Source organism: Micromys minutus (assembly GCF_963924665.1).
Source record: "Micromys minutus genome assembly, chromosome: 12".
Lineage (NCBI taxonomy): Eukaryota > Metazoa > Chordata > Mammalia > Rodentia > Muridae > Micromys > Micromys minutus.
In genome coordinates, this window is record NC_137981.1 from 51,217,804 (window position 1) to 51,271,463 (window position 53,660).

Genomic DNA, 53,660 nt, shown 5'->3' on the forward strand with positions numbered 1-53,660 from the left:
TCCCCAGGGACTTGCCTGTCCCTTGCAGATGGTCACCACCCCCTAGGTAGTACAACTTCCCGGGACACCCCAATGTCTGCTCTCGCCCCCGTCCGGTTGCTTGGAAATGTGCAGCGGACAGCGACGTCACACAGAGAGGTGGGTGCCCTCTGCCCGTCGCGCCAATAGCGTGGCCACGGCCAGGCCTCTTCTTCTCCAGCTATTGGTGCTTCTGGCTGCTCGGCTCCACCCCAGCCCGCCATGGCGTCAGCCGGCGCAACCCGGGGGAGGAGGTTCCCACTTTAAGAAGTGAAGTTTTCCTCCCCCTCCCCCTCCTGCCCACCTCCAGTCGCCTCCCGCGCCCCGCGGGGCCGCGGATGGAGCTCCGCCGCGGCGGCGTGGGGAGCCAGGCTGCGGGCCGGAGGATGGATGGGGACTGCCGCGATGGCGGCTGCGGCCGCAAGGACGCCGGGTCGGAAGACTACGAGAACCTACCGACCAGCGCCTCGGTGTCCACGCACATGACAGCGGGAGCGATGGCCGGGATTCTGGAGCACTCCATCATGTACCCGGTGGACTCCGTGAAGGTGAGGCGCGCGGAGGACTGGTGTGGGGAAGCGAGGAGAGGAAGGAACCGGGAGAGCATCCACAGCAGTGCGTGTTTGCATCCCGCGCAGTTCCAGTGCGGGGCAGAGCCAGGAAGCCACGCTGCCGGTTCTTCGGGGCGCGGCGACAGGCCAGAGCTCTCTCCCGGATTGTGTGCGTGCAGCCGGAGCTCCGGGAAAGCGCCCCGGGTCGCTCCTTCCGCGAAGTCCCGGGGGAGTGCCCCCAGATCCCTCCAGGGAGTCTTGCACTTCTGACCCCTCCGCGCTCGCGGGGGACAGGTCAGCACTCAGTGTGCGGAGGTGGCTGTGGCTCTGTGCGGTCCGACCGCGCGGGCGCTGCACGTGCGCCGCTTCTGAAGGAGCTGGTGGCCGGGAAGCGCTTGCCGCGCTCCTGCGAGAAACGTAACCCTCCCATCCCCCGGGCCGCGCGCCCTCTGGCCCCGGCGCGTGCCTGCTGCTCTGGGGTAGTTTAGGGGCTGGGGAAGAGCCAGCGACCCCGTTTCGCTCTTTCCCCCAGGCACTCGGCAGCTCTTTTATTTTATTTTATTTTATTTTTTTTTGGGGGGGGGCTGGATCTGCGACACTCTATGTGACGCCTCTCTTTCCACCCAGTTCTACTAGAAGACAGTGGGATCTTTGCTGTCTATTGCTTGCTGCAAAGTGGACCTGCAGATTGTACTGTACGGTTGTGGGTTGTGTAATAGGCTTCCAGTTTGACCTGGTCACATCCCCCCCCAGGTAGTTTCGCATGCGCTCCTGTCAAGAGGCGGCTTGAACAGGTGAGATTTGTTAGACTGAGAGTTGCCTGTGCTGGACCTAGAGAGAGGCCCCGTGAGAGATGCAGGAAGTCATACCTGCACTGACATTGCACTTTTAGAGGGAAAGACATCCCTGGGAGTTAACATGAATAAACCCAGGCCAAAGGAGGAAAGCGGAGACGCTTCCTCTGATTCTTAGCCTGGGCTAAGCTGCTGCTCCACTACGCTTTGGGGAACTTGGGGCCTCACTAAGTGGCAGTTATTTTGTGAGGCAGGGTGCCAGGTCTGTACATACGAAACACAGCCTTACTGCTGATTCGGGCCTCACCTGAGCAGGTATGAATATCTGGGTTTTCTCAGAGCCGGCAGTCATTGGCTGGACAGGCCAAGTCCAGTGAGCACTATGCTGGGCATAAGGCAAGGCCTGTCTTCCAGCTCACTGCCAGAGCCAAGTCATCTTCACCTCTGTCCCTCCATCGTCCTATCGGGGAATCTGCAGTGCTCCTCACCTGTCGCTGTTGAGGAGTGTGGAGGTGGGGAACTTGTCTTAGGTTTTTAAATCACCTTAGAAAGAGCTGGGACACATACTAGATGGTATTAGCACAGGGAAGACGGATCAAATGTGAGGGCGTTTTCTGCAGGCTAATGTATCGCGGTTAGAGACAGGGGAAGGTTAGGAGCTATTAATATGAACAGGTCACAGATCTGGAGATGACATTCCTTCTAAGGAAGCCTTCCACTGCTGAGGCCTGGTGTCCCTTTGCCATGAGGTCTGGTTCATATCATTTTAGCTTACTTTGAAGGTTAGAAATAATTATTGATGCCTTTTGACTTATTTGACAGTCCAGGAATATCTCACCCCATTGTAAGTAACACACTTTATGTTCTCCCACACTTTCCCTGACCTGTTTTGATTCAGGCTTCCCCTTGGTACTTACTTAGTCTTTTCCAAAAAGTTTTCATCTGTGGATATGTATGTGTGTGTGTGTGTGTGTGTGTGTGTGTGTGTGAGAGAGAGAGAGAGAGAGAGAGAGAGAGAGAATGTGTGTGTGAGCTGTGAGTGTATATGTGAGTGTTCTTGAGTGTGTAAGCTGTGAGCATAAACCTGTGTGTGTGAGTAAATGTGTGTATATGTATGTTTGTATGTATGTGTGTATGAGTTGTGAGTGGGTGTGAGTGCATGTGTGAGTGTAAGTATGTGTGTGAGTGTGAGCTGGGAGTGTTCGTGTGTGTGAGCTGTGAGCATACCTCACAGTGTGTGTGTGTGTGTGTGTGTGTGTGTGTGTGTGCGCGTGCGTGCGTGCGTGCGCGTGCGCGCGTGCGCGCTCGAGCACCATAGCACATTATGGGATTTGATCGTAAAATTAAGTTTCTCATTGCCAGTCAGCAGGGTCTTCTAGTTCTGAGGCTGATCCTGGCTGCCCGTCAGTGACCCTTGGGACCCTCTCCTGTTCTTAGACTCACAGGTTGGGTGTGAAGTTCCTTCTGTGTTCCCCTGCAACTATTTTTCGGCAGCAAGGATTTCTTTTCCCTCTTTCTTTCTAGTTTTCAGAAGACCAAAAAAAAAAAAAAAAAAAAGCACAGAGAAAGTTAACGTCACAAACCATATGACTCCAAGTAGGCAGCAGGAGAGCCAGTGTTGACCAAGGTCACCACAGTTGTCTGTATCTAACCTGGGGGCAGGGCACACATATGACCCAGTCATGGAAGCAGTTCATGTGGGAAGACCACAGCTGCGTCCCTCTTAAATATTTTGGATGATGAAGACTGAGTAATTGAGTCAGGAGGGCGGGCTTGGCCCACAGCCCTTTAGCTCACTGCTGCCTGCCTCAAGCAGGGACCTGTGCCTTTGTTTTGTTGGGGAAAACGGGCACTCCTTCGCCTTTAGCCCCTCCCCGTTTGTATGGTACACCTATTGTTCTTTCGTGCTAACGATTATAGCTGAAACCAAGTGCGTGCAAATCATATCTTGGAAAGAAGGAAAAAAAAAAGATTTAATTTTTATTTTTGGCATTCATTTTCATTTTGAACTCGTCATTGTTGAGAAGTGAGTCCACCTCCTTTCTTTCAGACTCGCTGTCCAAGGCTGTGTGAACCCTGGGATTCAGGGCCGTTCTTTTGCAATCAAAGCCTGCTGGTCTGCTTGGGTTTGTGGGCTTCAGTACAGAAAGAGGACTTATGGACATGCACTGTTCTAATACTCAGGTTGCTTTTTCATAAGATTCTGTCATCTCCCGATGCCTCTTTAATGTCCAGTGTCTTTCAAACTGTGGGTTTTGATGTCTTAGAGGGCTGAGCATCTGGGGGACAGATTGGCAACAGTATGGTACATAAGCAGATCCGATTTGGGTAGCAAGGAACACTGTTGAAGTCCTGTTTGAGTCAGGTAACCCCAGAGACGTGTGAAGAAGCATAAGTAAACATAAGTACATGCAGTGCAAGGAATCCTATGCTTAGAGGATGAGATGGGGGGGATGTGTGTGGAGATTTTGAGGTCGGCTTGAATTTCACAGTGAGTTCAAGGCCAGCCTGAGCTACCTAGCAAGATTCCATTTCCACACAAAGTCTGAGCATCATAGAATCCGACAGTCCATGATTTCTCTCCCGGCAGCAAAAGCCTGAGGTTACTTAAGTTCCTATTGGGAAGACTTGCGCCAATTTCTCTAGCCTTTCTCTTTCCCCTTCACAGCTAGTGGTATCTCTTTCCCCTTCGTCTTCACTGCTAGTGGTAGATGTGAAGGCTTCACTGAAAGAGTCAGACCCGCGGACCACTGAGCTCCCCCCATGATTGTAGCAACTGACAGAGAGATGCCAAGTCAGGAATCTAGGATGCCTGGTGTCTGCAGACTCTTGTCCAGCTGTGACTTCTCTGTTACCCGGGCTCGGCAGCATTTCCCTAGGAGCCTTTAACCGGTGGTGGCAGCGGGTATGGTGGCTCAGACTGGCCCCTGGGATGGAAACAAGAGCCCCATGTGGTCAGGAGTGCTCAGGACTGGAGGGAGCATGCCAGGTGGGTGGAGGAGGAAATTCCATCCAGATTAGGCAGAGACCATGCAAGTCAGCTTGGTAAGCACAGGGAAGAAAGGAAACAGGAAAGATTTGAAGTGGGGGACTTCCACTGACCCTTTCACAGCCCTCCTTTGAGTGGCTTGTCAGGAAAGCCTTGCTCTAACCCTTGCTGGGTGAGCCCCCTGTTCTCCAGGCACCTCCGAATGGCTGACATAGCTTATGTAGGGGATGGTCTAAGCATGGTTGTAGCCTGACCTGCCTTTGGGGACAGCCCGGGTGAGGCAGGTGCCAGGACACCCCCCAGCCCTTGAGTTTCCCCATTTGACTAGGAGGAGAACTGGCAGCTGCCGGAGCGACAACAAAGTGCAGGACAGCTGGTAGTGCAACTTCCAGAGGCCATGAAGTCCCAAATTACTCTATCCCCTAGAGCAATGTGATAGTGCTTTCTCTCCCTCCCTCCTCCTTGCCTCCCCCCCACCGCCCTTCGCTGAGAAGCATTTTTTGGACAGGTGAGTAGTAGGCGGACAGACAAGGCGTCAAAAACGAGTTCTGTTCAACGGAAGTTCTTCCGTTCTCTTGTGACGCCCTGGTGCACTCTGATAACCACATCTGCTGTCTGCATCCCTTTGCAGAGTTGGAACTTGACCCACACGTGTTCTCCTTGCCCAGGAATGGAGGGGAAGGATGGGGTGGGGGGGTGTCGCAAAGGGGGGAGGATAACACCCTGAATAACAGAGTAGCAAAGGGGGCTCGACATTTCAAAAACAATCAAACCTTTGTTTTTAAATTTATACATAAACTTTAGTGAGTTTATTTATTTAGACAAAAGTCTCCCGGTGTAGCCCTACCTGGCCTGGGAACTTCACTACGTAGACCAGGCTGGCCTAAAACTCACAGAGAGTCACCTGATTCTGCCTCCTGAGTGCTGGGATTAAAGGTGTACGCCGCCACTATACCTGGTGTCTTAGTTAAGGTGACTGTTAAAGCGGAGGAAAGGGTTTATTTGGCTTACAGTCCCCCAGCACTGTTCATTTCTGAACTGGAACTTACACAGGGCAGAAACCCAGAGGCAGGAGCTGATGCAGATGCCATGGAGGGATGTTACTTACTGGCTTGCTCTCATGGTTTTCTCAGCCTGCTTTCTTATAGAACCCAGGACCTCTAGCTCAGGCCAGGCTCCCTCCCCCATCAGTCAATAATTAAGAAAATGTCTCTTATGGGGACATTTTCTCAACTGAGGCTCCCTCCAGATAACTCTAGCACATCTGGCCACTTCAGTTTTTTAAGATGGAGTGGCATTTGAGGTCTTTAAATTTTTTTTATTTTTTATTGATTTTTTTCGTTGATCATGGTAGGCTGCACAGGTGGGTGGAAGTCAGGGACAGTTTTGTGGAGTCAGTTCCCTCCCTCCACTTTTAAGAGAATTCAGGGGCTAGACCTTGAGTCATCAGCCACTGTACCTGCTGAGTCATCATGTTCACTGTGCGTTTGGAGTTTAATGGTGGGGGTGGAAATGGGGGTAGGTGTTAATTGACTTTGTTTCTTAAGTCACTTGGGCAAGTGTTCTGCGCTTAAGGGGTATTTTCTCCAAACTTTTTATTGACCTTTATTGGCAAAGTCTTTACCACCTTGGCTATCTCTTTTTGAATGAGGTTTTCTTTTGAACTCTTTTACAATAATCTACTTCAGGTCCCCGATCCCACTTTGCTTTGCCTTGGGCTTTTGTGTGTACATGTGTATGTATGTGTTTAAAGATTTTTTAAAAAAAATTTGTGTGTATGCCTGTGTGGATTTGTGTACATGAGTGCTCACGGGGCCTCGAGGTGTCGGATCCCCTGGAGTTGGAGTTACAGGTGATTGTGAGCCGCCGGAACTCTGCAGCTCACCAGAACCTCTCCCCGCACCTTTTTCTTCATAGAGGCTGACCTGAAAGTCACTAGGTAGCCCAGGCTAGCCTAACCCAGGCTAGGCTCCCTGCTTTTGAATGCTGGGGTTACAGGTGTGAGCCACCAGGCCTACTAGGCTTTTGCTCTCTGGTTGCAGGTCACTAACTGCCTTTCCTTGTCCAGTGGATGAGCTACCCTCTCCGTTCCCTTCCCTGCCCCTTCCTGCTTCTCATTAACTCTGGAACCCCAGCGCTTCCCAGGCTTTTCCTATCTCCCTTTTTACTCAGCCTTGGGGGGGGGCATCGATGTTTGTTCCTAAACTGAAGCAGTCCGGCCCCACTCAGTGGCCCCCAGGGACATAGCACCTGTAGCCCTGTGCATTGGCCTTGCCATTTCCCCTGCCTTTGTTGAACTCCCTGAAGCTCAATTTATTCTGTCCTTGGAGTTGGCAGACCAGCGTTCTGCTCCCCAAGGCTGAGTTCTGATTTCCTTATCTATGGAGGAGAGCCCTAGCAACCGTCTCTCCTTCCCTTTCCTGGCCTCCCTGTCCCTCATCTATACTGTGGAAGTTTCTAGTTGATATTGTCCCCTGTCATCAAAGGTTACCTCCATTCCCATTCTTTCCCTGTCTCTCTTTGCTGTCACCCTAGAAGTCCATCTTTCTTCCTAGTGGTCAGGAATTCTCAGGACCTTTCACCCAGTCTGCCCCGTTCTTACCTGTGTAATCTTGACATAGTTTCTTGGCCTTTCCGCGCTGTTATCCCACGTGTAGAACGAAGATGCTGGTCTCTTGGGGGTTGGAGGGTGAGGCCCTTGTAACTCTCAGGACAGAGTTGGTACAAGGAGTGAGCCCGCTCCTTCCTCCTCCCCTTCAGTAATGCGGTTTATAGTCACTGTCCCTCCTCCAGGGACTCAGACTCTCAGCAATTACTTCTCCCCAGATCTCTATGAACTTAGCACCTGACAGTGTAGGCCTCTGTGCCTGTTGTGTGTCTGTGAAAGCACACGGTACATGCATGTACGTGTGGATCTCAATGGCCTGGAGCTTGATAGTTCAGCTAGGCTCCAGGGATTTGCCTGCCTCTGCCTTGCCAGGGATTATAAACACACCACCATGCCTAGCTTGTGTACTCCCCCTTTCTCTCTCTCTCTCTCTCTCTCTCTCTCTCTCTCTCTCTCTCTCTCTCTCTCTGTCTTTCTGTATGTGTGTATGCACTTGATTCTGGAAAGCTGCTCTGCCCACTGGGAAGTTGAGTCCTTGGGTAATTCAGCCCTGCCCCCATTGACACTCTGAGTTTTGGGTCTGTCTTCCCACCTCATCATCTTTTTCTATGTTGCAGAGAAGCCAGGACCCCAGATGGCTCACCTCCCCTTGGCGCTCTTCACACTCTTGGTTTCCAACCTCCATTGTAAGGGAACAGGGCTCTCTTGTTCCTCCAGGGGAGTTGATAGTGTCGGGGAGGTGTGATGTGTACAAAGCACCCAGATACTGCAGGATTGAGTCCTGACTCTACACCAGGGCACATGACTTAACCTCTCACTTCAGGTTTGTTCCTAGCCCACTGGGGAACATTAATGCCAGTCCCACCTTACAGGGTTACAGGAAAGGAAAAATGTGACAATGTATACCATGCCCCTGCCTGGTGAGGCTCTTAGTAAACTTCTTTCTTTCCTTCTCTCCCCCCCTCCCCTTTCCTTCCTTCCCTCCCTCCTTTCTTTATTTCCTTCTTCCTATCCCTCTTCTTTTTATTTTTTAAGACAAGTTTTCTCTATGTAGCCCTGGCTGTCCTGGAACTTGTTCTGTAGATCAGGCTGGCCTCAAACTCCTAGATCTACCTGCATCTCGTGTTTCTGCTTGGTGCCCCACAGCCTCTCCTGAACACAGCATGTCTGGGTGTCATGATCAATGGCTCAGCCCCCCTCTTCCCTATCTCAGTGCCCTTCTGAGAGCCTATCCAGAACCCCATTGTATGGCACCTTCAGCTTCTTCCTGGCCCCTGCTTGAGTAAATGGAAGACAAATGTATCTCTGAGTCCAAGGTGTTTTATGTGCTTCCCCATCCCTGCTGCCATGGCTTAGGGTCTTGTCCATGGGCTTGGCTTTCTGGTCTCCTATCTTTTCTTCTATTTTTATTTTTATTTTATTTTTATTTTCCTTCTAATACAGTGCCATTTGCTTGTTTATGTTATTTGCAGCTACAGAATTCTTTATTTCTTATTTATTGCTCATTAGACTATCAGTTTCCAGTGGGAGGGGCTTGTGTTCCTTCAATCTTTGCATTTCTGTGACCTGAAACAGAATAGGTGCTAGGGCGCATTTGGTGTGTGAACTTCTGCTGTCTGTTCTGTGGAGACTGCCCTTCAAAGCTGCTCCGGCACACCTGGCCCCAGAGCCCTCCGAGTTTATCATCTGCAATCAGAAGAGTGGCAACACCAGATGCGTGTCACATCTGGCCAGATGCTATGACAGGGATTCCGGGCAGTATGGTTTTCAATAGGGAGGCTCTGTGCTAGGGCTGCCTATGGTATTTATGATAGCCAAAGTGAGATCTTGCTGTAAGGGTAAGGTTGGCTCCCTGATATGGGTCATCTAGCTGGTTTTCCCGGAGCTAGTTAGACCCTGGGGCATGGGGGATGGGAAGCAACCCTGCCTTTCTACACTCCGTATCCAATGACACAGTGCTCTGCACGCCTGGCAGCCCGTTCACATACAGTGATGTTGAGTGTGACACAGAGCTCCCTCCAGCTTCCTCCCACTCACCCACCAGATTGGGGCCATGAAGGCATTCCTGGAATATTACTGGCCGGCGGATGAGGTGAATGAAGCCAGGAAGATGGGAGTTGTAAAGAGCTACAAAACCCAGCCAAACAGAAGTAAAACAAACGGATATCTTGCGTTATTAAACGGATGCTGGCTTTGCCTTTGTCTTATTCTATATTGTTTTGAGATCATAACATCTTGGCCACAAAAGAGACTACCTTAGTAATTTTGTTCAAGTCTCTTCCTTTTTTTTCATTTTTTTTTTTCAGTAGAACCTGGGAGAAGCTTTGTCTTTGTGGTAATTTGAATAAGAATTGTCCCCTCCTCCTGCCATTGATTTATATTTTTGAATTCTAGCTCTCTAGATGGTATGGTCTTGTTAGAGGAGGTGTTGTTGGGGGTGGGCTTGGAGATTTCAAACTTTCACTACAGGCCCAGCCTCTCCCTTTCTGCCTTAACTCTTGGATAAGGAAATAGCTTTTGGCTACGGCCCCAGCACTGTGCCTGCCTGTCAGGACACTCCCTGTCAGGATGGCTGTGGACTCACCCTCTGAAAGCCCCAATAAACTCTTTCATAAGTTGTCTTGGTCATGGTGTGTCTTCACAGCGAGAGTACAGTAACTAAAGAAAACTCATCGTGAAGCTACCCCTTCATCTGGCTGCTCATCTTGCTCCGAATTTGCTGTTCTCTCTCTTTCCACACCCTGCACTAAACACCAGGGTGCAGAAGTAAGAATTCCTAGTCCTTATTCCCAAAGTAGGCATGGTTCTTCCCTGTAACTAGACCCTAAGCAGGGTGAAATCCAGCCTGATCTACAGAGTGAGTTCCAGGACAGCCAGGGCTACACAGAGAAACCCTGTCTAGAAAAACCACCCCCTCCCCGCTCCTGCAAATAAAAATCATCAACAACAAAAGCGTGAATTATTTCTGGCATTTTCCATTTAATATTTTTCCAAGCACGTTTACTCCCCACCCCCATCCAAGGCACAGAAACCTTGGAAGTCAATACTTTCATTGGGGCTAGAAGGTGAGGTGGGAGTTGTCGGATTCTTAGTGGCCACACTGCTATTCTCTTGAAGGTCTGGAGTTTAGAACAGTGTCGCCTGGCTTCCTTTGAGACCATTGTTAAATAGAGAAAGTGTGGATCCTGACTGCTCCTACCCTGTGATCTTTAGTCATTCTAGAAGGTCACATTGGCTCACAGAGGTGCCTTTGAAAATATCTACCTACCCTGTGTGTAATCCCAGACAGCCCAGGATGCTGTTGGCTTAGTCACTAAGGGGCCACGGTTTAAGACCAGTGTCTTCTTTGAGAGAAAACAAAATGTGTTGAAATTGGGAGAAATCCCAGACTGCTTGAGGCACAGTTTCGTAACAGGTTTAGGAAATGTCTGTCCTCCAGTGGTCAAGCTTAGCCACTGTCCCGTTGGTACTTCCTGTGTCTGATGAGCTCTTGGGACCATCAGATGTGGCTGGGCAGAACTTTAGAAAGTTCCATAACTTCATATGGCTGTCCCCACGGTAGGTGGTCCATATTGCAGCTGGTGGAAGACCCTGATCCTGTGACCTCAGTGTGCTGATGGTTATTTATTTCTTGGGACAGCCAGGAAGGGTACTTCTGAGATGTAGCTATGGCCTCAGAAGAGGTGTGTGCCTGTCCTGTGTAAAGAGGCAGCCTTTAGTGTTTAATTCTTGGTCTTGTCAGTAACCAGCTTCAGTGTTGGGCAAGTCATTTCTCTGAGCTGGTTTTGCCATGAAACCACATATGAATCTGCTCTCCCCTTTTGGCAGGGCTACTGGGAGACTTAGGTGAGATTATGCGAGTTAAATGGCTTTTGTCAGCCTTAACATATAAGAGTTAGGACAAGTCCTATATAGTTTCTCATGTATAATGTGGTTAATGATTGGAGATGTTCAGGCTTGTATGTAAGGACAGACTCACAGCTCTAGGGCCAGAAAGAAACTGACTCTACCTATCCAGACCTCCTTGTGCCTTACAGGTCTATAAAATGGAGCTAAGAGTACACATTTCAGTGTGCAGGAGAAGGTCTTGACATGGTGCAGGGAAGGCTTAGAGCAGAGCCTGGCTTTGGCTCATGTAGAAATGACGATGCATCATGGTTATTTCTGAAAACTGGCTTGCCAGAATGCCTGTGTTGGCTGTGTGTTGCCTATTGGCTGGTCTTCCTGATGCAATGATCTCTAGCATGTTTGCATTGCTTTTGGCCTCTGTAATTCCATCCCTTTAACTGTCCTTCTGCGGTGTGAAAATTGAGGTCCTGTTTCTCATTTCATAGATGAGAGAAAACAGAACTTCAGAAAACTCACAAGGCCTGGGCATGGGCCTTCTTTGACAGGACAGCTGGGATGATTGAGCTGAGGTGGGGTGACAGGTAGGTACAGTTTGGGGTATAGACACGGCCATTAATAATAAACATTCTTGTTCTGGGTCTCGATGGATGAGCAGAGAGCACCATTTGTGATTAAGGCAGCATTAGTTGTCGAAATGGAGACCAGGGGAGTGCTAGTAAGAAGTCCTTTCACAGGATGTGGGGTTCTGATGCATACTTAGTTCCTCAGTCTCATGTCCCAGGGAGGAGGAGAATCCATGTTTATATGGCCATAAGGTGGTTTTGGCTCCTTTTGGTTTCTCTCTGAACACACTGCAGTTGTGGCGGTCCTTTCTGTTTGAGGTCGATCTGAGAATTTCTCTTCATACTCCAGTTTAAACGTGACTTGTTTGGACTCGTTAGCACCGCGTTAGAGTTTCGTGGTCCACCAGGGCTGCAGATTTCTCATCCGAAATTGGGAAGTATGGGCATGCTTGGCCTGTCTTCCATTTGGTCCATTTGTGAGAGCCCGAGGAGCCCCCCCCCCATTTGAAATGGGATTTCATGATCGAAGCACACTGTAGTACAGGCTAGCCTCTGACTTTCAGCCTTTCTGTTTCAGCTTCATAAAGTTCTGAAATTATAGGTATGTGTTGTTATGATACCATGCAGAGAACACAGCTTTTTCTATCGCTCCCTCCCTCCCTTCCTACCCCCTCCCTCCCTTCCCCCTCCCTCTCTTCCTCCTTTCCTCCTCTCCCTCTTTCCTAGTGTCATGGCATATGTGCAGAGGTCAAAGGACAACTTTGGGCTCTGGTTCTTCCCTCCCCTCTTGTTGAGACAACATCTCTTGTTGATCAGTGCATAGGCCAGTGTAGCTGAAACCTTCCAGAAATTGTCCTGTCTCCACCCAACTTGCAGTAGAAGCGCTGAGATTATACACATATTGTGCATGCTTTTATGTGGGATCTGGAGATTAAAAACTCAGGTTCTTGTTTTCATGACAAGTGGTTTTTCACGAGCCACCTCCTTAGCCCGGGAGCACCACTTTAAAGCTCAAAGCAGGTTGTTCCACCACGTTATCTATTGTTAAACTGGGCTCTAGGGAAAGGGGTGAAGCCAGATCTGTGTTCATGTAGGACTGTAGGATTCCCTGTGGGTGTGGCCTTGGGCTTTGACCTATTACCCAGTTGAGTCCTCAACTGCCTGCTTCTCCGCCTGGGACACAAGGGAATGAGGTGATCATTAGAATGCACAGGGCCGTTGCTCAGAAGCACTCTATCAACTTCTCATTGCACACCCTCATCCTAACTTTGAGTCTGCCCCATGGAGCACCAGGTGGATGAGTCTGGGGATGTCTTGGCGAGGGATAAACCCCGAGATCATCTGGCTCTTGTGCTGTGCACTGTCCTGATTTCTGAGCCTGTGTGTCTGTGTAGGAATAGGTGTCATCACCTCAGGGTCTCCTGACCTCCCTTTCTTTGTGGTTTTTGCTGATATTTGGCATCAGGAACTGAAGGTAAGGGGTGAGTACTGATTTGTGGGGCACAGACTTGCCCACACAGCCTCTGACTCAGCCATGGCCCAAGTTCAGGGTGCTCTCTGTCCGGATATGGCGAGGTAGTTAGAAGTGTCTGGACTGAAAGTGCTAGGTGGCTGGTGGATAATTAGCTTTAAGAATTAGACCCAAAAGGATGCTGCCTTGTGTGTGTGTGTCTGTGTGTGCCCATGCGTGCGTGTGAAAGAGAGAGTGCATGCCTGTGCACATTTGTCTGTCTATTCTGTGTGTGGTTGTGCAAGTGAGCTAGCTGGGAGCATCTTAATAAAGAATGGAGAAGTGGATTTCCAGAGTCACCATGTCTGGTTTGGTTCCTACTGTGGTTTCTAATCTGTTACCTCCCTAATTCATGGTAATGCCCCTCTTGGGAAGACTTAAGGGCCTCCGTGAAGATGCTTCGTGCCTTGGCTACCATCAGGCAAAGGTACTCGTTGTGAGATGCCTTTCCCATGAGGTCTGATGCCCAAGAGGATAGATGCATGTTACATCAAGTCCTCGAAAAAAGATGGACCTATTCTCGGGGACTTTGGGCTTCAAAGAGAAGGAAGGGGGTTTTCGAGGTCCTGTGCAGTAGGATCTCGGTGTGTGTCTAAGCCTGCAGACGTTGTGGGTGTTAGAACAGGGATATATGTATTTTGTTCTGACGCATCACAGAACAGACAACAGGTTGTCTTGTTCCTTCTATTCGTACACATGGTGGACACTCACGCCCATTTCTCTTGGAGGCCAATCCAGCAGCACGTGCATGGGCCTACTGACCAGAGCAGCATGTGGCTGTGGAGTTCTCTGGCACAGGAGGTCTTGGTGACTCAGCTCATATTCTGGGTGGGAATGGATCTTTTTCTGTGTCTAGCCAGTGCCAGGTAGTTACTCAGAAGAAACACTAGAAGAAAAGATTTGGTCTGGTTGAAATCGAGCCCAAGATGGGAGTTTATTTCTTCTGCATGCCTTCTTGTATGTGTATGTGGTATGCATGTTTACACGAGAATGGGGACATCTGTGTATGCCAGATACAAGTGTGTTTTATGGAGGCTCGAGGCTGATGTTCAGTGAATCCCTTAATTAATTATATATTGAGACAGGGTCTCTCAGTTGACCCCCAGAGCTTTCTGATTAATTCATCTAATCCAGCTAGGCAGCCTGCTCCTGAGGACCACTGTCTCCACCTCCCACATGCTGAGGTTATATAGGTGCTCTGAATATGCTTGACCAAACACGTAGACTTCTAGCCTGAGCAATTCTGCCTCGAGAAGAAAGCTGGGAAGGGAGGGTTGCTTGCAGTGCATTCTGGGAGAGGAGCCAATTACTCACGTTCCATTTTGGGCCTGCCTTGTCCCTGGATTCCAAAGTGCCCGCCTCGAAATTGCAGTTTATTTTGTCCACTTGAAATCACCCTTCAAGATTGCGGACCCTTCATTCAAGCCGCTCCAGAATGTTGAATGACTCCAGCCCCACCCTGGAACCTCGGGGAGAAAGTCCCAGAAGTTTCTGGAGGGCTCTGTTTACAGCCCTCTGACTCTTTCCTGCTTGGGGACCTTTCATAAGTTCATCACCAGGAAGCTGAGTCATGTAGGGGTCAACGGGCATGATCAAAGGTCACCCAGCGCTGCCAGCAACTTACATAGGGTTGTCTGGGCATTTGCGGGGAGCATTGTAGGGATGATGAAGATAAGCTGAAAGGTCCCATTAGCATCCCCTCTCTGGGGTGGGGTGGGGAGAGTGATGGGCCACACATCCTGGGGATTGCACATCAAAGAATTGTCGCCCACTTCATTCACTTGATTTCTTTCCTTCTTCTCTGAATTCGAGGCCAAGGTCAGGACCAAATAGAAACACGGTGCAGAGGATCAAACGCCTGTCTCATATTTGGGGGTCAGCTCATCCTCAATGCCCCTACGCTGTGCTCTCAGGCTCTTCTGATACTTAGCAGGTTTATGGGAAATCAGTGTCCCCAGTCACTCACCCACATTCTCATTGCACACCCCATGGCGCCTGAGCCCCTTCCTTTTATTTTTTTGTGTGTACGTGTGCATGCACATGCATGTATATTTACAGAGGCCAGAGGACAGTCCTGGCCTTAAGTCCTCAGGAAGTCTCCATCTCGTCCATGTTTTCTACACATCTCCGGCTTCACTTCCTGAGCCTTGTTGCTGGTTTGAGTCAGTATCTTCTTATGTAAACTAGGCTGGCCTAGAACTCAAAGGTAGCTGCTTGTGTCTACCTCATGAGTGCTGGTATTAAAGACACGTGCCACTGTGCCTAGCATTCCCTTGTCTTCTTGAGTCAGACAGTCACGAGGCTAAGCCATTTTGGCCAGGTCTGTATCTTCCCTTCCTCAGTGTTGGAAGTTCAAGAGTTTTTTGTTTGTTTGTTTGTTTTTTAAATGTGGGGCCTGAGCATCGGACTCAGGTCCTTTGCAAGTACTTTATCAATGATAGGGGGGTCTCCCAAGTCACACGCAACTTTCTTCCTCCTTCACATCACCTGCTTTACCACATCCTCAGCCTTGGTGTCCTCATGATGGTTCCCCACAGGTTTAAACTAGGAGCCCTGCCTCTGATCAGATAGCACCTTCTATTTAGGACATTCAGAGTTTGGAAATTATTTGAGTGGATTGGAGTTTCCTCTTTCTCCCTTTTTAAATCATACATATCTCAAGACCAGAATTCCACCCACCCTGCTGCCCCCCCACCCAGCAGCGCACTAAGGGGTAGTTTGTAGGAAGTTCTCTCTGGTAGAACAGCATGTCATTTTCCCTGCTGAGACCTCTGCAAACCTGGAGTCACTGTCACCCTGGTCCCTCACCTTCTGTCACTCCTGGGAACACTTCTTTCAGACAGTTTTGCTTTAAGTTGTACGCCCTGGTTCTTTCTTTTTAGGGAGATTTTAGTTAGCATGTGCTCTCACCCGTAATGGAAACCCGGAGAAACCTTAAGTCTGTCTTAAATCTGGGGCTCAGCTTTGACGGTGCCCGTGTCCTTGGGTGTTTTTCTGTGTGTTGTGCAGCAGACTCTGGGGCACACAGATTCATTGTTGATATCGTGTGGGGCTTTGTGCACGTGGGTGAACCTGGTTGGCCCCTGACTCCTTGGGCCATTGATACAGTGTTTTAGTGGGGTACAGGAACGACAATGGATGATTCTCACAGGAGACAGCGGCACAGATGCATCACCTGGCATAATTATAAGCAGAGGCATGAGCAAGCCAAGCCTGGCGACAGGACTGCTGTGAATTCTGCTTTTTCTCCTTTGTTTAAGTGGCTAATCATCAGGCACACTTTAGAAGGTGTGGCCTCTGTGAAGGGTGTGGAAGCCGGCCTTGTAGAAGCTGGCAGGACCGCACCCAATTCGCAGGCATGCACCGGGTGCCCGGCTCCCAGTCTGGTGTGCATTTCAACCGAGCTGTGCCCACTGAATCCTGGGGTTCCTCCTTTGCCTGGTATCAACACCAAGAGCTGTGTCTTAGGGCCACTAGTCTTGTCACCCTTCTGGTCTCTCACACAGACACATAGCTGGGTTTTGTCTGTTCCCTCGTGCCTGAACAGCTGGGATGTGTGTTGGGAGGGCGTCCGCTGGGTGGCAGGAGGCTGGCACACATCAGAGAGGAAGTGCTGTGTCATCTAGTCAAGTCGGCCTGTGGAAGGAGGACTCCTTGTGACCTAAGCGTTTTGTCTTCCTTTGCAGAAGCCCAAGAGTCCCTGGATTTGGCCTTTCAGAGGCTTCCCCAGTGGCAGGCTCCTGGGTAGGGACAGTGCTCTGTGTGTGGTGGGAGGGGTCTGACACTGCAGAGATCCAGGGCAGAGGACAGACAAGACAAAGGCCAGCCCCAGGAATGCCTGCAGAAGACCTTAGGGAATTCTGATTGCAGACTCTGAGATACATCCTTGGAGCAAACTGTAGGTTACATCTTTTAAAAACTGAGGCCAAATATATATATATATACATACATATATATATATATATATATATATTTTTTTTTTCCCTTTAAAAACTTTTCTTTGTGTATTCATATGGGGAGGGTGCATGTTCGTGTATGTGTGGGAAGTCTAGATATTAACCTTGAAGTTGTTCCTCAGAAGCTACCCACCTTATTATTATTATTTAATTTAAAAAATATAATGTATTTAGTTATACACATGGAACATGTGTGCATATGGAGGTCAGAGGACAACTTCTTTTCTACCATGTGAGTTCTGGGTATCAAACTCAGATTTTCAGGCTTGGTGGCAGGCATCTCTACATGTCAAGCCATTTTGCCAGACTTTTTTTTTTTTTTTTTTTTTTAAATGTGTATGAGTGTTTTGCCTGCATGCATGTCTATGTTTATGCACCACATGTATGCTTGGTGTCCACAGAGTTCAGAAGAGGTCACTGGATATCCTAGAACTGGATATGCAGAGATGTTGGGAACTGAACCCAAGTTCCCTACAAGAACAGCCAGTGTGGTTAACTGCTGAGCCTTCTTTCTAGACTATCACATTATCTTTTGGGAGAGGGGTCTCTTTTACCTGAAACTGGTTGTCTGGCATTCAGAGAGCTTCCACATGTCTCCACCTACATGCCTCTGTGCCTGGCTTATGCATACATTGTGGGGGTTGCAGTTGGGGTCCCCCTGCTTCTTTGGCAAGCACCGTACTAACTGAGCCACCTCTTTTCAAGTATGGCCTTCAGCAGCATTGAGTACCTCTTATTTATGATGTAGCTGGACTCAGACATCTTCTCATCTTGCAAAACTAAAACCCGCCCCTTAAATAACAAGTTTCCATTTCTCCCTCCCCTCCCCGAACCTTGGCAGTTCTCCATTCTACTCCCTGTCTCTTTTACATTCCATTCCTTTCAGTGCCCAGCGTAACCAGAGTCATGCTAGAGGTGCTTTTGCAATTGGCTAATTTCACTCAGCATATGGTTGGTTCATCCATAATGGAGTCAGTGTCAGAATTTTCACCCTTTTTAAGGCTAGATAGTATTCCGTCGAATGGCCAGGACCACAGTGCCTTTATCTGCGGTGGACAACAGGGCTCTTTCTACCCATCCATATCTCTTTTTGAGGCTCTGCTTTTAGTTTTCGTAGGTGTAGCTCCACTCCCCACAGGTGGAGTTGCTGGATACTTAGAAATTCTTTTTTTCCCCCCTTGGGAGAACTGCCTTGGTGTCCTTTTAAACCTTTTTACTACTAATAAGTAGTGCCTTTGCATGAGAAAGGCCCCTATAGGCTCATATATTTGAATGTTAGGCCTCCATTTGGTGGAACTGTTTGGGAAGGATCAGGAGGTGTGGAGTTGTTATGGAGCAGGTGTGCCAGTGGGGGTGGGATTTAAGGTATCAGCAGTCCATGCCAGGCAGAGTCTCACTCTGTCTCTAACCTAAGAATGTATATAAGGTCTCAGCTCCTGCTCTGAGGTGCTCCCCGCCCTCAGCATGCAGATAATCGGACCTCAGAAACTGTAGGCAAGATCCCAATTAAACGCCTCCTTTTATAAGTTGCCTTTGTCATGGTGTCTCTTCACAGCAATAGAACAGTAACTAAGACATGTACACAAGGGTTTGGGTCTTTCCTAGTTTTCAGCCCCTCTATTCTGTTGGCTCTTTCTGACAGAGTCTCATTATATGTCTCCCTGGCTGGCTCTGAGCTTAGACATTTTCTGCCTTCACTTCCCAAGTGCTGGGGTTCTAGGTGTGCACTACCATGCCTGTTTTTAAATTTTTAAACAGGCGACGTTAATTAAAAAAATTACAGGTATATTTTACTTATATTTATATATTACTGCAAATAGGTCCAATGTACATTAATGTCAGTAGGCTTAACCTCCTTCAACTAAACACTCCTACACACTGGTAGACCTTTGTTTATAGCTGGCACTACCTGTTACATAGGTACTGGATGCCTCCTTAGAGACAGAGTCAGCCCTATTTGTTCGTGCAGCATCTTCTGTAGTTATGGTGAACAAAAGCACTAGGAATCCACCTGTCAAGCTCCTCTGCTGGTGTGTGTCCCAAGAGGTGATGGCTCAGAGTCCCTCTGGTGGCTGAACTAAACAGGAATTTAGGTCTGCAACCTTCCAGAACATTCTGGAACCTTCTGTTTGGCAAAGCGAGTCTCGCCACATTAGCATTTGCTTTGGGTTTGCATTCCTAGACAACTTCCAGAGGCCAGAGCTTTTGTATCCCACCTCTAGACTGTGGAGAGGTCTAAGTCCTCTAGGTCCCAAGAGACACGGGCAGAGGAGAGAGGTCCGATGTGCTCAGTCTTGTAGCTGACCTCAATCCACACCTGGCTTCATCCTGGGTCTATTTTCCAAACACTCCAGGAGGCATTGAGAGGCCAAAGGATTGCCACAGAGGGGAGTTTGCTTATAATAGACCACACAACAGTTTTAGGGTGTCTTGGTACCTGAGGACCCTCTTCAGTCCTGGGCTGGAACTTCAGTACCCATAAAGGTGAGCAAGGAGGCTAGGTGAGTTGAGCTTCCTGGAGCACTTTTGTTTGTGACTTTTTTAGCCCATGTAAACTGATAGTAGTGACGGCTCCCCATCCCCCATGCCAGTTAGCTGTCCAAGTTTCCTTTGTTACATAATCAGGATTAATTTAAGCAGCTCGAATGCCTTCATTCAGAAGTGACAGGGAAGAGGGGTGACTGGTAGGAGGGTCGGTGTCCCTCGGGACAGCCTGGGCCAATTCCCTCATTCCTCTGGGTCTTGGCTTTCCTTCCTTTAAGTGGGATGGCAGAGAGGAATGGCACCTCAGCTGTGCTGGAGCCTGCAGGTGGTGCTCATGGGTGAGTTTGCTCCCACCCTGGGCAGATCTCCAGGGCACCTTTCTCCAAGCAAGAAGAGTTGAATGACACACAGCACAAATGACAGTTTCTAGGAGTTTGTTTGTTTTTGTGTCCCCCCCCCCAAATAAAAACCTAACTGCACGCCAGATCTAAAGTGAAAGGAATTTAATCTTCATGGCCTTTCTAGAAGGTAGGTGTGTGAGGAACCTTACACAGAGACGGAAGCCAGCTGGGGAGATGAGCCATTGTCTGAGTTTACACTTGGTAGAGGAAGAAGCCCTTCCCCCCCCAGCCCCTGATGTCTCACTGCCCTGGCAGCCCCTGGTTAGTGAGTCTATAATCATCAGGAAGTGGAGGTGGCCTAGTGTCAAGCTCTTTTGCTGAGAGAGGGTAGGAAATTAATGCTGAGGCCTGAGCCCCCCCCCCCCCCCCCCGCTCTGTGGCCAGGAGCCTGTTGTATGATTTCTTGTCATCTATTTTATAGTCTAATAGGATTCTGTCCAAACCTGTCATGATGTCCTGTGTGCCAGACATCTAGTCCTTTAGCAGGTAACTAAGAGAAACGCTCCTTCAGGGGAGGTGAAGCTAGTCTTAGTGGCAGATTGTTGGGAGAGTCAGGCGTCCATATTACCGGAGGTGGTTTTTCCCTCTCTCAGGGAGGGACCATGAGCTGCCTCTCCACAAGTAATTGCAACAGAGACAAACCCTCATTGAAAACTTGGTCACTGTTCTAGTTGGCCAATATGCTTTCATTTCTTCTTTCTCCACACAAGATAGGGTGGTCTGCAGCTGAGGCAGCTGAAGGTCAGAGAGGTGACATAATTCACCAGGTTACAAAGTTGAACCAGGACTTCAGTGACTACATGGCAGAGGACTGGGCCGTTTTTGTCTCCTTGGATCTTGATCCAGGTACAAGGCCTCGAATCGGCTTGTACTCTGCAACTGATGGGCGAGGAGATTAGCAGGTAGATAATGTCTAAGGATCCCTGCCAGGAATGAAGATATTCTAAGGAGCTGAGTCTGCCCCTCCCTTTGGCATACTCTTGAGACAATGAAGCCTAGGGTATTGGGATTCTCCCGAGGAGTCTTATGCTGAGAGAAAGGAAAAGGCTGCTGGTTGGTTCCCCTAGCAGGAGGGTAAGAGATTTCTCACGGTTCAGACAATTTCTCAGACCACCTTGCAGGAGACTAGAGCGGAGGCAGTAACTGACAGACACCCCCAGGTAGGACCCCAAAGATGGAAAAGGGCACTTATTGACCCCTACACATCCTCTTTCCTCTGCTTTTTACGATGACTTTGACTCTTTGCAGACGGGTGCCACCTAGGTCCACCTAGGTCGCTGGGTCTTCTCAGGGTCTAGGGACTGACCTCAACTCAGGTAAACTTCCAACTCTTTTCCGTGTCCCACTGTCCCCAGCCTTGTGCCCAGTGTCCCAGAGCCTGTGTGAAGCCTCTTCTGACCCCATCACTGTTCCATCCCACCCCATCTTCATGGCACTGAGATGTCTACTAATAAGTAGACAGCCTGGAATTCCTTGAGAGCAGTGACTGCCTCTGAGAGGCCCTGTGTGGATGGCTGAAGGCTTCCAGCAGACTCTGAGACTGCGTTTTTCCAGCAAAATGCAGTTGGAGGACTGGCAGAGGGTAAGATCCCTGACTGGCTGGTTCTCTTACTTTCCCTTCACAGCAGAACAGAGCGGGGAGTCCATGAAAACTCAACCGAAACCTCTCAAGGCATCCCCTCCCCCATAATGGGCTTTTGTGATGTCTGTACTGGGACTTGTCCATATATATATATATATATATATATATATATATATATATATATATATATATTTCCCACGGTGTGCCAAGCTTACTTAAGCTTTGCAGAGGCAACTCGCTGTTTCTCTCTGGTTTGTCTCAACATCTTGTCCTTACTTGTGAATGGAGTGTTTACAAGCCATCCAAACTCCTCTAGACTGGCTGAGTCAGTGGGAGGCCCAAGAAGTTCACTTTATTAGCAGGGAGTTGGACTGTGTTTCTTGTAAGCATTAGCCTTTGAATGCTGGACCATTTGGAATGGTTGACAACTAGGTTGAAATTGAACTGCTGCTCTTTGAGCTCCGGAAGTCATCAGTGGGATCCCAAGAGGCATGATAAGGCACAGTGCTAGCTCCTCAGGAATGGCAAGGGGGTCACATTGAGGAAGAGTTTTAGTTGCTGGATTTGGTCCAAAAGGTCAGGCCCTAGGCGATATTCCTGGAGTCTGCCTTAAGGCAGTTAGAGCAGCCAGTGTGTCTCTTTTGGCCCTGTACAAAGGCAAGAGGGAAAGATCAAGACCATACATCTCTACGAAATTTACATATCCTGGGACAAAAAGGAAAGAAAAGAAATCGAACTGCTATTATGGCATGGTGGGGAAACAGGTCCTTCAGGGGGAAGGCTGAGACAGGGGGCTCTGACCTACTGAATGGATTGAGGCCCCTGATACAGGAATAAGTTCACTACCATGGGAGCGTTTGAGTTCCTGATCAGACTGGGTTGGGTTGTTTCTACTGTCTTGCAAGCGTTTGCCTTTATGCCTCCCATAATGTCATAGTGTGGGAGTCCTCCCCATATATTGGGATGTGCTCTTGGATTTCCAGGGCCCTGGCACTGTGGTGCCCATGAATGCCGCTGCTGTTATACCCAGAGGTGTTCCGTTACAGCACAAGATGGGTTGAGACAAATACTGATTCAGCTCCACGCTTTCGTCCTTTCAGATACCCTGCCTGCCCCTGACCTCAGTGAGTGTCTGTCTCAAGTTCTTTTTCAGGAAACCAAATGGTGGTGTGTGGACCCAGCACTATATCAAGTTCTGTTGGAGATCTGTGGCCATGAGGTCTATGGGCGATGTGGTTGGTACCGAGAATGCTCAGACAGAATGCATAAACATGGATGCCTGGACTTGAACTTGGGGAGCTTGGGTGGCTTTGACAGTCAGTGTTCTGCTCCCCAACACTGGGCACAAACGAGACGGCTGCATGGAACTTAGTGTGACCACAGAAGCAGAGCGTGCTGGGGACAGCCAGGAATTTGGAGCCACGTTGCCTGCTGCCTGGCCCTGGTTCCCCATTTATAAAATGGGTATAGGTAGCCATCCTTTTCTTGCTTTCATTATAGTATTTTTTTTGGTAAATAGAGACAAAAACGGCTCAGCGTTTACCGCTGACAGAAGCCGGAGTAGGCCACAGCCCTGTTCGGAGTGGGAAGGAGTGACCTGTGTCTCGGGTTACCCTTCTGTTCCTCAGCGAGGCCACCATTGGACCTATGAGATCCCAGACCTGCTATCTGGTATCCTGGGAATTTGTTCCACCTGAGGAGTAGAGGGTGTTTAATCCTTGGGGTGTGCCTCACATGGGGTGTTCTGAGAGTGTCCCGAGTAAACTGGACTTGGGCTAGGCAAGGATTCTTTTACTCCTTCCTGCTTGCTTCAGGACCTTCCGAGAAAGGGAAGAGCCTAAGTCCAGTTCAGGAATGTGAACCATATCCTGTACTACTGTAGGCTGCTGCCCTGGGTGGAGGGGAAACCTGCGTGGTGTAATGTTACCATGGCCACAGCTTTGGATGAACTGGGGAACCCATCTGGGGATCCAGAAGGGAGGGATCTGGTTATATATGGCTGCCTCCAGATTCAGGGAGCCCATCTGTATAGCTAAATGTTTGACATTTCCCGGTGTCTGTCCTCTCACTGTTGTAAGCAGTGTGTAGACATGCATGGTAAGTCACCTGATTACATCCTAGATTCATTGGCTGGATTCCGGCCCTTCTTGCCATGGTCCTATCTTAACTACCTTTCTTCTGGCCATTTTCAGATGCCCATGTAATGGTCCAGCTGTTTCTCTGAGTCTTGTTCTGGGAGGACATCCCTGTGCACCATGCCCCAGCCACACAACCTTGTTTCCCAGATAGCTGCACATGTCCAGATGTTCCTATTTCCCCCCCCCCAATATTCCCACATGTCCATGTTTTCCCACAACTATGTCATTGTCCCCTTACCCTCCATGACTGTACCTTCCTTCTGTTTTTCTCGGTGTAACATAAACAATTGAACAGTACAGAAAAAGCTGTAGTGACAACTCGATTCCCCCTCACTCTTTTCCTAGTGACCCCCCTTTCTGACCACCCTCCACCTTGGAAGTGTGAGTCTTTGTACTTTGGTGCTGTGGAAGGAGAAACAGGCTTGGTACTTCGGCTCCTTCGGGCAGCCTGAGGAACTTTGTTATTCTTGCCAAGGTGGAATTCCATCCAACACTTGATGTACTTTGTCCCCAGAAACAGCAAGTGTCTTAGCTGGGGTCTAGCCTGGTCTGTAGAGTGTTTGCCTAGCACGCACAAGGCCCTGGTTTGATGCTTAGCACAGCAAAGGAAACAAAGCAAGGAACCAAAACCAGCAGAAATTCCTAAAACACACCTGCATCAGGCCCTGGAGGTTTCAGTTCAGTGTTGTTTCTACAGGGTGAGTGGCAGCTGGGAGAATGCTGTGTAGTCATAGGAGGGCGGGACTATGGAACAGTGAGTGGGCCTAATAACACTTCTGAAAATGGGGATCCCTGGGGTTGAACACACTTTCTCATAGCTGCCCCCTAACACTGGGGCAACCTGAAGAACTCCAGGGACTGTGATGAGGAATCATCTTGGTCCAGACGTCTTTCTCTTCACTGTATCTAAAGCTGTCCTTCTGGCTGGTCCTGCAGGTGGACTAGCCTCGCTGCTTGCTCCCAGTTAGAGGTTTTTCAGGAGAGGGCATTTTGGCATGTTCTCTGTTCAGAACATGTTCTGGAATGCTCATTGAATAGGCTGAGTAGCTACACAGTTCTCTACCTTTTGAGAAGACAGTTGTGACCACTCTCGAGTAGTCGTTGTCTCTTGCTGCTCAATAAACATCCAAGGACACAGTTTTCCCCTTGGTTATGCACATACGCATGTCTTTATTTTTGTATGTCTGCACAGGCAAGTCTGTCCTCTGTGCCTGTTGTTTCTACGGATGATATAATATCAGAGCACGGGGGAATGAATCAGAACAAAGTGTATTGACTCATGTGTGAAAGTGCTGTCATAAAATTCTTTGTATGCTGATTTTAAAAATTAACCTAAAAAAAAATGCCAACCAAACCCAGCAAAGCATGAGTTAGAGCTCAGAGCTCCTGGGTAAAGTTGGATGTGTGTGGAGCATCACAAATGTCAGTTTCTCCTTCAGGACGTAGTGTGTGCTTCACGCTAGTGAGTGTGTGAGGACAATGGTGGCTGGTAGTTTTTTATATAGGACTTTAAAGGACCAGGACGACTCCATAAAAGCTCCATCATGAGTCTTTTGTAAAACAGCATGAAAAAGATAGGGATTCTGGTTTAGGGATGTTGGTGTGTTAGGGATGCTGGTGAGTTAGGGAAGCTGGTGAGTTAGGGATGCTGGTGAGCTAGGGATGCTGGTGAGCTAGGGATGCTGGTGAGTTAGGGATGCTGGTGACCTGGGGATGCTGGTGAGCTGGGGATGCTGGTGAGCTGGGGATGCTGGTGAGTTGGGGATGCTGGTGAGCTGGGGATGCTGGTGAGTTGGGGATGCTGGTGAGCTGGGGATGCTGTTGTGTTAGAGACGTTGGTGTTAGGGATGCTGTTGGATTAGAGGTACTAGTGGTTTAGCCGTGCTGTATGGTTAGGGGTGTTGGTGTGTTGGGGCATTGGTAATTTGCACCTGAATATTGAGTGCCTCACTGCTTGTGCTGTTCCTCACATTTTGGAGTTCCTCATCTACAGTGTGTACTTGAGAAGTATTCTGGAAGAAGGGACATGGCTCTCGAAGGCCTGGGTGAATTGACAGTTTCACTTCGGAAGACTTCCAGAGGAGACTTTCTGCTGACCTTGCTGGGCTTGTGATCTTCAGTGGGATGAGTCAGTGGGAGGGACCAGGGAGCTCATGGGCCCACCCTCTGTACTGTGGGTGGCTGTGGGTGGAAGCTGGCCTTGTGTGTGTGTGGAGGGAACACAGTACAGAGCATGAACCGAGCCTGCTCATATGCCCGCTCTCTCTCTGCACTTGTGTGTGCATGCGTGCGTGCGTGCGTGCGTGCGTGCGTGCATGTGACTGGACATAGTAACGTTCCTGCTGCTGACACTGGTAGACAGCTAGTGTGGAAGTTGCCTGTCTGATTTTATATTCCCGAGCCGACCCTGACAATAGAAACTACAGCTGTCTTGCCCTTTTCTCAAATTTCCTGGGTGCTTTTCCTGGCTTCTCTTCTTTAGGGAATCTCTGGAACATGGGTGCACAGGTTGTTGGGCATTCTAGGCTCAGCTTTGGTCCCTAGGGAAGTTACGTGTTCACACCAGGCTCTGGGATCCTGCACCCTGGCTGTATCCCTATTCTTGGCTTCCATGTTACCTTCTGACCCTGGAAGAAAGCCATTCGTACTTTGGACAGAAAAGGTCCTCTCCCCACCCTCTTTTCAGAAATCTGAGCCAGGAGGTTGAAAGTGGCTTAGTGATGACACGCTGGTGCGTGGGCTGGGCCAGCGTCCTGAGCAGGCTCTTTAGGGAGATCTGAGGCCTCCCTTCCGGGCCTTTTCTCTTTTTTGGGGGTTGAACCCAGCTTCCTCACTCCCCAGCCATCAGAAGATGGGGCGGGTGCTTCTGGGTCCTGTCTAAATACAGGGCTGAACTCCACAGGCTCTTTGCCTCTGGTTATATGATCACTTGGGACAGCACACACATTTTCCACTCTCCCGCCTTCCCCTGGGTAAGAGAACAGGCTGGGCCTACCTGTCTTGCTGTCCTGGGGAGGGTTTAGAAAGAGATGGTCCCTCTCCTAATCCCTCTGGAAGCTTATGGAAGGAACCCTGCCCATGGTGTGTCATTGCCCCAAATCACTCTTATACCTTGCATCTGGTTCACACGCTGAATGACAGAGCTAGGCCAGAGCCCCAGAGCACTCTGCTATTTGCTGCCCCCTTGAGAGTGAATGACAGAGTAGGAGGGAAAGCTCAGCTGCAGAAGAGGGTGCACCTGCTGCTACTCACAGCTCCCTGGTGTCTCCAGACTACTCCCTGCTGATCATCCTGGCCCTGCCTTGTAGGGGCTGCCTCAGGGTCGCCAACACAGGCATACTCCCTGTATAAGAGCCTTAGAGGTCTGCCTGTCTGTCCCAGCTGTATTTTCACAAGGATTCTTGGCCAAGTGTAACTGCTTATTAAATTAAAAAAAAAAAAAAAAAATGCCAAAGACACGTGTTTAGGAAGTGCCTGGTTAAAACTGGTTAAACGAGTTTCTTTCCTGGATGGCTTCTGAGAGCCTGCCACATGCTGCTGTGTATAATGAATTTCTAGGAGGTAGAATTATACAGTCCAGCCATGGAAACTGAATGGAAGGGAAGGCAAACCCAGTCCACGGCAGGGGCTGAGATCCAGACAGGACAGTTCAGTGACTAGAAGGCTCTTGCCGTGGAGCTTTATGGCCCGAGCTTGGGCCTCATTACTCACTTGGCAGGAGGAGAGAATTAATCCCTTACACGTAGCCACTCATCTTTCCATGGGCACCACAGGACATACTTGCCCACATCCACACAAATACACACAAACGTACATAAAACTTAAGATGATGGTGATGATGATGATGATGGTGGAATCCAGATGGTGAAATTCTTTCTTGTGTGTGTGTGTGTGTGTGTGTGTCTTTTCTGCATGTTTTCTGTGTAGCCTCATTTGTTCATGCTCATCTCTTTCATCCTCTCTCTTCTCATGTCATTTTATTTTTAGTGTTTTATATATAATATATAGGAATGTGTATATATCTAATACATATAGTCACACACACAAGCCATTTTCAAGCTAGGGCTGGAGAGATGGTTCAGTGGTTACGTGCACTTGCTTTGCAGTCATGTGGTCTAGAGTTTGGATTCCAGCATCCAAAGTAAGACAGTCACTTTGTGCACGCTGTAACCCCAGCCCCCGGGGAGATGAGACAAAATGCTTGGGGCCTGCAAACTCCCAGCCTGAGACTGTCATCTCCCGGGTTCAGGAAGAGACAGTCTCAAAGGAATACATGTCCGATGATTCCTACGATAGATGACAATTCCTGATGCCTCTTTTGTGACCTCTGTGCATTTCAAACACACCCACTCACACACAGTCACACACACATATGTACACACACCACACACACAGAGACACACATACATATGTACACACACGGACACACACATATATGTGCACACCCCCCCCACATATGTACACACACATATGTACACACACACAGACACACACACATGTGCACACACACACCACACACACAGATACACACACACATACACACAAAGACACACATTTGTATACACACACACACACACACACACACACCCCTCTCTGCTTTGCCTGGAGGGATTTGACTAGGGTAGGCCCCTCCTATTGGTGCTCTGTGGAATGGATAGCCACAATTTTGCTCAACTTTCATTCTGTTTTTTTTTTTTTTTTTAATGACCCTTTTTTATTTCTTTAGCTGTATGGGACTGTTTAGATGGTTCATCTGATCCTAATTTAACTTTGGTACCTGGTATCTGTCTAGAAAATGGTCCATTTCCACCAGATTTTTCTAGTTTTTCAACCTTTATTCTTTCGAGTTGCTTTTATTCACTGTTTCTCCTCTGGCCCACAAGAATAGAGAACATCAGCTTTTTCTGTGTGTATTTTATAGACAGAGTTAACCGAAAAGTTGAAAACGAGCGGTTGAATCAATTACATTCCCACCGTACAGACCTCCTCCTGCCTCCCTCCTCACCCACCTGACTCCAGCCTCTCATCTGAAGCTATGCCAGCCTCAGTGTCAGGTCTGAGCCCCTTTTTTGGCACCTCAGTGGTTACTCTCTTCCTTCCTGTCACATGTCTCCCCAGCACACACTCCACTGTCTCTTTCTCTTTCTGTTCCATGGCCTGGTGGCTGTTCTTTGCAGGTTGGTGAGGGCTTCTTTGGGCCCCGCTCCATGCACATAGCTACCCGCTGCACTCCAGGTGAATAGCATCAGACTCCCCCCCCCCCAACACCCCCCCAGGACTGAAACATTCACCAGAGCACAGAGAGTTGGCTCTCTCTTTCTCTTAGGCGGTTGGTGCCTGTGGGTTCGGTGAGGTTTGGCATAAGCACCACACCTTTATCGGAAAAGCGGGTGGGAGTGAATGCTAAGTCAATCCCAGACGTCCTGGGGAGCGTTAGTGTTGATGCTGTGTCTGATGAACTGGCAAGGACGTGTGAGTAAAGGAAAGGCCTGAGGGATGATCTTGCATGTATAAAAGGGGTGAAGGATGTACAATTGTTGACCGACAGCCAATCCAGTGCTCTCCAGGAGCTCTCTGGGCGGTTCTCACAGCCGAGGACAGGCACACTCGAGGGTAAGCTACCTCAGGTTGATTCTGAAGCCTACACTGTGCACCCTACCGTCACTCTGCTTGGCTCTGTGCCCACTGCCGTCCATAAACCATCTCCCACTTTCCTCCTCACAGGACTAGAGGTGAATCCCATACTGCTGAGGGTGGTATTTGAAAGCACCACGGGGCTGGGTCAGGCCTAAGGTGTCCTTTCACGGGTCTTCCTGACCTGCAGTGATGAGAATCGAATCATCAGAGGAATTTAGGAAATAAAAATATTTTGAATTCATGTGTGTTGAGGTGGTACCCACGAGTCTTGCCACAGTTTCCCCCAGGCGATTTCTGCTGACAACCCCCTCTCCCCTCCCCCACCTCCCAGTTTCACTCTTCTCTTTCATTTTCAAACCAAACGTGCTTGGGGACCAGGTAAGTAACATCGCAAATCAGAACCCACTCGGGACGGGACTGCCGGGGGCCGGCATCTGGTATAGTCTGAGGTCTCTCAGCAGCTCTTCCCGATGCTTCAGTTTTCCTACCTGTTCCCCCTGGTTCTCACCCCAATCTCTGTGGTTTCTGCCTGCTTAGTTACAAGGCCGTCCTTAACCGTACACGGGATGTGTTAACCCTAGCAGGACCCCTCCCTTATGCCAGAAACCCTGGAGGAGGTGGTAAGCCAGGGCTTCATTCTCTGAGAAGAGGTATAAGCCAGCAGACTCTCTTTGGAGGTGTGGGGGCCTCTGCCCTGGGGCAAGGCCTGGCCAGGGTCATTCTTTTCCATAGGCCCAGTAGGGGATACCACAGCTTGAGGAATAGTGGACATCAGTTAGGAATGGATAAGAGGCTCAGGGAAGGTGGTGATGGATAATCCCTCATGCACTGCATCATCAACACACCATTCAGCAGGATTCGTACATCTTCCATGCCTCAGTCCTTTCGGGGAATGAGGGCTAGAACCCAGGCGAGGGGTGGTGGCGTCTCAGCTCTCTGGCAGATTATCGCCTAGATCCATGTTAGTCCTCTTCATATACTGCCCCTCCCCCCAGGGACTTCTTTATCCCTGAGTACAGAGATGGAACTAGACATGATGTCATCTCGTTTCCCAGCCACTCTCCCGGGGAACGGACTCACGCTCAGAGATGAGCTGACTGACCAGGGTTGCAACAAGGGCCTTGAGATCAGAATCTATCCTGGTCCAATGCTGCCGAGGCCTAGTGCCACAAACTGCGTTGCGCCATCTGTTAGGCTGAGATTTTAGCCACAGGACACACAGCCTGGAGAAGGGCAAGACCTCATTTGCTCGAAACTTCTACAAGTGAGTGCCTGACAGCTTCTTCAGTTCCCGGGGACCGTGGCCCTTCTCATCCCACACGGGCACTAAACAGCATGGTAGCTGTGGTTCCTCTGTGCTGTCCCTTCGGTTGTCATACTTGCTTGCTTAACTCTTCCCCTGCTTTTGTCTGCTTATAATAGGCCCTCTAATTAAACTAGAAGCTAACGTATAAACCATTAATGGTTTATTGTCAGGGGTTTCCAGATGCTACAGGCTCCTCAGGGTGGGACAGCTTCCCTCAGCCTGTGGGAGGGAAAGAACTAGTGATAAGGCTGTGCTTTTTATTATTATTACATTTATTTATTTATTCACTTTACAACCCAACATCAGCCCTCCTCCCAGTCCTCCCCTCACGTAAGTCCTCCCCCATTCCACTTAGAAGGGGAAGCCCCTCCCTGGGTGTCAAGCCCCCATCCCACCCCCACCCTCATACCCCACACCTCCACCCATCATAGCTCATGTGTTTTGACAGGGACACACAGAGGCATCCTTTCTACCTGCTTTTCTCCTGGGGACTGAATCTAGTCCCTCCTGGGTAGGTGCTCTATCACTGTTCTGTAGTTACGGCTTCTTCATTTTTAATTCTAGACAGGGTCTCACTAAGCAGCCCAACTTCTTCAACGCACTATATAGTCCTGGATAGATGGCCTTGAACTTTGGATCTTCATTTCTTAATTCCTGGAGAAGCTGGGATTACAGACCTGTACCATGAGGCCTGCCTTTCCTTTTCTTCCTCCCTCCCTCCCTCCCTCCCTCCTTACCTCCCTACTTCCCTCCCTACCTACCTACCTATATACTTCCCTACCTCCTTACCTCTCTACCTCCCTCCCTCTTTTCCCTACTAAGCATTAAAAATACACTTGCTTTTTTGGGGAACTGATAATTATTGCAAAGATCAGTGGTAACTGATACTTCTGTTGTTGGTTGGGTCTTGGTTGGCAAGAGTATGCCCATGTTCTCTGCAGTTTTAGTGGCCAGAATGTTCTTTGAAAACAGCTTCTAATTGAGGCTACTGCTTTTTTACATTGTTCACTGGGGTGAGGGATGGGGAGTGGGGTTGGAGGTGGGAGGTGGTGCTGTTTTAGGGAGTAGAAGGGAAGTACAGTGGAACCCAGGGCCCTTTGTCTCATTTCCAATGTATAAATTAGGTGTTGTGTATGATTTTGGTTGGGAATTAAAGGTTGAAGATCCCCCCTCTGGGGGGTGGGGTGGGGGTGTGAAGGAAGGAAAGAGAGGGGAGGAAGAAGAAACATCCGCTCACCATTTAGCAGGGGTTTCAAGTATCTCTGACTGATGTGATAAGCAAGATTCTGCAGAGGAAAAGACCAAGAAGTGTGTGTAGCCAGATCTCTCTCTCTCTCTCTCTCTCTCTCAGAGAATGATGCTAAAATAATTTGTTTTTAGTAACTGGCTCGGATCCCTGCAGGGGGTTGTATGTTCCTCACCTTCGCGGCAGGCCAGCAGGCCGGACTGTTGCCAACACCACACAAGTGACCTGCTTTATAGTCAGCGGCAACTGACTTTAAATGTTAACCTTATCTAAACAAAACACACCAAAGCAAACATTAGAGACTCATCTAGAGTACACTGATGTTTGATCAGGTATTTGGCTTCCTCAGCCAAGCCACTGGGGCCTGAAGCTAACCCTCCTACGCGCTCAGGAGCTTCTCATATCTGGATAGGGTAGTGTCGGCGGGCAACAGAGCCAGGTAAGCCCTGGTCTCTTCTATGCATAGGAAGCAGTAAGAACATAGCTCCCCCAACTTAGTGTTACTTTATAAAAGCATACTGTAAAAGATACTTAAAGGGGAGGAGATGGGCGAGCCCCAGAAGATCTGGCAGAGATTTTCTGGTAGGACTGGAGGAATAATTGTCAGGACGCAGAGGTTCAGGTGAAGAAGGGTGCACGAGATTTGGAAACCAGAGCAGACCAGGATAATGCTGATGACTCACTTGGCTTCCTCGAGACCAGCAGCGGCAGCCAGCTGTGCAGGATGACTACAGAAAAAAAGATGGGGCTGGAGAGACGGCTCAGTAGTTAAGAGGACTGGATGCTCTTCCAGAGGACCTGGGTTCAGTTCCCAGCACCTACGTGGCAGGCAGCTCACAACCGTCTGTAACTCCAGTTCCAGGGGACCTGACAGTCACACCAACGCACATAAAATAAAATAAATACAGAAAAATGTGCACCTGTATTAAACAAGTGCAGATTGTAAAGTTTACCATTAGATCCTGAGTAGGACATTCTAAGAATTTCCTATAGCATTTCTTTCGGTGATGACAGTGGGGGTTTTTGTTGTTGTTTTGGTTGGTTGGTTAGTTGGGTTTGTTCTTTGAGACAGGGTCTCACGTAGCCTAGCCTATCCTTGAACTTGCTCCATAGATGAATGCAACCTTGAACTTCTGATCCCCTTTTCTTCTGCACCCTGAGTGCTGAGATTGTAGGCATGACTAACCGTGCCTGGTTCATGTATGTGGCCCTGGGGCTCAAACCCATGGCTTTGTGCATGATAGGCAAATGTTCTGCCTTTACACAACACCCTTGTTACGTCAGATACAATCTGGAGATGTGTGCATGGGTCACAAGTGCTATACAGCATTTTACAGAAGGTTAAATGTTCATGAATCTTGGTATCCTTATCGGGGACTCCGGGATCCGCTCTTCTCCAGAGACTGGGGGCAAGAGCCCGGGGTCATGAAGGGCTTTTGAAGGCATTGTTTCAATGCTTGCACAACTTACCTATGGCAGGACTCAGCAGGGATCTCACTCAATATTCTGTTCTCCCTCTCCTTATCTTTGCCCATCTTTTCTACAAGCTGCGAGATTTCCAAATTTCCAGCTGTGGAGACTGATGGAGGACAGTTGTGTAGACTGATGGAGGAGAGCTGTGTAGACTGATGGAGGAGGACTGTGTAGCTTGATGGAGCAGGGCTGTGTAGACTGATGGAGGAGAGCTGTGTGGACTGATGGGGGAGTGCATACATTTTTTTTTTTTTTCCCTCACCAACTTGTTTTCCTTCTGTTCTCTGGGTTGTCCTTTCTCCCTTATCATGGGTATCAATCTATTCATACATATTTTCTGTCTCCCACAGACACGGATGCAGAGTTTGAATCCAGATCCCAAAGCCAAGTATACAAGCATCTATGGTGCCCTCAAGAGGATCATGCACACTGAAGGCTTCTGGAGGCCCCTTCGGGGCCTGAACGTGATGATGATGGGCGCGGGGCCCGCACACGCCATGTATTTTGCCTGCTATGAAAATATGAAAAGGACTTTAAATGATGTTTTCAGTCACCAGGGGAACAGCCATCTAGCTAATGGTATTTTGAAAGCGTTTGTCTGGAGCTGGGAAGCTCTTTTCTTCGGTACTTGCTCCCTGGGGCTTCCTCCCCAGGACCCAGCAGCCTTCGCAGAGAACTCTAGGGTCACATGAATGCTCACACACATTTTTTATTCAATCCCTCTTTCTCTGGGGGAAGCTGGTGGTAGAGGTGTTTTTGGTATTTATGATTGTGTGCCTTTTTTTTTTTTTTTGCTTTAAAAAAAAACAAACTCAATGATCAGTCATAGGAAAAAAATTCTTTTGAATGCTGGATGCAAAACCAAACACAGAAAAGGACAGCTTCTTTGAGACTATTTAAAAACTATGGGTACAGCAGGTACCTCCAGCGCCAGGATCTAACTAAGCTTTGAAAGGTCAAGACGTTTTATGCTGACAGAGGACTTGGAGCCACTGTGGAAGGCCGTCCCCACTTTAAGCTGCAGGAGATTCGGGCCTTTGATCTCCCCAGCCTCCTCCGTGTGTCTGAGTCGCATCTTTCTGCAAGCCAGGGCTGAACTAGTTTCCTGTGGTTGATCTAGGCAGGGCGGGTGGATGGGCATGGGCCGTTTATGGGGCAGCTCTTTTATGTCTGGCAGAGGGGTCAATGGGCTGGGCCGAGTGTTAGCATGGGTGGGACTTTAATGGGCTTTTCAGTGGGCAGGAGAGGACCGTGGATAGCAGAGCGACATAAAATAATGTTTATTTTGACAAAATTTACTCTGAGGAATGGAGATATGTATGGGATCAACAGTAATTCTCTCCCGAGCTTTCCCTTCTACTCAGAACAAAACAGTACCCCTCCTGTCAGTTGCCCTTAGACACAAGCATACCCAGCTGTGACATCCCTTGGCTTTTCAGCTGCTGACCTTTCTTTGAATTTATTGATTTGGTCACCAAGAGCCATGCCCCCATCCTTCTGAGATAAAAGACCCTCATTTCACAAAACTACCTCATGTAATGGTTTGGCTCCTTGAAGGAGACTGGGAGATCTGAAAAAAAAAAAAAAAAACAAAAAAAAAAAAAAAAAAAAACAAAATAAAACAAAACCCAGCCCTACACCAGGGTCTGCCCAATGGTACCCCTGCAGCACTGGTAAATGCTGTGGTCACTGTCGCCTTTCTGGAGATAATTGTGTGAGCGTTATGTCAGAGGCACTAGGTGCCCTCCTGAGAGGTGGCCTGCAGTCTGCCCCTCATCCCTCCCTCTTTCCAATGGTCATTGTAATTGTGGTAGGTATTGGGAAGCCAGAAGCAGAAATTCCAGGGTCAATGCAGGCTTTCAAAGCCAGGCTGGAGAAGACTTCAGATGAAGTCACCAGTCCTAAGAATGCTTGGACTCATGATTTTATCCCCTTCGGTAGCCATAGCTTAAGGGCACAGAGGGCTGTCTGTACCCAGAGTCAATGAGTAATGCCTGAGGGGTGGTTTCTGAGCTCTAACTTTCCCCCAGGTTGCTTTCCAAACAAAAGGAGTCTGAGGTTTAGATAAAACAGTTCTCTGGACAGCTGCCCTCCCTATTATAATTCAGCCTCTCTGCCATCACTTTGGGATTTTAAAATTTGCTCACCACGGCTGAGCTGCTGCTAGGCAACTTTGAGCCTGAGAAAAGCTAAATCCAGAATTTATCTGACTGAAGTTCATGGAACTTCCCAGAACAGCAGGTGACAGTGGGTAATTTTCTGGAGTTTGTTTTGCAGGGATAGCTGGGAGTATGGCCACCCTACTCCACGATGCAGTAATGAATCCAGCAGAAGGTAATGTTCCAGGGCTCTAGGGAGGGACCATGGGGGTTAGGTAGAGAGGCTGGAGTTGCTGGGGGAGGAAGGGGGGCAAGGGCTGGCTTCATAGGAGCCTATAGGAAGACTGCATTTCTCATATATTACTGGGGGTCCCCAGAAGGCCAGCAAGCATTGGGGTTCTAGGAACATCCTGCTGTGGAAACAGGTAAGCAGAGCTGTCTGCCTACCTGTGGCATCCTGGGAGGAGTTAGAAACTAATCTCAGGCCCTGCCCCAGGAGCACCGGGCAGAATATCTGGGGATTTCTTTGCATGCTTATCACTACTGTACAACATGTATGTTCAGGGGTATGCACAGTAAATACACACACACACACACACACACACACACACACACACACACACACACCTGATCCTGTTAATTGTCTCCAGTCACAGACAAATCTAGAGAGAACAGTTTCTGTATCATTCATTGTGGATTACATCACTCAGCCCCATTTATATAGAATCTGACTGTGCAACCCAGGATGCCCTGGAACTCTCTCTGAGGCCCAGGTTAGCCCAAACTCCGAACCTTCCTGCCTCAGCCTCCTGAGTACTGGAATTCCAGGCACATCCGGCCTATTTTCTTTTCTCCTTAATTTGTAAGGTGATGGCAAATTTCCAGAAACAGTGAATCTATAGAATTATTAACATGGCCATTTTGAATGGGGCTACCTTACTTCTTTTGACATTTGAGTGTCTTCTTATAAAATGAGGCAGTATTTATAACCCAGTTGGCATCCTTATGCATACTTAAATCATACCTGATGTACACCTAGGGTTCAGTACAGTGTAAGTAGGTGCTGTATGACATCCTATAGAAGATAACACTATGGAAAAGACCTGCTTATGTTCGGTACAGACTATTTTCTTTCCTGGTTGTTTTCATATAGTTAAGTCTGTGGATACATAATCACGGTATAGACTGACTAGATGTATAGGTCTTAGGATTCTTTCTTTTTAAAAAAAATCTATTCATACGGGGACCTGACAGTGGCAGTCACTTGATTGTTGTTAACTAAACAGTGTGTTTATTTAAACAATTAAAAAAAAAAAAAAACAAGCCAAGGTGGTGTTATGTAACTCGGGCTAGTCTTTAGGTCTCTATCCCCCTGATTCAGCCTCCAGATTTCTAGGATTATAAGTAAATGCCTGGTGTTTATATTTTAAAATTTCTTATGTGGATGGGTATTTTGTTTTTGCATGCATTTGTGTGTAGCTGGTACCCACAGAAGCCAGAAGAGGGTATATGGGATCCTCTGGAACTGGAGTTACAGACAGTTGTGAGTCTCTTTATGGGTGCTGGGAATCAAATCCAGGTTCTCCTGGAAGAGCACATGCTCTTAACGTGGAACCACCCATCTCTCCCACCCCTACCCCCGAGAGTTGGTGTTTTTTGTAAGACTTTTGAGGCTCATTTTCCTTCCCCTCCTTGCCATGACTCTTGACTCAGTCGGGTCTCTATTTAAATGATCAAGCATCTTGGCAGTGTGTAGATACCATTGAAATTCTAGGGAATACACTTTATTTTCTCTGGTCCTATGAACCATTGGTTCATTTTGTCTCAAAGCCAAGGTCTGCACTAGGAGACATCACGCAATTGGGCAGATGTAATTCTAGTGTTATCCCCAGGGTACTGTGATAGAGATTAAAATCAGAGACAATCGATCACTGAGAAATTAGGGATACTCTTGTAGGTCAGTGTTTTGTTTTGAGGTAAGATCTCACTATGTAGTCTTAGCTGGCCTGGAACTTCCTGTGTAGACCAGGCTGGCCCTGAGCTCATAGAGATCCACCTGTTTGTGCCTCCTAAGGGCTGACATTAATGGTATGTGCCACCATGCTTGGCTCGGGGACTAGGACAGGTCAGAGAGAGCGAGGTATCTCTGCAGGGAGTATATGGAAGGCTAGGACCTTGGGGTTCAGGCCAGCTGATTTGGGAATCATTTTCTCATTCAAGCTTCAGGCAGGAAATTGCCTAGAAGAACCTACTTTCCTGGCACAGAGTCACAAAGTTGAGGTGGGCCACCTGGAGCTGGCCCTCCATGGCCTCTTAGCTGGGGCTCTATGTGTGCTGTCTTGGTACCTGTCACCGGTATGTATTCTAACATGCTTGTTTCTCTTTATCGTTTGGCTTCCCATTTCACTCCTGTCTGGGATGGGGCCAAACCATCCACCTGTCTGCCGGTTTGCTCATCCCCCACCCGACACAGTGGTGAAACAGCGCTTACAGATGTACAACTCACAACACCAGTCAGCCCTCAGTTGTATCCGGACAGTGTGGCGGACCGAGGGGTTGGGGGCCTTCTACAGGAGTTATACCACACAGCTGACCATGAACATCCCCTTCCAGTCTATCCACTTCATCACCTATGAGTTTCTGCAGGAGCAAGTCAACCCTCGTCGGGACTACAACCCACAGTCTCACATCATCTCAGGAGGCCTGGCCGGTGCGCTGGCTGCAGCTGCCACCACCCCGCTGGATGTCTGCAAGACTCTCCTCAATACACAGGAGAACATGGCACTCTCCCTGGCCAATGTCAGCGGCCGGCTGTCAGGCATGGCCAATGCCTTCAGGACGGTGTACCAGCTCAACGGCCTGGCTGGCTACTTCAAAGGTATCCAGGCTCGAGTCATCTACCAGATGCCTTCCACCGCCATCTCCTGGTCTGTTTATGAGTTCTTCAAGTACTTCCTTACGAAGCGGCAGCTGGAGAATCGAACTCTGTACTAAAGGAACAGGGCAGTAGGAAGTGGTTCCAGCATCTTTTGTTCCAGTTTCTTTCTCTTGTCCTAGCACCCAGGTCTTGTCCTGAAGGGTGCTTGCGCCGGGCCCTTCATTCCCTGGTGCCTTAGGAAGGGAAGACAGGCCTCCACTGACCAGTGTGCTGTCTGTGGGGACATGTGAGGTGGTGGTAGGAGGGAGAAACTTGGGGAGAAGGAGAAGTTGCTTTTCCCCCTCCTTCCTGGAGTGGAATGTAGCCTTTCTGCCTCACTGTGGCCTTCTCCCTAGATCTTTAGATCACACCACAGAGGCAAACAGTGACAAAGTAAAGAAAAAAGTTTATGTACATAAAAGTACCATTACCCAGTCTAAAATAGGTGGATAATGTTTATCCTTTATTTTTCTACATAGAGATTTTTGAAATTGTGTGTGCCTGTGTGTGTCCATAAATAGGATTAGAGTTGGGAATGATGATAGATCTGCATTTTTTTTTTAAGAGAGAGAGTTGAATTCTTCCATCATGAGAAGTAAAACGAACAACAACAAACCAAAAAAAAGGAAAAATAGTAATAAATGGCTTTATGTGGCCTGAAGTTGTGTGTAGGGCCTCCCATGGGAGTTCAACTTGAATGTAAAATAATAAATACGAAGTTTATGTTTTGAATTTCTCTTTTCATGGGGAAAAAGGTACGTTGAAAGCAAATCAAAATAGTCTATCACTTGGAGCTTTTTTTTTTTTAATTAAGTCACCCCATGTGCCTTCCTGTCTTTTCTGAGACTTCCAGGACCAAAAATAGGGTCCTGGAGCATTTTCGTCCCTCTGTGGACATCCCTGTGCAGTCCTCCACAGCCTGGCTTTCCCAGTAGAATAAAAATGCTGGCCTTAACCTTCCGTGTGAGTGATGTGGACTCGTGCCTCCCTGGTCAGCTCTTAGCACTGGAGATGCCACTGTCTGCCTAGGGAGACCAGGAGACAGTTCCTGCCTTTGTCTTAAGACTAATTTCTGCAACAACCTCCTTCTTGGGCACTTCTGCTACCTGGGAGGAAACTCAGCTTGTACTTGGAGAATTTTCATCTTGAGCCAATGTATCACCCAGTGCCAGTGGATGCAAGTTTTTGGTTTTGTCTGTGAGAAGTCAGATGACTTCTCAGAGGGAATCACCCCCCCCCCACCACCATGTACTTCCATGTGCTCCATGAGATCTTCCTGGCTGGCTGCAGGTTTCTGTCTTGCTGGTGCCCTAGTATCACTAAAAACATTTCTATTCTTACCCTGCTAGTGTTGAGGAGTGTTGAATTCTATACACGGAGAGCGAAGTCAAATTGCAGAGTCTAAAGTAAAATTTAAATCAAACCCTAAACTATTCCCTCACCACCCTTTGATACATTGGTGACTAATCCTGTCACCCTAAGATTGAGCGAGTGATGTGTCTGTGAAAAAGTTGTTAAAAGTTGGGAAGCATTCCACAAAAGTTCTGTGGGAGTCAGTCTCTCCACCCCTTAGCTCCAAAGTTGAATTTGTCCTTGATTGCCACCCCTACCCCCCCCCCCCGCCATTCATATTATAGCCTGTGTATTGATTGTAATTTTTGACATTGCAAATTTCTAGATGGGAAAATGCTTCCCCTCTAAGTGACCAGTTTAGGAGAGCCATAACCTATCTTGGTCATTGGCATCTTGGGAGTGATATCCAAGGATGGACCATCCCACCTGGGTGCAATGAGAATACTTTAGCTATGTGTGTATATGTGGAGTGTATGTGTGTGTGTGTTCAGGTCATGTGACAGTCAACCACTTAATAGATGAATATTAATTTATTTTTGACAAATATTGATCTTTTAAGAATGGGATGCTCTTAATTCAGGACTTTTTAAAGAATTAAAATATAGCTACTTTTAGGTGAGCTTGCTCCCCCCTGCCCTCTCCTCCCCCTCGGTCACGTGTCTTACAATGATCGCCCTCCAATGTCACCTCCAAGGCTATATCTCCAACATTGTGCTATGCCACTAAGGTTTTATTTAACTTTATTTATGAATAATTGTGTCTGTGAACAACAAATGTGCCACTGCTGGGTCGCACAACGTGTGAGATAAGTGGTTCAGTATTGCTTTCCGAATGTCTTAAAATGCCTGTGGTCAAGATTGGTTTCTTTGTTTTGTTTTGCCTTTGTGGTCTGGGAAGCAGTAGTGTGTGCACATGTGTGGGTAACTGTTGTGCTGCTACCATTGTAACACTGGAGCTGGAGAAAATAAAGCATCGATCCTCAAAGCCTTGTGGGGTCTTTGTAGGGAATGGGTACACAGGAGACCTCCTCGGAACCAGCTGAATTGAAAGCAGATCATCTTGCCAGCAGAGGGCGCTCACACACACCACTGCCTGGAGGCTGTCTGCTTGTGTTGAACAGCCAGAGGATGGCCCCCTCACCCCCATCCCCACCCCACCACCTTACACATTCCTCTGTGGGGAGTCAGTCAGGAACCTCTTACAGAGAAAGCCTCAGTCAACCAGATTCCACATTCCCAAAATATCACAACCAAAGCCACAGAATAGAACTTTCCTGAGAGGTCAAGGTGAGGAAGTCTGAAAGGAAAACGTTTGCTTTGAGAGCTCTGGACTTTATCCCCAGAGCCAAGGCCAAAGATCTGCTCAGTGTGACCTCTGAGTCCCTGCCAAAGCTACAAAGTTAGGATGGAGGCTAAGCCTGGGATCCAGCCGTGGACACAGGTGCCAGGTGGGCAAAGGTGCTGGGTAGAGAATGCCAGAGAGCAACTATCTGACTTGTCTCCTCTTACCCATAGCCAACTCTGAGCTACTCAGAGTCCCTCGTGGCTTGTAGCTGCTGCATTTTGGTGTGGGGTGTGGGGTGGGTTCAGTGTCTACTCCTTCAACCCGTTCTGCCCAGCTGCCTCGGCCGGCAAACACGGTAACTGGTGATGCCAGACCCGTGAGATGGAAGCATGACATGTTCTGTAGACATCATAGGCATGTCTAGTGACATGTTCTACCCTCATAGGCCATAGAATTCATGTCTGGTAGAATTCAAAGACAGCCAGCCTGAAATGCCAGTGACCTGGGAGGCAGGAGGTGACAAACTCAAGCCAGCATAGACTGAAGAGAGATTAATAAAGTGGGCAGGCTGTGTTGGATGGAGGCCTGGCTCAATGATTTAAATCACCCACCATTCTTGCCAAGGACCTGGGTTCGGCCCCCTACACCACAGGCGGCTTATACCCATCTGGAACTCTGGTTTAGGGAACCGATCCGATGCCTTTGGCTTCCGTGGGTATCTGCACTGTTGTGCACGAAGCCCTTCGCGCGTAGACATAGCTGAAGACAATTTAAAAATTTTTTCATACTATGTACTGGAGGTTGGACTCACGGGTTATTCCCAGCCTGTGGGGGCTGAAGCTACTCTGGCTGGCTCCTCAGTGCTCACGTTGCATTTCTTCCCATGCATGGATGTTACGCTGGACATTTGCAGTCTGCCAGTGGGGCTGTACTCACCACAGATACCAGCAGTTTCTACAGCTCTGGGCTTCTGCCTCCCCCAGAGCTGGCAGCACACACAGGCTGGCCCATCGCAAGGGTTTGGTGTGAAGTATGGTTTTGTGGGGAGGAATAAAGCTGCTTTTCATCTTGGGGTCCTGGTTAGTGCTGCCTTTCTTAGCTCCCGGCCTTTCTCCTATTACTCTTCCTCTCCAGAATACAATCCTTGCCCCCAAAAGGCCCTTGCACGGAAGGGTTTTCTCCTCCACTGAGGTCTCTTATCGTGACCTTTAGTGAGTCAACTGCTCTCCTAGAAAGAACTCGACAATGATGCTTCAGAGGAGCCCTTGCTGGAATGGATGTCTCAGGAGAATGCCATCCTCCCAGCGCTGTCCACCAGACTCGGCTATGTGTGTGTGGGATGGGATGGGGGAGGAGAATAAAGGAGGATTATCACCAAGTGTCCTATCTGGTCTCAGGCTGAATGCAGGCGCCTTAGAGTGGGTTGGGAGAGGAAAGCCTGGGACATAGCCACATTGCTTTGTAGGACTTTTGTCTACAGTAAGCCATAGTAAGCTTTTAGTCTACAGTTTTTAACTCTAAAACAATTGTGTGTGTGTGTGTGTGTGTGTGTTTGTATGTGTGTGTGTATTGAGAGGGTGGGCAGGTGTGTGCACATGAGTACAGCTGTCCATGGAGTCCAGAAGGGAACACTGGGTTCCCCCAAAGCTGGCAGTTGTGAGCCAGCCAATGTGGGTACTAGAAACCAAACAGGTCCCCTGCAAGAGCACCATGCACTCTTACCCACAGAACCAGTTTTCTAGGCTCTAGGTTGTTTCCTCCTTCAGCTTCTCCCCATTCCCAGACTTCTCCCACCCTTTCCTTTCCTTCCTCTCCCTCCTCTCCCCTTTTCACTGATAAATGCCTGGCTAAAACAGCTCATGAAGGAAAGATTTGACTTATGGTATAGAAAGATATGATCCATCGTGTCAGGGAAGGCAAGGGTGTGCAAGGGGCTTGCTTGCTTCTGAGAGGGAGGGAGAACCATCGAGGGAGCAGAGAGATAAGAGCAAGAAACAGAGCCGGTGGAACTCTTGGTGCCCTCCCCTTCTTACAGGTTGGCTCCACCTCCCAAGAATGCCACCAGCTGAAGATCAAGCGTTTCAACACTCAGCTGTTGGAGACATTTTACATTCACCCCATCACACTGCCTTCGTAAGAAGTTTGACCCTGAATCACCAAGTTATGAGGCGATGTCGTCACAGGAGAAACCCATGGCATAGAAGTCACAGGGGGAGTGGAGTTGGTGAGCGTCCTCAGTAGTTTGGCGACATAAAGAATTTCCTAATGCCTAAGAGGCAGGCAAAGAAGACTGGAACCGAGTATCAGGGACTGAGTAGCTGAACAAAGTTCACAAGGCTGGTGCTTTGGAAGATGGCGCTATGGGGTTAGGTGAGAACCAGTGAAAGGAAGGAGGGCCTTACTGAAAGGACCAGCAGGTGGCAGCAGAGGAGCTGAGACCTAGGCATAGCATGAGCTTCTTGGAGGTGTGTGTGTGTGTGTGTGTGTGTGTGTGTGTGTGTGTGGTGTGTGTGGGGTGTGTGTGTGTGGTGTGTGTGGGGTGTGTGTGTGTGTGATGTGTGTGTGTGTGTGGTGTGTGTGTGTGTGTGGTGTGTGTGTGGTGTGTGTGTGGGGTGTATATGTGTGTGTGGTGTGTGTGTGTGTGTGGGGTGTGTGTGGGGTGTGTGTGTGTGTGTGTGGTGTATGTGGGGTGTGTGTGTGGGTGTGTGGGGTGTGTGTGTGTGTGTGTGGGTGTGTGTGTGTGGTGTGTGTGTGTGTGGTGTGTGTGTGTATGTGGTGTGTGTGTGTGTGTGGTGTGTGTGTGTGTGGTGTGTGTGTGTGGGGTGTATGTGTGTGTGTGGTGTGTGTGTGTGTGGGGGGGGTGTGGGGTGTGTGTGTGTGTGTGTGTGTGGTGTATGTGGGGTATGTGTGTGGGTGTGTGTGTGTGTGTGGTGTATGTGGGGTGTGTGTGTGTGGTGTGTGTGTGTGTGCGCGCACGCGCGCGCCTGTATCTCTGCACTGAGTCGCTGTTCCTGGAGGTAGTGTCCTTGGATGGGCCATAACAGTCACACTCTTGTCCCTAGCCTTGCATCTAAATGTTACAGAGCCACACTAGAGATCTCTGAGATTTGGATTTGCCCCCTTCTCAAGAGAATCCCACCACCTTTGCTGAAGAAACCGATAGTCCCCTGGTAGATGCTTTTAGCCTGGGCCAACAGTCACGCATACATATGCCATGCTTTGACCGGCTGGTGAAGTATGGCAGGGACCCTTCACTCCCCTTGATGGCACCAGTGTATAGTCTGGGCTTCAGTCATGTTCCAAGCACGCCTTTCATTTATGTAGCTCAGGCTGGCCCCCAACTCATGATCCCCCTGCCTTTGATTCCTGAGTGCAGGGATTACAGGTGTGAATCACCACATGGGTTGAAAAGCTTTTGATTTGAGAGGAATACGTTCGACTCTGGAAATGATTATTTCAGAATTACTTCAGGTTCATGTTCTGGGTGGGGAGGGTAGAACCACGCAACATACTTTGTTCAAAAATATCATAACGGTACCTAACACATTTTATGTTGACTAAAACATTAATTTAGATATTCTTAATTTATGTGTTTGAGGGTTTTTTTTTCCTGTATGTGTACATGTATACCACGTGTGTGCCTGGTACCCTAAGAAATTAAGAGAGAGAGTTGGGCCCTTTAGAACTGGAGTCATAGATGTTTGTGAGTGCTGGGAAAGAAATCTGGGTCTTTGTAAGAACAAGTGCTCTTAGCAACTAAGCCATGTCTCCAGCCCTTATACTTACTTTAAAACAAAATTAAAATTGACCAGAAGTGCTCATTTGACCATAGTCGCACATGAAAATGAAATCTACTAGTATGTCGATTTAGAAAATGCAAAGCATTCGCCAGCATATCCTTCTGAACTCGTATAGCATTCTAAATGTGAATTCCTTTTCCATGAAAGTGTCCCAAGCTGCTCCAAGCTCCTCATTTCCTGCAGACAGCTTGGATGGCCGCTATTCCTCTGCCCCTGGGAGGTGACACACTGAAATTGTGTTGCTCCTAATCTCCACGGAAATGTCTGTAGTGTCATATTTCCCACAGGTGCGCAGTCCCTCTAAGTGCTTGTCATGAGTAAACCAACATGGGTGTCCATGGGAGGGGTGCTCCACCCCACAGCTAAGAGCAGGGAGTTTAGGGGGCTTGGAAATGTGTGCGTTGAACCCATCAAAGCAGAGGCATGTTTGAGGTTTTTTCCCCCCTTTTAGCTTTTCATTGTGATCCTTTGTGAGTTTCATATCATGCACCCCAAGCCCCTCATTCATGCCTTTGCATCTTCCCTTGCAACCTGCTCCCGAAAGAAAATTACAAACAAAAATAAAGGACATAAAAAAAAAAAATCTCTCTGTGCAAGCTGTAGTATGTCACGGTGTGTTCCGCCATTTTGTCCCCACTTCTTTTCTTGCAAATGCTCACTGTAATGAGTCGTGGGTCTGGTTCGGGGCCTCTGGCTTCTGTTACACCATCAGTACTGGATGGATTCTTGATATAAGGACTCCTCTCAGCTAGCCTGTTGCTGCCCTCTGTCATGGAGATCCTGTAGCTTTTGGGCCTGCAGGACAGGCCCTTTCCTTCCCTCAGCAGTTCATAGATGAGGTAGATGTTGGGGTCAAAGCCCTGGATCTGGACCAGGATGGTAGGCGAGTTGGTCAGGCCACTCCCGCACCCATGCCACCAGGGCGAGAGCTCTCCAGCACTGACCAGGGTAGCTTACCCAGTGCTGCAGCTAACAAGGGGCATCGCTGCTCACCTCACCCCCACCTCCAGGGCCAGCTCCACAGTGCTGCCCAGGTGAGGTGCAGGACCTGCTCTCCCAAGTGCTGCAGCAGGTGAGGAACAGGGCCAGCGGTCCAGCACTCTTGATCCTGGGATTAGCTCTCCAGGCTGCTGCAGGCAGTAAGGAAAAGGGGCATCTCCCCTAAACCCACCCCTCCTCATGGTAGACAAATGGTGTGACTCTCATTTGAAGTTTTGATGTGGTTAAACACTGTTCTCACTGGGCTACTCAGTACCCGTAACTTATGGAATGTAATTTTATATTTGCTTCCCAACTCCATCCTGAATTTCTACTTCTGGCCACAAGGTGGTATCTGATCTTCATAAATGCTGAAGTCAAGGGCCTCATCTTTTGTAATTCAAACTGGAAACTCACCCCCTCCCCTCTCCCTTTCTGTACCTGTTGCACCAGACGGAGTTCCTAAAGAAAGTCTGGTTAACATGCTGTTGTCGAGGACACTCGTACTGGGTCAGTCTTATCTGTGGTAAGATATCAATATGTACTTTCAATGTTTTTAGTTCATCCTTGATTATCTTCCACAGTCTCCTTTTTTACAGCCTAGACTAGAAGCATATTGTACTTTTACAAGTGCCTGTTAAAGGGTTCACACTGCTTAGCTTGAAGGTGGGACATTCCAGAGGACATTCTTCTACAATGACTTTCCAGCTTCGTGTACACGGCGTACATACAGGAGATGCCCACCGAGGAAGCACATGGGTCCAGTTGTCTTTGTTCTAGACTCGTATTCAGCGTAAGATCGATAAATCCATAGGGACTGCATTTTTTTTTTAGATCTACTTAGTTTATGTGTATGAGCGTTTTACCCGCACGTATGTGTGCCATATACTTACTGGCAGAGGTCAGGAAAGTGTGTCAGGTCCTTTGGACTGGAGTTACAAGGGATGGCTGCAAATGGTTATGTGGGCGCTGGGGAACTGACCCTGAATCTTCTGCCCCCAGATCCCTGCCCCATAGGAATTAAAGTAAGGTGCTCCCTTATGTTTTTCATGGTAATGTTACTACATGAAAATAAATCCCCAAATAAATGAACTGCATAGTTGGGAAAGGTTTCACAGTGGGTTGGAGTAGGTGGTGATGCTGGTTTAAAACAGTGGATGTGCCACACTGGGATTACAGGCAAGCATCAGCACCACATTCAGCTCTGACCTGGATGTTCTTGGAAAGGGAATTTTGGACAAGGACACAGAGACCCGGGAGAACAAACAGCTTCTAAATGTTATAAACAGGGCTATGATGGCAGAGCATCATATAATCATGGAGACAGGCTGATCTTTGTGTTTGCTTTCATACCTGTGTATTTTTTCAGGTATGTGTTTGCACATGTGGGGGCCAGAGGCAGTGCTCTTTGGATGTTGTGATGGCTATTCCCAGTTGTCAACTTGGCACTCATGGGATGAGGGAGCCCCAACTCAGAACTGCCCCATCAGACTGGCCCGTAGGCTTATCTGTGGGACTTCGTTTTGACTGGTAACTGATGAAGTGGGGGTCTAGTCCACTGGGTAGCACCTTCCTGGGCCAGTGCTCCTGGGTCACACAGGTAGTGGGTGAGCTGAAGCAGGAGGACAGCCAGTAAGTAGCTTTGCTCCCTGGTTTTGCTTTAACCTCTTTCCTTGAGTTCCTATCTTGGCTTCTCTTGATGAGGGACTGTAACCCTGCTGCAATAAGCCCTTTCCTCCCAAGGCTGCTTTTGATCATAATGTTTACCACTGCAAACTAGAAGAGTGGTTGTCCACCTTTTTGTTTTTGAGACAAGTTATTTTACTGGCCTTAAACTTGCTGTTGGGCTGGCTGGCTGGTCGAACCCCCTACGGTCCCTGAATTGGGCGCAGAAGTGTCAAGCCTTGCCTGGCTTATTAATATGGTTCCGGGGCTTGAACTTGGCTCATGTGGCAAGTGCTTTATGGGAGAGCTATCCTCTTAAGTCCCCAAAGTGGCCAATCCTTCCAACTAAAGGTCAGGAGACAAATCTGTGACCTTTCTTCTGTTGTAACTGCAGGAGTTGTGACTTAATTTTGTAGCCATGAGACTTGAGTCTGAGTGGCCACTTTCTGGTGGAAGAGGCTTTGGGCAAGTCGTCATAAATTTCTGTGCTTACTTTTCCCTCTGTGCACCACAAGGATAATAATTCTCAGCTCAAAAGACTGCAGGGGAAATACTATGAACAATACAAGTGCAACAGAGAGACCACGGGTGTTAGAACTCCGGCTTCTGTTTGATTCAAAGGTGTGGGGCCACAGTTAGTTGAGGCACAGTGAGCTGGCGGGGCCTTGGAAAGGGTCCACCTCTGGATTCCTGTGTGCGAAGCTGCTGTTTGCATTGTGCACTAGAGGTTTAGCACTTGGGATAACAACATTCCAGAGGAAAATAGGACACCCGGATGCCAATAGGAAAATAGCTGGGTTTCAAACTGAATATAGACGAAAATACAAATTCATAAACTTGTCATGACGTATCGTGATGATGCATATACAACATTTTAGCAGTTCGATAAAATGACAGGAATCATACAGTCACATAGAAATGATGTTTCATGTGAGTAATGGGTAAAACTTCACACCTTGGTTTGCTATGAGATGAGGACTCAAAAAGTAGGAGACCCACAGGCATATGGGGCTCGTAAAACAGTTGTAATCTTTTGGCTGGCAAGGTCAGTGGGTTATTTTGCTTTCTCTGACTTAGTCTTTTTATTTTTTTGGACCAACAGAAAACTGGATAGCTTAGGGTGAGCACCGGGGCATTCATGCAGCCATCACCAATCTATTTATAAGCAAAAGAAACGTATACCATTCTGAGGCTAGGAAGTTCAAGGTGACCAAGTGTCCAACAGATTCACATCTGCTAAAGGCTCACATAGATGGAACTCTCTCTGTTCTTCATGTGACAGGAAAATGAGTCTCTCTTAGCCCTTTACTGTAAATGCACTAGTCCCATCTACGAAGGTTCCACCTCCTTATCACCTTCTTTGCTGGTTGGTTGTGGCTGTCAATGTTCACGTCTGGGTGTATCTGTGGAGGTGTTTCCAGAGAGAGGTGACCTATGGTATAGTGAGTGGGAGTGACGAGAGATCCACTCTGATTGTGGGCAGCTCTGTCCAATACACTAGAAGTTCAGAAGGAGAAATCTACAGACTGTCAGTACACCTGGGTCTTCTATTCTCTCTGGGTGAGTAGGTTGATTTATCTCCTGGGGGGCTGGAGAGATGGCCCTGGGGCTAAGAGGACTTACTGCTCTTACAGAACACTCGGGTTCAGTTCCCAGCATGCACTTGGTGGCTTCAGCTTCAGGGACCCAAATGACCTCCTCTGGTATCCTCGGGCACTGCACTCATGGTGAATATACATACATGCAGGTGAAACACTCAAAATAAAAATGATAAAAACAAATAGACCAGGGACTGGAGAGATGGCTCAGTGGTTAAGAGCACTGATTGTTCTTCCAGAGGTCCTGAGTTCAAATCCCAGCAACGACGTGGTGGCTCACAACCATTGTAATAATCTGATGCCTTCTTCTGGTGTGTCTAAAAACAGCTACAGTGTACTTAGATAAAATAAATAAATCTTAAAAAAAGAAAACAAATAGTCCTTCTAAAATTAAGTCACTGATCCCATCCCCCCAAAAAGGAAGAACAATACTAAGCCATTGTAGTACCCATTGTCTAATGTCCTAACAATCTAGCAACTTCTTTTTTCTTACTACTCGTATCCTTTAAGTATATTTTACCCCAATGGAGTTATGGTTCCATTTTCCCCTCTAAGGAGCTGTGTTATATGGGTAGGATCCTGATGAATCTATGGTGTTGCTGGGTGGAAGAGACATGGAGAAGACTAGAAAGAGAGGGATAGCTGTAAGACAAGGCTCCTAGAAATGGCTCTGGCATTCAGCAATAACTCGAATGCCTACTCGCCCCCAAAACAACTTTGTGCTAAGACAGATGTCGTAGCTGGAGGGAATTGGCAAGCACGTGTGCTCAGACCTGTTTGCGGTTCAGGGGGGGTCTAGGTTGTTTCTTTACAAAAAGAGACTTCAAACTGTAGAAGGAGCCAACCCAGGGCTTGCTTTATGAGGCACTCCCTGGCCATTTATTATGCTGTGTGATTGATAACAATGAGATTTGCATCCATTGTTTTTCCCAGGAAGTTACGGAGCGAAGTGAGGAACACCCTCCTAGGAGGGGCAGAGGTGTCTTTGGGTGTTTGAAGAACCACTGAACCTGAAACATAGCTTGGGAGAAGCAAGGCCTGAGGAAATGTGTCCAGGATGTAGACTGGCCAGGTGGAGCACCTGAGCTAACCTCCGGCCTGGAAGAAGCCAGGAACAGGAGTGGAGAGTTTACCTGGTGCATTGAACAGGTGTCATCTCCGACATACATCGCTGAGTGCGGTTCTGAGACAAAGGCAACTTCCTCCTTCTCTTGAACCTCATGTTTGCACTTGGCATCTGGGCAGTTCTAAAGCTGGCAGATGGTTAGAAGGATGTGGCTGTGATCTGGCTCCCTGGGGCTCAGGCCCAGTGACCTCACAGTGTGAACACACTTAGGAAAAATGTCAAGGCACTTGTGGTCTACCTCCAGTGCCCTTGTTGCTCACTCTGGTCATGTTGGGTTTCTCCAGTGAGAGGTTCTGGGTAGAACTGACCAGCAGGGCTTCAGCCCCTTTTCTTCTGGATATAGATCTCATATGAGCCAGACTAGAGGATCCAAATCTGTTTATGTAGCTAACAGAAGTGTTGTGTGCGCTAACCTGGTTTACAATGCAAGAGTTCCTAATACTACATTGCAAGGTGAGTTCCCTTGGTGACTTTTTAGATATTTAAATTTAGGAGAATTCAGTCAACATTGAGCATTTAGATATTTTGAGTACTGTTTTAAGAGATGAACATATGAAGTAGAAAATTTAACATGACTTTAGAATTTTAGATCACAATTTTGGTCTTAGCTCTGTATTTTGAGAATTAGATTGAGTTTTCTAACTACCACATGATCCAAGGCAAACAATTGCTGTCACCTCTTGAAATTCCCTTCTGCTGTCTTGGCATTGCTAATTACTCCTTTTGGCCTTCACCCCAAGCAAACTGTCTTCACTCTCGACAGACTTGCCTGTTTCAGAATAATATGTGATGTATAGGCTATCAAATGTGCCAGTTTATTAATCTAGTCTCTAATAAAAGCTTGTCTGTATTGATCCTGCTTTGGGGTGATCATGGGTACAGGAGATCTAGTCATGTACAAGTAGCATTTTGTGCCCACATAAGTTCTGTTTTTCGTATTTATTTTTATGTGTATTTCTATGTTTCTGCTTGTTTGTATGTGTACCATGTGCACGCAATGACTGTGGAGGCCAGAAGAGGGCGTTGGATCCCCTGGAACTGAAATTACAGGCAGCTGTGAGCATCCTCCATGTGGGTTCTGGTCCCCTGCAAGAGCGGCAAGTGTTCTTCACTGCTGAGCCATCTCTCCAGCCTCAAGTTTTCTTTAAGGAAAAAAAAAAGACTATGTATCCACTGTATATGGTTGTGTTACATAAGGACATTTTTGTACACTCAACATGTTCCCTTTACCCTCCTCCCATTTCCACTAGGTCCCTCTGTCCTCCGTGGAGCTTACCTGCTACTTTCATGTCATACATACTCATGTATGTATTCTGTGCATTTATATAAGATCAACCAGATTTTCTACTACATCTGAGAGAAAATATATTGTCTTCCTGAGACTTGCTTAATTCATTTAATATATTTATGTATAGTTGCATCCATTTTCTTACAAACATCCTAAAAAAAAATCCCTGGTTTTGAAAATGGTCCATTGGTCTCCATGTCTGCCTTTGTGACAGTACCATACTTGTTAGTCTAATTAAGACATTCGCTATGGTGATACTTCTCGTCATATTGTTTTCCTTGCTCAGAACTGCTTTGGCAGTCTAGGGCCCTTTGTAGTTCCATGTGAGGTTTAATATTTTTCTGTTCTTTAAAGAATGATGCTGGAGTTGGATTGAAGATGTAGACTGATTTATATATAGTCATTTCCATGATGTTAATTCTTTCCATCCATCCTCTTATTCTCAGGAATATCCTCAGTGTGCATTCAGGATGGTAAAATCTTTCTTTCAGCCCAGGAGAAATTGCTTCATGCTGTCCTGGAGCTTCCATGGAACCTCTTGAGAAATTAGCAGTCATTCAAATTGATGTGTCTTATATACCATTAGCTGTCTGTGTGACTGTTTCAATGATGCTTACATACCATTTTACAGTCTGATGATTTTCACTGAGGTTGTGTCGGGTTTCATTGAAACTTAAATTTATAGAATGCTGTCTTTCACAACATTTAGGAAGGTTTTTGTCCCCATTTCTTGGCATTTTTGTTGTGCACAAGTCCCTTGTCTTTTATTGTTACACTAATGGCATGAATGTTAGAACTCTTCTGTGAGGTATGTGGTGGGGGGCAGGGAGGAAGAGGAAATGGAGAGAGAGGAAAGAGAACCTCAGATCCCATTTGCAGGAAATGGAGAGAAAGGAAAGAGAACCTCAGATTTCAGTTGCAGGAGCACCGTACATCTCTTTTTGAGGCAGAATCTCTCCTCAGTCTGGAGTTTACCAATTACACTAACTTGAGTGTCAGGGCTGACTTTGTCTCTACCTACTCTGTGCTGGAATTATGGGTGCATCCCACCATGACCCATTCTCCACACTGAACATGAGCTCCTTTGATATCATCATACACAACCTTCTTAGACATGATTTCTACCTTTTATATCTTTCCTTCCTTCCTTTTTTTCTTCTTTTTACTTCCTTCTTTTCTTTTCTTCTTTCCTTCCTTTCTTCCTTCTTTCCTTTCTTCCTTCCTTTTTTTCTTTCTTCCTACCTTTCTTCCTTCTCTCCCTCCCTCCTTCCTTCCTTCCTACTTCCTTCCTCTTTCTTTCCTTCCTCTCTCCTTCGTTCCTCTCATTTTCTTTCTCTTTCTTCTCTGTCTCTCTCTTTCCTGGACTGGGAAGCTACTGTTGCTCAATTCCTAGGTTCATTTATTCTTTCCTTCTTATTTTGGTATCTTGAATCCTGCATTGGGCATGGTGGCCCACACTTGCAGCCCCACAGCAAATAGGAAATACTGCAGGCCCAAGGCCATCCAGCACTGCAGTTAAGACAGGGAGGGAGGAAGGGGAAAAGTGAGGGAGAAAACTATTTTTATATTCTTGTCCAAAGCACTTATCTAATTTCAGAATGTAGTTCTTATCCCAACAGCTAAGACACCCCAGGGGTGACATCTTTTAGCAGTCTCTTGAAACTTGGTGATAATTTCCTTGTTGACCGTGGGTAATGTTACATAGTCTCTTGATTCCTTTGAGTGCTGTGTTGTGAGAGCTCGAGCCACATTAAAATCCTCTAGTGTTTGTTTATTTGGTTGGTTGTTGTTGTTTAGGTGGACAATCATCCTGATCATGTTCCCAGTCCAGGTTCTGTTCAGTGGAGGAAGGGGGTGTCCATTCAGTTATCAGCACCTTTGTTACCCATGCTGAACTTTCACGCCTATGCACGTGTCTCAACTGTCCAGTCTTGGCTGTGGTCGGTGGAAGTTTTGATCACAGTTCTGTCTTCAAAGTCTTTACTGTACTTCCTGCTCAGTTCTGTTTCATTCAGTGATGAGCCTAGGGTGACTAGTGCTTCTCAGAGTTACAATATGTAATCTTCTACTTCTCCTTTTCCAAACTTCTCCCATCCTCTGATCCTGTGGATTTTTGTACCTGGCTCTTCTGTCCAGAAGTATGGGTTCTTTAAGAGTCTTAGGCTCTCTCCTACTGTGATGTCACACAGTTCTATGCAGCTAAACTACCATGGATACAGAGTAAGAGAGAGAAACATGGTTGGGAATTGTTTCCACCTTCAGTACATCAGGAACTTCTTTCCTATGCTTTTCCTGGTGTCACTGTAGTGGTGGTAGAGCTTTGTGACTGAAACTAATGTCTGCACGAGGTCTAGAAGGGAGCGAGGGAAAGAGAGAGAGAGAAAAACAGAGAGAGACAAAGACACACACAGAGAAACAGAGAGACAGACAGAGACAGAGAGAGATAC

General features: G+C 48.0%; 1 protein-coding gene across 2 annotated transcripts; it reads left to right on the plus strand.

Annotated features, from left to right (window-relative positions):
• Positions 1-333: 333 nt before the first annotated feature.
• SLC25A37 (solute carrier family 25 member 37) lies at positions 334-40,446 on the plus strand. 2 transcript variants are annotated; one of them, XM_080926553.1, is made up of 4 exons: positions 334-566; positions 33,456-33,684; positions 35,383-35,439; positions 37,678-40,446. In XM_080926553.1, the coding sequence occupies exons 1-4, from the start codon at positions 357-359 to the stop codon at positions 38,196-38,198; spliced, it is 1,017 nt and encodes a 338-aa protein (XP_080782679.1). In that variant the 5' UTR covers positions 334-356; the 3' UTR covers positions 38,199-40,446. The 2 variants fall into 2 exon arrangements, with proteins under 2 accessions (XP_080782679.1, XP_080782680.1); XM_080926554.1 differs by lacking the exons at positions 334-566; positions 33,456-33,684 and adding an exon at positions 33,940-34,163.
• The last annotated feature ends 13,214 nt before the right edge of the window (positions 40,447-53,660 follow it).

Coding starts and splice junctions, on each gene's coding strand:
- SLC25A37 (XM_080926553.1), top strand. CDS start 357: ATGGAGCTCCGCCGCGGCGGCGTGGGGAGCCAGGCTGCGGGCCGGAGG. Junction 33,685..35,382: donor GAACAGCCATCTAGCTAATG/GTATTTTGAAAG, acceptor TTTGTTTTGCAG/GGATAGCTGGGAGTATGGCC. Junction 35,440..37,677: donor AGTAATGAATCCAGCAGAAG/GTAATGTTCCAG, acceptor CACCCGACACAG/TGGTGAAACAGCGCTTACAG.